The sequence below is a fragment of the Capra hircus genome, chromosome 8 (genome assembly GCF_001704415.2).
Source record: "Capra hircus breed San Clemente chromosome 8, ASM170441v1, whole genome shotgun sequence".
NCBI classification, from domain to species: Eukaryota; Metazoa; Chordata; class Mammalia; order Artiodactyla; family Bovidae; genus Capra; species Capra hircus.
In genome coordinates, this window is record NC_030815.1 from 48,842,346 (window position 1) to 48,914,434 (window position 72,089).

General features: G+C 36.9%; 1 protein-coding gene and 1 long non-coding RNA gene across 2 annotated transcripts; one reads left to right on the forward strand and one right to left on the reverse strand.

Moving 5' to 3' along the window:
* Nucleotides 289-55,945, reverse strand: ALDH1A1 (aldehyde dehydrogenase 1 family member A1). Its single transcript, XM_005683753.3, has 13 exons — nt 55,572-55,945; nt 41,008-41,112; nt 31,852-31,992; nt 29,292-29,421; nt 27,632-27,693; nt 25,446-25,574; nt 24,011-24,124; nt 19,669-19,771; nt 17,573-17,757; nt 14,277-14,441; nt 7,514-7,671; nt 5,959-6,033; nt 289-895 (listed from the first exon to the last, which is right to left on the reverse strand). Exons 1-13 carry the CDS (start codon nt 55,635-55,637, stop codon nt 823-825), a joined length of 1,506 nt encoding a protein of 501 aa, XP_005683810.2. The 5' UTR covers nt 55,638-55,945; the 3' UTR covers nt 289-822.
* LOC108636638 lies at nt 57,805-58,650 on the forward strand. Its single transcript, XR_001918502.1, has 3 exons — nt 57,805-57,912; nt 58,307-58,463; nt 58,563-58,650. It is a non-coding gene; the product is annotated as an uncharacterized LOC108636638 (long non-coding RNA).

Genomic DNA, 72,089 nt, shown 5'->3' on the forward strand with positions numbered 1-72,089 from the left:
TTTGGATAATGGACCATCCACTATTAACCTATTTTCTGCAACACCTAACATAGTGTCCAGAACTCTATAGGAACTCAGTAAATGTTTGCCACCTATCTCAAATGTTTGCTACTGATTTCAAAAATTCTTCCAGAAAATAAAATTTGTTTCTTTACTTATTTGAGAATGAGTAGATTAAACTTAATTTTCAAATACATCTTTATGCTCAATTTAACACTGCTTTTGAGTGACTGGGAGAATAAATCACTATAGCCAAAAACTCTACTTAAAAAATTCACACTGAACAAGAATCATGCAAGGTTGTTTTTATTACGGTGTATGTTTAGGTTACATCTAAGTATTTCAGGCATTACTTCATTTGACAAGCAGACATGACATTCTAGGAAACATTTCAACAAATTCCAAGGACTGAACCACTACGGAGAACAGAACATACCTAGTCTGAAATTAACAGGTATAGTAAGTACTTCAAGAGGTCATCAAGAGAAAGATGCTAAATGACAACTTGTCCTCTTCTATAAAGTGATTATCCTAGGCAAGTAGCTACAGAGAGAAGCACATGGCTATTACAGAGCTAGAGAGATTGCATCCAAGTCCATCATTTTTATTTCAGAGAGGGCTTGGGTGTCATAGCAGAAGGCTGATGATTCTTTCAGAATAACATACAAGTCAAGTTGTCTATGTGTAGTATTAATGCTAATATGATTAGCTTATGTTTAAAGAATCAAGGAAAGAACAATTTTGCATTTAAAACCACTAAGATACATTAGCCACTGCAGGAGATGCTTAGCCATTGAGGAGTCATCTCTGTACTCTCATAGTTTATGAGTTCTTCTGAGAAATTTTGATTGTGACTGTCTTGACTTCTGTGTATTCATGGAAACCATATTCTCCGCTAGAGAGTAGAGAAAAAAATGCACAGAATTTAGCAGAGCTGTACAAATACACTATGGTCAATGATTTTGTATAAGTTTGTTTCTGCTTATCTGGCTAGGGACAATGGAAAATATTTTCTGTGGTCTGTGTACAGAAGCATTTCAAAAGGCAGCTAGCCTACCATAAGATATCTGGTCTTATATAAATCCCCTTTGGGAAATTTTTTTACTGTTTTTTTTTTTTTTGCATGTTTTAAATGATCATGTACACTCAGTTGACTTTTAAGGAAATTGTTCATTTTTGACTGTTTTTTCTACTTGGCTATAAAAGTGCTCATCACACACAAACACAAGCCCAAGAGGAATTTTATCATTTCTAGTTTTTAGGTTCTAATATATAAGACGGGTGTATTACTAGAGGAAATGTAGTTATATTCAAAATATAATCACTTGGGTAGTACGGAAAAATTGTAAATTCAAGTTCAGTTTAGTGTATTCACCATTTCCTATTGGTCTAGAAATGAGGAAGTGGCTAAAAATGACCAGACTTCTATTTTCATTCTAACTTACCCTAGTAGTAGTAGTAGTGTTAGTTGCTCAGTCGTGTCCGACTCTTTGCGACCCCATGGACTGTGGCCCGCCAGGCTCTTCTGTCCATGGGATTCTCCAGGCAAGAATACTGGAGTGGATTGCCATTCCCTTCTCCAGAGGATCTTCCCCACCCAGGGATCGAACCTGGGTCTCTTGCATTGCAGGCAAGAGACCCTGCTTATCTTAGCTTAAAACAGAATAGAATATTTTCTAGTTGTAGTAGTATCTTTTGATTCTTGACAAAGGCCAAAACACCCAGAATAAAGCAAAACAAAAGGCTTGACCTTATTGTTACAGGTTTGTATTTGAGTGTAGGGTTGATTGGTTTTTTTTTATTTGAGTGGGGTAGAGGGTTCATTGGGCTAAAATGTGGGACTTTTTGTGGATTTTTTTGATTCATGAAACCCCTGTTACTTGCTATATAACTCTTAAATCCAATCCAAATGATCAGTAATTAAACTTGAGTCAATCAATCAAAACTCTGATATCTTGCTATCAGTTTTATTGAGACCTCCTACCAGTTTTAGAAACTGTGATTTACCCTTCCTTAAAAAGATAACCAAAAAAATTAGGTTAACTTATTCTCTATATTGTTTTGATAAAAGGATTAAATTATTTGAACATCAGAGTACTCTTAAAATCATAACACTCATGCACATGTAGACTTACAGTGGAAAAAGATCTTGATCCTTTTCTACCCCTCCCCTTTGGTGATGTAGACAGGTATGTAGAAGACATCTTTTTCTCCTGGGTAACCTAATCCTCTTACACTGATTATTTTCTTGGACCATTAAGCTTCTGAAAATACCTTCTAAAAGCTTCAGTGAGCATGTTCTTCAAAGTAATTAAAGGGTTTAGCCCCAGTTGTCTGAAACCCATTAAAGGATAATATTTTAGTAAGTATTTTTATCTCACAAAGTTAGATATATTAACCCATGATTTTTTGCCAATAGACTTTCCATTGTATTTTGGGTTACATGGACACTTGAAACTCTCAGGAGAGTACAAAGTGTGATAATTGTCTTACTTAAGCTGAAATAAACCTTGCTTCTTAGTATTCTGATGTAGAGACATTCTTATGTCTTGATATAACACAAAATACCTGTTTACATTTCTCTTTATATCGCTAGTCTATGAGTTACTGGTTCTGTGCTTCTAAAATTGTCAACGTACCAGTCACCTGGCACTTGATACAAATGGTGATTCTATTTCAGCAGGTCTGGAGAGAGGCCTGAGACTTTGCATTTCCAACACACTTTTAGGTGATACCCATGCTTATTCCAGGGTGCACCCTGGAGTAATAAGATGCAGTAACATATTATGCCTGTTTTTCACCCTGCATCCAGAAGTTAGCTAAGCACTAATTAATTAAGTAGGCACAGAGGAAATTTTGCTGAACTGGTTTGGCAAATATAGTCAAGCAAAATCTATTTATGTTAGCCCACCAGTTTATGATACTTTATTTCTCCCCATCTCTGAAAGGGACAGGAAGAAAGAAACATCTTGTGAGGCGTTGAGGGCCAATTAAGTTTGAAATGGTATGCTAGTAAAATCTCAAGTGACCTATGTTAATCTAAGTAAAAATGAGTCCAATTACAAGAGGGATTTCTGCCATTTAACTCATTCCAGGGCTAATGTTGTGATGGGAGTGCCAATTCTGTTTTGGACAGCCAGCATCAGTACCTCAGTGGGGTCTGTATACTATTATTTTTAGCTCTTTAAGGACTCTGTTGATCAATGATCAACCAGATGATCAATTCTACCTTTCTATCTTTGAGGATAAACTGTACCTGAACTCTTGGGGGTCATTTGAGGTTATTGCTTCAGCCATGCTCTTTAAACATCTTGCAATGGATGACTTATTAAATTTGCCAACTTTGGTTTCAGATAGACATTAACAGTGGAATCCTCTGCTGGGATTTTTGAAGTAAAAATTACAGTATAACGTTTCCCTTTATATTTTCAATAAGGAAGTTATCTATCCCCATATTCCACATTTTTGGGGAAATATGGTCGATTCTCTTCATCTCTTATTTGATTTGTTATGTCTTGAATATAAAGTTTGACTAAATTGTATCTAACAATCTAACAAAATTTATATGTCTAGTCTGCTTTAATCATTTCATCCCTTCTGATTATTTTATTTTCAACATTCCTAGGGAATTGTATTGGATATCTGGGCCAGCAATCAACTAATCTTCAGAATAATCTCAGTTTCATTATAGTTCTTTGTACAAAGTACTTAGTGCTCCCAAGGGACTCCCCAATAATGGATATTATAAGGAAAAAGAACTTGGGGAGGATGAACTATTTGTTGAGTCCCCACTTTGTGACAGTTACAGTACTAAGGAATGAATAGGAAGTGTGTTCTCTAACTCTCAAAACCATCTTAAAAGGAATATTAGCATTTCCCTTTTAAGTAGAAGAAAACAGAGGCTCAGAAGTTAGATAACTTGAACTGGGTTGCAAGGCTAGCAAGTGGTGGAGTCAGGATTCAAATGCAGGCTGGTTAGTTTCCAAGCATGGTTTCTCAGCTATGTTGTGCATTTTTGAATTGATCTTTTGCTACTCTGCATCTCCAACAATATTCTAAAGCTATACATGGCTTTTCACTGCTCCACTAATAAATGTAAGCTGATTTTCTTGAATTCAAGCCTTCTTAATCTGTATCCTATTTAACTCTGAAATCATACTTCCCCCATAATTTCCTACCAGCCAGGCAAATTCACTCACCCCTCAATATTCCACCTGGATTGTTCCTTCACAAATGTCCTCTTCTCTACTTCCTAACATCTGACGCTTGTTTCCTGCCCTAGATCAAGTCCTATCTTTTCTGTTACATCTTCTCTTATTCTATCAACTGTCTTTATCGATTGAATTTCCACAGGAGGGTTAGAACCACAGACTCTTAGGCATGGAAAAGAGCTCATAGACCTTTTACTTTCTTCCCTGACTCCTATCCCCACCACAAATGCTGACTTTAACAGATGGAAATAGTGAGACTTAGAGAGATGCTGCAAATGTTATAGTCTAGAGGGGTACAGATTTTCTGTGCTCTAATACTGCACTCTGCATCTTAATTGCTTCTCTACCCCCATGACCTATGGATTCACAGTCTGTTACTATTTATCTCATAGTATGTGTTTATTTTTCACTGTATATATATATACACACACATATATATATACACATATATTTGTTACATGTTCCTCATGTCACTACAATTATATGGAAGATGGGACATGGTATCGTGTTTGTAGGGCTCCAAGGACCTCATATATAGAGTAACTATTTAATGAAAGTATATTGAGAAAGAGGATAGATCATTTTAACACGGCCCCCTTTCACTGACTCCCCAAAGACAGTTGTTTCATTGCGATATTGTTTTATTTAAATGACAAGTACCTAGCTATTTAATACTCTCAGACAGAGGCTAATTTTTACTTGTCATTTACAAAATGAGAAGTTTCACTGTTTGATTTCATAAGGTTTGAATATGATATGACTTTTTTTTATGATTTTTTAAATTTATTGAGAAATGCAAGAAAATTTTAAGAAATAAAATGATTCAAATTGCTTGAGCAAAATTGATCAAACATTACCACTACTTGCTATGCATAAATATGTATGTGTATATTTTAAAAAGTCAGTATGTCCCAGTTTGAAAAAAAAAAGGCTCATAAATTCATTTATATAATATATATATCCTCAATGTAGTCATGATTGTAAAACATGTTTTCCTTGAATAAATTTCCTTTCAGTTTAAATTTTAGAACCAAAAACAACTCATTCAGGTTATGTAAATTTTTAGAGTCATATCTCTAAAAATATTAACAATGAGAATCATTCCTCCTACACTGAAAAGTATTTTGAGATAAAGACACCTAATTTGTTCATTTAAGAGATATATTCAAATAGCTGAAGCATTCTTATATTTGCACACTTTTTACAATCACCAATTGGTAGTTTCCACCTCCTTTCTGGAAATGTTTCCCAAATTACATTCATGTATCCAGCAAACAAAAAGCTGGCAATATTTCAAGAACCAATGTAAAGTGCTTAGTATGATCCCTTACAGAAAGTTTAATAAATAATATTTCCCTCTGCCATCACATTTTTCACTTTTGAGAGTAAATCCAGCATTTAAAAACTATTTGACAGTATAAATCTCCAGGAAAGCACAGAAGCAGGTTTTAATTTGAATAGTAACTTCCCTGGTGGCTCAGATGGTAGAGAATCTGCCCGCAATGTACGAGACGCAGGGTTCAAACCCTGTTTTGGGAAGAGCCCCTGCAGGAGGAAATAGCAACCCACTCTAGCATTCTTGCCTGAAGAATTGCATGGACAGAGGAGCCTGGCGGGCTAGACTATGGGGTCACAAAGAGTGGGAAATGATTGAGTGACTAACTCTCACTTTCAAGGATTATCATAATTCCTTCAGAGTGATAACCATTTTTATCAAGATAAATATCTTAGTGAAAGTTATTCTTACAGTTCTCGTCCATTTCCAGACATCTTGAATCCACCAAAGGGGCACTGGGCAGATACCACACTATAGCAGTTCACCCTGAAAAGGAAAGAAGTACATTATAGCTCACACTTAACCTACTTGGAACTCCTAAATTTGGAATTTTTGAAATTCAGAGAGATCTTTAAAAACTATTAATTTTAGTGTTACATAGTCACTTAAAAAAATAGCACCATAAATTAGAATGCAGGAGTGTAAGTACATGTATATACACTAACTAGAAATAAAAGCAATGATCCGATGCTATGTGTGGATAGCCGTGTTGGCAGTACACCATGTCCCTGAGAAGTTACAGCTTGAATTATGAAAGATAGAATACCCAACATACTATAAGTGGATGGATACCATTTGTGAGAGATTAGAGTTTGTTGAATGAATATTCTTTACTGCCTATATTCAATAAGCTTTGTGGTTCTCTTGTAGGTTGTCTCCTTAGGGTAGAATCAATTTTCTTTTGTAATTGTAATATATCTCATATTAGTTCATTTTTTTCATTAATTAATTGAAAAAAATTGCTTAAACAGAGGCTGTGGCAGGAGTTGAATTTCATTATATAATTTTTTTATCCTTTGCCATGTTTTTAAAAAGTTTCAAAATGTCTATATGAACAAATATAATTATAAAAACATGAATAATTAGAATTTAAAAAAACTACATCCAGATTCAGTAACAATCACTGATATAACTGGTGGATTTGATGCATACCCACCTCCACTGACATCAGTGTAGATATTTTTAAAGCTCCCCAGACAATTCTAATGAACAGCCAGTGTTGAGAATCACTGCTTTAGAGTCTGAAATAATCTGAACCTCAGCAGTCATTTATTGTGTGATCTTGATCAATTACATAAACCCACTAAACTACTGTTTTTTTGTCGATAAATTTACCATACCAATTAACAGTTGCAGCAAGGTAAAATGAGATAATAAATGTGAGGACTACAGTGTACTTCCCTGGTGGCTTAGGTGGTAAAGCGTCTGTCTACAATGTGGGAGACCCAGGTTCAATCACTGGGTTGGGAAGATCCCCTGGAGAAGGAAATGGCAATCCACTCCAGGACTATTGCCTGGAAAATCCCATGGACAGAGGAGCCTGGTAGTCGACAGCTCATGGGGTCGCAAAGAGTCGGACACGACTGAGTGGCTTCACTTCACTTCACAGTGTAGGGCTTAGCACAGATACATGGTAATGAAATAGTGACTGTCCCATTGCTTCAGGAAAAAAGATTCTAGAGCTATTGAGAAGGACAAAGATTTTTGGCTGCCTCTTAAACTTTTCAACATCTCAAGGATAAATACTTTTCATGGATTTGGGTGTGACATTATCAGCAAGAAAAATAATTTTGGGCTGTTACTGGGACTGATGGACAAAGTACAATTTGATGGAACAAAAATAACTAACAAAGCAGTCCAGAGACTAGGGTCTAGGCAGGGATCAGTGTGAGAGTCAGAGAAATTTCAAAGTAACCTGTTAATGTGGTTAACATGGAAAAGATGACATTACATAGGTTTGACTTACCACACGGTTCCAGACTGCAAAGCAGAGGAGACTGTGATGGCTTTATCAATATCATTGGTAAAAATTCCTGCTGCTAACCCATAGAAAGTATTGTTTGCTCTCTTGATTACATCATCTAAAGACTTAAACTTCATGATTTGCTGCACAGGTCCAAATATCTATTCAAAAAGAAATGAATGAAATAAGCCAAAGTAATAGATTACAACTAAGTATTTGTATATAACGCTTATAGTGAAAGTGAAGTCGCTCAGTCGTGTTCGACTCTTTGCGACCCCATGGGCTGTAGCCTACCAGGCTCCTCTGTCCATGGGATTTTCCAGGCAATAGTCTTGGAGTGGATTGCCATTTCCTTCTCCAGGGGATCTTCCCAACCCAGGGATCGAACCCAGGTCTCCCACATTGTAGACAGATGCTTTACCATCTGAGCCACCAGGGAAGTCATATAATGCTTATAAATATGTCTAAATAATATGTAAATAAAATATTTATATTTATTATTTTCAGTTCAGTTCAGTCGCTCAGTCATGTCTGACTCTTTGCGACCCCATGAACTGCAGCACACCAGGCCTCCCTGTCCATCACCAACTCCTGCAGTTTACCCAAACTCATGTCCATGAGTCAGTGATGCCCTCCAACCATCTCATCCTCTGTTGCCCTCCTTCTCCTCCTGCCCTCAATCTTTCCCAGTATCTGGGTCTTTTCAAATGAGTCAGCTCTCCACATCAGGTGGCCAAAGTATTGGACTTTCAACTTCAACATCAGTCCTTCCAATGAACACTCAGGACTGATCTTTACAATGGACTAGTTGGATCTCCTTGCAATACAAGGGACTCTCAAGAGTATTCTCCAACACAACAGTTCAAAGGCATCAATTCTTCGGCACTCAGCTTTCTTTATAGTCCAACTCTCACATCCATACATGACCACTGGAAAAAACATAGCCTTGACTAGACAGACCTTTGTTGCCAAAGTAATGTCTCTGCTTTTTAATATGCTGTCTAGGTTGGTCATAACTTTCCTTCCAAGGAGCAAGTGTCTTTTAATTTCATGGCTGCAATCACCATCTGCAGTGATTTTGGAGCCCAGAAAAATAAAGTCTGTCACTGTTTCCATTGTTTCCCCATCTATTTCCCATGAAGTGATGGGACCAGATGCCATGATCTTAGTTTTCTGAATGTTGACCTTTAAGCTAACTTTTTCTCTCTCCTCTTTCACTTTCATCAAGAGGCTTAGTTCTTCTTCACTTTCTGCCATAAAGGTGGTATCATCTGCATATCTGAGGTTATTGATATTTCTCCCGGCAATCTTGATTCCAGTTTGTGCTTCTTCCAGCCCAGCATTTCTCATGATGTACTCTGCATATAAGTTAAATAAGCAGGGTGACAATATACAGGCTTGACATACTCCTTTTCCTATTTGGAACCAGTCTATTGTTCCATGTCCAGTTCTAACTGTTGCTTCCTGACCTGTATACAGGTTTCTCAAGAGGCAGGTCAGGTGGTCTGGTATTCCCATTTCTTTCAGAATTTTCCACAGTTTATTGTGATCCATACAGTGAAAGGCTTTGGCATAGTCAATAAAGCAGAAATAGATGTTTTTCTGGAACTCTCTTGCTTGTTCCATGATCCAGCAGATGTTGGCAATTTGATCTCTGGTTCCTCTGCCTTTTCTAAATCCAGCTTGAACATCTGGAAGTTCACAGTTCATGTACTGGTGAAGCCTGGCTTGGAGAATGTTGAGCATTACTTTACTAGCGTGTGAGATGAGTGCAACTGTGCAGTAGTTTGAGCATTCTTTGGCATTGCTTTTTTTGGGGATTGGAATGAAAATCGACCTTTTCCAGTCCTGTGGCCACTGCTGAGTTTGCCAAATTTGCTGACATATTGAGTGCAGCACTTTCACAGCATCATCTTTTACTGTTTGAAATAGCTCCACTGGAATCCCATCACCCCCACTAGCTTTGTTCATAGTGATGCTTCCTAAGGCCCACTTGACTTCAAATTCCAGGATGTCCGGCTCTAGGTGAGCGTGAGTGATCACACCTTCGTGCTTATCTGGGTTGTGAAGATCTTTTTTGTATAGTTCTGTGTATTCTTGCCACCTCTTAATATCTTCTGCTTCTGTTAGGTTCATACCATTTCTGTCCTTTATTGAGCCCATCTTTGCATGAAATGTTCCCTTGGTATTTCTCATTTTCTTGAAGAGAATTTATATTCAGTATTTCATATAAATATACTTATGTTTTATGTTGACTATAAGGCACTTAGCACATAGTAAACAATCACTAAATGCTATTTTGTTATCAATAAAAATAATAGAAAGTACAACCCATATCCCTCAAACCACAGCAAATATTATAAGCTACAGCAAATATTCCTAAAAAATATTAGCAATTAGTGTTCACCGATACCTACAAAGAATTATATACCATCACCAAATGAGGTTCATTCTAGAGATGCAAGGCTGATTCAGCATTCAAAACTCACTCGGTGTATATCATATTAATAGAATGAGGAAAAAATACCACATAATCATCTCAGTTGATGCAGGAAAATCATTTGATAAAATCCAACCTCCTTTCCTTTCTTTTCAACAAATTAAAAATAAACAGACATTTCCTTTCAACAAATTAAAAATAAAAAGGCATTTCTGAACCTGATCAAAGGCATTTATGAAAATCTTACAGGTAACATCATATTCAATGGTAAAGACTGAAGGCTTTCCTCCTAAGATAGAGAGCAAAAAGACACCCATGTTTACTGATTTTATTTAACACAGTCCTGGAATTATAGCAAGTGACAAAGGCAAGAAAAAGAAATAAAAAGGCATACAGATTAGAAATGAATAAAATTGTCCCCATTTGTAGGTGACATAATCATCTACATATAAATTACCAAGGAATCTCCAAAAACCTTCTAAAATATCCAAGTTCAGTGATGTAACAGGATACAATAAAATATACAAAAACCAAGTACACTTGTATCAATACATACTAGCAATGAACATGTGCATGTTGAAATCAGAAATAACCATTTACTCAAAAAATACTTAGGTATAAGTCCAGTACAACATTTATGGGACTTGCATACTGAAAACTACAAAGTGCTAATGAAAGAAATAAAAGAAGATATTCATAAATGGAGAGACCTACTATGTTCAATAACTGGAATTTTTAACACAATAAAGATGTTAATTCTCTCCAAACAGACTGATATGCTTAACACAACGCTTCTCAAAATTCCATCAAGATTTTAAAATACTTATGAATAGGTTATTCTAAAATGTATATGGAAGAGCAAAAGAATTAGCTTAGCTAAAACAATTTGGAAAAGAAGAATAAAGTTAGAGAATGCAATCTTTCCAACTTCAAGACTATTTTTACAGCTACTAAAATCAAGAGAATATATTTAATATTTTGTAATAATCTATATTGAAAAGGATCTGAAAAAGAATCACTGAACCACTTTTCTGTGTACCTGAAACTAACACAACATTATAAATCAACTATACTTCAGTAAAAATAATTACATTTTAAAATGGAATATAGGTAGAGAAATAGACACATAGATCAATTGAAGGGTAGAGAACACAGAAATTAATACACAAATACACATAACTGAAATGCTGACAGTTGCAAAAGTAATGAAGTGGAAGAAAAACTGCCTGTTCAACAAATGATGCTGGAGCGATTGAACATATAGACAGAAACAAACAACCTTTATTTAAATCTCACACCTTGTATAAAAATTAACCTAAAATGGATCACAGACTTATGTGTAAAACATAGACTATAAAACTTTTAGAAACAATAAAAAAATTACACAGAAAAAGGTTTTTGTTTTTGGATCTAGGAGTAAATAAAGTATAGCTCATAAGAATTTACACCAAAAATACTATTCATAAAAAGAAAAATGAATAAATTGGATTTCCTTAAAATTAAAAACTTTGGTCTGAGAAGGACCCTGGTAAGAAGATGAAAAGACAAGATACAGCCTGGGAGAAAATATTTGCAAACCACAGAGCTAAGAAACAGTAAGTGTCTAGAATGTATAAGGAACTCTCAAAACTCAACAGTAAAAAGCAAACACTCCAATTAGCACATGGGCAAAAGAAATCCTTTTATCAAGGAAGATATCAGATGGCAAATAATCCCAGGTAAAGATGTTCAATATTACCAGCCACTGCTGCTGCTGCTGCTAAGTCCCTTTAGTCCTCTCCAACCCTATAGACGGCAGCCCACCAGGCTCCTCTGTCCCTGGGATTCTCCAGGCAAGAATACTAGAGTGGGTTGCATTTCCTTCTCCAATGCATGTATGCATGCTAAGTCGCTTCAGTCGTGTCTGTTTCTGTGTGACCTTATGGACAGCAGCCCTCCAGGCTCCTCTGTCCACAGGATTCTCCAGGCAAGAATACTGGAGTGGGTTGCCATTTCCTTCTCCCTAGCAGCCACTAAGGAAATGCAAATTTAAAACTCAATGAGCTATCACACCTATCAGAATGGCTAAAATAAAAAATATTCACAACACAAAAACAGTTAGCAAGGATGCAGAGAAATTGGGATCATTCATATACTGCTAAAGGAAATATGAAATTGTTCAGCCACTCTGGAAGATTCAGCTCAGTTCAGTTCAGTCGCTCAGTCATGTCTGACTCTTTGCGACCCCATGAATTGCAGCACTCCAGGCCTCCCTGTCCATCACCAACTCCCAGAGTTCACTCAGACTCACGTCCATCGAGTCCATGATGCCATCCAGCCATCTCATCCTGGGTCGTCCCCTTCTCCTCCTGCCCCCAATCCCTCCCAACATCAGAGTCTTTTCCAATGAGTCAACTCTTCGCATGAGGTGGCCAAAGTACTGGAGCTTCAGCTTTAGCATCATTGCTTCCAAAGAAATCCCAGGGTTGATCTCCTTCAGAAGGGACTGGTTGGATCTCCTTGCAGTCCAAGGGACTCTCAAGAGTCTTCTCCAACACCACAGTTCAAACGCATCAATTCTTCAGTGCTCAGCCTTCTTCACAGTCCAACACTCACATCCATACATGACCACTGGAAAAACCATAGCCTTGACTAGATGGACCTTAGTCGGCAAAGTAATGTCTCTGCTTTTGAATATACTATCTAGGTTGGTCATAACTTTTCTTCCAAGGAGTAAGCATCTTTTAATTTCATGGCTGCAGTCACCATCTGCAGTGATTTTGGAGCCCCCCAAAATAAAGTCTGACACTGTTTCTACTGTTTCCCCATCTATTTCCCATGAAGTGATGGGACCAGATGCCATGATCTTTGTTTTCTGAATGTTGACCTTTAAGGCAACTTTTTCACTCTCCTCTTTCACTTTCATCAAGAGGCTTTTTAGCTCCTCTTCACTTTCTGCCATAAGGGTGGTGTCATCTGCATATCTGAGGCTATTGATATTTCTCCCGGCAATCTTGATTCCAGCTTGTGTTTCTTCCAGTCCAGCGTTTCTCATGATGTACTCTGCATATAAGTTAAATACGCAGGTTGACAATATACAGCCTTGACGTACTCCTTTTCCTATTTGGAACCAGTCTGTTGTTCCATGTCCAGTTCTAACTATTGCTTCCTGACCTGCATACAGATTTCTCAAGAGGCAGGTTAGGTGGTCTGGGATTCCCATCTCTTTCAGAATTTTCCACAGTTTATTGTGATCCACACAGTGAAAGGCTTTGGCATAGTCAATAAAGCAGAAATAGATGTTTTTCTGGAACCCTCTTGCTTTATCCATGATCCAGCGGAAGATTAGCAGTTTCTTAAAAAGCTGTATCCACCATATGACCCAGGAATTATATTTCTGGGCATTTACCCCAGAGAAGTGAAAACTTACCTTTACACAAAAGCCTGTATACTGATATTTATAACAGCATTATTTAAAGTAGTCTCAAATTGGAAACAGCCCAAACTTCTTCTTCAATGAGTGAATGGTTAAACAACTATGATGCACTCATACTATGAAATACTCACCTATAAATAGGAGCAAATTATTCTTACATGCAACAACCTAGATAAATCTACAGAGAATTATGATGGGTGAAAAAAAAGTCAGTCCAAAGGTTGCATGATGTATGAATTCACTTATGCAACATTCTTGAAATGACAAAATTATAGAAATAAAGACGACATTAGTGGTGAAAAGAAAGCTGAGGATTGAGGATGGGGTGGCCTAGGAGGATATAGATCTGGCTATGAAATGGAAACATGAGAAATTCATGTGATGATGAAATGTTCTATGCCTTGACTGCATCAATGTTAACATACTCTTTGTGATATTATAGTTTTATAAGATGTTACCTATTGAAGGAAACAGTACATGGGATCTTTCTGTATTAATATTTCTCACAATGACAACTGGATCTACAATTATCTCAAAATAAGGAGCTTAATTTTTAAAAACTGCATATCACTTTATTCTTTTCCAATTATTTTCAAATATATTATTTCCAAAGGAGAAAAAAGCATCAATGAATGTGGAATTGTATTTTCCACTTAAGTTTGTGAAGGAAACATCTAGCAATTGTTAAGCATCCTTATCTGTGTTCATCTGGAAATTCTTGGCCTGACCAATGAATTCCTGACTATTTTTAGTCTTAATAAAAAAAATCATTTATCAGTATTAGAAATGAAGAGTAACATTTATTGAGAAAGGTGTTCAAAGAGCTGAGTATGTTAAAGGAATACTTTGTATATATCCATGCAGACAAAATAAGGCAAAAAAAGAGAACAGAACAGAATGAAACCATTTACCTCCTCTTTGGCAATGCGCATATCATCAGTAACATCAGAGAAAACTGTGGGTTGGATAAAGTAGCCTTTATTCCCCCAAGGGCCTCCGCCACATTCCAGCTTGGCCCCCTCCTTCTTCCCACTTTCAATGAGGTCAAGTATTTTTTCATATTGTTCTTTATCAATCTATTGGAAAAATATCACATGAATAGTTAGAAAAAGTGGCAACTTTTAAAGATAATAGTTTGCCCAGCCTGTAAATAAGGGTTTCAAAATGCTCAGATTATTGTTATTAAGTTACATATTCCAACCAAAACAGCTGACAGAGGCTCAGATTCATCGTTGGGCATGTTTAATTCTCATGACTTTTCTGGAAAGAAACCTTGAAGATAAATGTTTGTATTTAGCATTTGTTTTACAGTTATACAAGAGAAGTATATTGGCACTGCAAACATGTGTATACCTTTTCATGTGTGTGTGCCCAGACACTAAGTCGTGTCCTACTTTTTGCGACCCCACGAAACATATCCCAACAGGCTCCTCTGTCCATGGGATTTTCCCAGGCAAGAATACTGGAGTGGGTTGCCTCCTCCAGGGGATGTTCCTGACCCAGGGATTGAACATACATCTCTTGTGTCTCCTGCATTGGCAGGCAGATTCTTTACCTTGAGCCACCTGGGAAGCCCATACTTTTTCATACAACTGTCATTTACTTACATGGAAAGAAATGCCTGTTAATCATCAACCAGTCTTACCTGGAAACTGTAAAACTGATGGAAATTAAAAGACAGAAGATAAAAAAGAAAACTTTGATACTGGGTTTCATTAGACACAGTAGTTATAAAGCAGATGCTTTGTGACTTCAGGAAGACTTTCAGATCTTTAGACCTCAGGATGAGATTCTTCTCCTGACCACCCTCTGTGGCCAGATCCATGCTGACCACAGCCTAGTTATTTCACCCACTTCAGGTCCCTCCAGGGCAGTCAACAGGTCTGGTTCTAATTTCTGACCTGTCCTGATTGTTGCCAACCTGCTTTGTTAAATGGACTACATCTAAATATACTTTAAGAACTACAGAACTTATATATTTTGTTAAACTATATTTTTATAAGGAAAAGAATGACTCCAGAATTCTAACTGGGAACATCAGGAGCACATACCTCTTCTCCAGGCACTAGAATTAGGCCTACCTATTACCTCAATTCCTACTTGGTGTGGGGAGGAGGGGACTCCAAATCACTGGCGAAGACTGCCTTGTCTCAGATGTGGCTGGAGTTAAAATTTAAAGCGAAAACACTGGAGATCCAGGAGTTAAGGCAAAAGCCTCTCGCCAATTTACCTTGTCTCTACTCACTACTTAAAAAGTTGTTCTCTATCTTTCTCTTTGACACTACCATCTCCTGTGTCTTCTAAATCCCAGGAAAAGGCTTCATAAAGTTCTCAATGCACACAATCCAGTTCCCATATCCAATTAGATTAAGCACTATGTGTGTGTGTGTATATATATATATATATATATATATATATAACAAATTCTTCCTTGGTAAAGTCCTTTTCCAGATTGATTTCAAAGACCAGAATGTGCATTTCCTTAAGGATTTGGAAATAATCAGTATTTTTACTTGAAAAAGAAATTATAATATCCATATATATATATATATAATTTTATATTATAAGTTATAACACATATTAAAGCTTATAAATGAGTGTCTCCATAAGCTCTTTCTTATAACAATAGAGAATATTTTTAAAGGTAAAGACGTCTCATGGACTTTTAAGTCTTTGCCTTCTCAAAGTCCCAACACATCTACTTTTTTTACTTATTCAGTGCCACCTGTGACCAAAATCTTTTCACTTATAAAGATTAAATTATTATGTTAAGCAGTTAGATCACTAGATTATTCACTTAAGAACCTTATGGATGGAAATTTCCTTCAAGTCTATTTTAACTTCCTTCTCTTAGGAATAATGACGTGTCCTAGCTCAATTTTTGAGCCTCTGGTTGAATCTTGCAGATCCCCTGATGGGGAGAAGTATTGCCCAACAACACTGAATATTAAGTTATATTCTCTTCCCTCATTCTCTCTTCTTATTTCCTTTTCTCTTCACATATATATATATTTCTATCTACCTATCTATCTATCCGTTGATATCTATCATCTATCTATCTATTTATTTATCTATGTCTTTTTTATATATTTGTCTCAAATGGGAAATGTGCTTTACTTTTCCATAGATAGATATTTAGAGAAAGAAATAATCACAGGTGAAACCTTAGAGTCTCATACTTTCTTAGAATAGGAGACCAAATCAAAATTGAATTTACTACGTCTTGGCATCCATATGAAAAGTTACCATATACGATCAAAATTAGCAACTACTTCTATGTACTCACTAAACACAAAGATAATATAAAATATAACAGGCTTAGACTTAACAAAATGTATAAGTCTTTTTTACCAGTTGTTTTAGGGCTTTTAGGTTTCAATATTTGATATTGCCTAAGTCCTAAAATTTTCCTAGTTGAATATCTTGGCATGAGGAGGAAAATATAAGACAGCCTTTTAGCTTTCTACACTGTAAATGCTATGAAATCACATAAAAACTCTGCTCTGGATCAGGAGCAGGAGTAAATTTAGCACCTAAGGTCCAGGATCTTGAAAACAAAGAACAAAGAACTGTGTAAGGGAGAGGGAAAGCTGGGCTTTAGACAAGAGAGACACTCTCACTGACAGTGATTCTAAGCCAACAGAAGAAAATGGGGACCCTCAGGAATAACTGGGCTTTAACAACTAAAATGGGAAGTTTGGTATAAAGTCAGAACTCAACAAGACATTTTAGGACACTCGTGCTATTTTTAGAAGGTCATAGTGACTAAAGAATTTGGAAAGAATTTAGCCATGCCAGCTGCCTATATCTGTGGGATGGAAGCTGAAAAAAAGGATTGATGCTGAGAATGAAATAAACTATAGGATGGTATAAGAACTTCCAAGTGGATAGGAACTGTATATAGGACATCAGAGGTATACAGATTGAGAAAAACAAATCTTTAGTATTTGTTACTTTTCCTCATGTCTTTAATTTCCAACATCTCTTTAACTGTTTCTGGATGTGAAAACTGGGCAACACAAAATCAAGATACTTTCTTTATCATTGGGAGTTCAATTCATTATTTTTTTAGTCACTAAACTGATGCAATATAATCACCAAGGAATATATGTGGATGGGAAATAATCATATTCAATTAAAACCAGACCTAAAGAAGATACTTTACTCTTATGGCCTGTGAACGTTATTCCATCAATTTTACACTCACCTGAGGGCCTTGACTGACTCCTGGGGTCAGAGGATTTCCAAGAACATACTTTTTCGCCCGCTCAACACTCCTTCGAACAAACTCATCGTAAATTGATTCTTCTACAAAGAGACGGGATGCAGCTATACAACATTGGCCCTGGTGATAGAATACTCCTTGGTGTGCAAATTCAACAGCATTGTCCACTGCAGAGAAGACATTCATGTTAAAGAAAAGGCATTTTCTAAAAATAATATATTTTTTATATATCTTTATTAGAGGTGATATGGTGGTATAAAAAAATCATGAGTCATGTAGTCAAACATAGATTCAATATATTCTACCTCTTACCAGTTAGGTGACAAATGAGCCTTTCTGATCCTTTATTTGCTACTCAAATAATAGTAAAATAGTAAATTCTGAAATATAATGGTTATCAATACAACTTTAATATGAATAATTACAAAATTTGGAAAGTAATCTATGATTAAATCTTACTTCAAGTGACTTTTATAAGTATTTCCGTTTATAATTCAATGACTGAATATTTCTTTCAGGTCTCAGGTTTGAACTAATGACAAAGAAAATATAAAATATCCACTATGTTAAGTAAGAATGTAAAAACATTCTTATATACTCTGATCAACAGACAAAGTGGTATTTCTAAGAAAAATCATAACCCCCTGAAAACCCCAAACAATTAATATTCAGAATTGCTCAACCACCTTACAACCCTGTTCTATGAAAATTTTTCCAAATTTATCTAGTGTGCCATGTTATTTCACATATGCCTATAAATTCTTATGTGCTTATTTGAAATGGTTACATGGGTCTTAAAAAGAGGAGATAGTTTGTGTCATTAGCAGATCCTAAACAACCAGAAGAAAATTTTCTTTGCATTTTAATTTTTTGAATGCAGGAGATTTAACATTATAGCAAGTGGCTATTGCTATCTTTATTTGGGGCTTCCTTTGGTGGTTCAGATGGTAAAGAGTCTGCCTGCAATGCAGGAGACCTGGGTTTGGTCCCTGAGTTGGAAGATCCTCTGGAGGAGGGCATGGCAACCCACTCCAGTATTCTTGCGTGGAGAACTCTGATGCATAGAGGAGTCTGGCGAGCTACAGTCCATGAGGTTACAAAGAGTTGGACACAACTGAGCAACTAAGTGTAGCATCTTTATTTTGCAAACTACTCACATATGCTTAAGTCATAGTGAAAGCATTTTACAGAAAGGTTTGGTAAAATGAGAAATCATGTCATGTCTGTAGAATGTATAATAAGGTAGCATGCTCTGTCTAAAAAGTTGATTGCCTCAAACAAATAATGCAGCTCTTAAAGATACAGAGGAATGTTTGATCGTTTTCTGCTAACTTCCAATTAGGAAATAATTGTGGCATTCTACTTGATAATATAATCAGGATGAACTTAGGGTATGATGGAGTCCTATCATAATTAGAGATTTAATATATGTAAATTCAACTATACCTGCTAGAAAAAAAAAAATGAAAGGAATTATTTAAATAGTTGGTGTCCTTTCCTCTGGCCATTTCATTCAATGAACGTGTGATCCAGACAGAAGGGAGATGACAAATGCAGACCTTGCTGTTTCTCCAGCTGGTCTACTGCAACATGTCTGAGGGTTTCATACCACACTTCAGGTGGTGCTAATATTTAAGGTATGAAATTAAGAATATACTTTATGGCTCCTAAATGCATAACAGTTTCTCTAGAGTTCAGCTGAGAAAACACCAACTGAGCTATGAAGGAAGCCTGAGAAAACAGCTGCTGCTGCTAAGTCTCTTCAGTCATATCCAACTCTGTGCAACCCCACAGACGGCAGCCCACCAGGCTCCCCTGTCCCTGGGATTCTCCAGGCAAGAACACTGGAGTGGGTTGCCATTTCCTTCTCAATCTATTCCTAATTAGGAAGAAATCATGTCTGTGTTGGACTTATCTAGACTTTATAACTTCAAGACAGTTTGACAGATTTTTAAGAGTGTATTTGAACTCTGGTTAATGCCTTACACTTTGACATTAGAAGGAAACCCTTTTCTGTATGGTACTACCCGGCCAAAAAGGAGGAAGTGTGAGAAGTGAGCAGAGAGGCTTTTACTCACAGTCGGCATCAGCAAACACAATGCAAGGACTCTTTCCCCCGAGTTCCAGGGAAACCCTTTTCAGATTGCTTTTCCCAGCAGCTTCTTTGATCAGTTTGCCAACCTGAAATGAAGCATTACAAAGAAGGAGGCTTAATCTGCTGCCATCAAGGCAAGTTTCTTTAGCAATTTAAATTTATATGACATTTGTGGGAGAAATGGGAAAAATGGCATTTTTTCAGATTTGGCTGCTTCTGCTACCAAAGGCTCTTCCATCCAAGCATAAACATATGCTATATCATGAAAACAGATATATTGAATGTAATAACTGATTTGATGTACATGATTCTACTGTACATGGCACAACAGGAGTTTACTTTTCATTTTAACCAGAGCTTCATCTTTCTTCTGTTCAATCTGATATATCATGATTCAACCATAACTTACTCTGTTTTGACTTTTCATCCCTCTGTTGAAATACAGAAAACTCTATCCATCTCCAAATAAAGTAGCATATTTACCACCCCCGAATCTCTGCTTCTCAGTACATGCTCACCCCAACTTGGGCTGCCTCCAATCCTATCATTCCTTAGGGTCCAGCTTGTATCTTAGCTCCTCTTTAGCATTCTGTGATGACTCAAGATGAACGTGACCCTTTCTTTCTCTGATCCCCAGTAAATTCCCTCAAAGGAACTCTGATTTCAGAGTTTCCCGTGGATTGTATCATTTGCATACACATCAATTTCCCAAACAGATGTCACCTGCCTGGTAGCAGTAACTGTTTCTCTCACTCCCTCTTTCTCCTGCTGTCCTCCATACCTTGAATATTGGAACTTGGAGAAAGAAATTGGATCTGTACTCTGTGCTGCTACTTTAGTTAGCTGGAATCTTGAACTTGTTTCTTTAACGCTAGTGGCCTATCTTCAGGGAAAGAGTTTTCTTTTTTTTTTCGTCTGCAGATCACTTCCCATCAAGATTATTTTCTGTAGTTGTTTATGTTTTTCTCGTGTCTGAAACCTGGTCTGTTTTACAACTGTTTCCTCTTTATTATTTCTTATTGAAGTCTTAGTACACTAAACTGATCTTTGCTTTTCTTTTTTACAAGACGATTCATTTTATCTTGCTTCTTTTATTCTCTGGATCATTTTTCTTTTTCAATGCATCGATTTCAGTAACAAGTTTCTATCCTGACTAAATAAATGATAGGTAGACATTGCTGAGTGTGTGTTTAAATTTTAAGTGACTACTGAACTGACCCCTACTGTGCTTTAGAGAGTAAAGCATTAATTAATCTGCTAATATTTTCATCTTATGTAAAAGTTACATGCCCAAAATCAAACCTATAAATGTAAGTTAATTAAAATAATAAACTAAAAGTAGACTGGAAATGGGGAAACCCTATTTGAAATTTCTATGATATCTTATTTTGCTTCCACAACATATTAATATTTCTCATGACCAGTTTCAAAAACTGAATTTTCATTTGAGGTGATTAAGAATTTTGTATTTCCTAAAAAATATTCTTTGCTTTTTTCTCTTTGAATTCTCCAAATTCTTTCTGCATCTTTTTTATTTCATGTTTTTTTTCTTTTATTGGCTTAGAAAGATTTGCTGGAGATACTTTATTAAAGTAGATAATTTTTGTCTTGGGGAAGGGAGTAAAATCAGAGGTATTTTTCTAAAAGCTACAGGTGTTAAAAAAACTAGCATGAAGAATGGTTAGAAGTATGAGTGAGAAAGAAAGGTTATACTTTTGTTTGTGTAATTTGCAGATAAAAGGTTTGCTTGAGCTTTCCCAAGTTCAGTTCAGTTCAGTTCAGTCGCTCAGTCGTGTCCGACTCTTTGCGACCCCATGGACTGCAGCCAAAGGTCTAGGTAAAGTCAAAATAAGGAAGAATCAGTCTTTTCCCCATACTTTTGTTTCCTTATTTGGAAAAAAAGTAAAACTTCATAATTTTTTTCTCAAAGAAAAGGTAAGCACTGGAATGAAGAGAAGGGAAACACTGTTAAGACTGTGGTAAAAGATACGTTCCATGATATCGTGGCATTGCCATGTGGGGCAGAAGTAGCAAATGCTCATAAAAATGTTTTACCTTAGCACATCTCATACAACGTGGGTTGATTACTGTTTTAAACGAATCTAATGGGACATTAAAATTCTAACCTTGCCAGAAGCATCTTTATAATGAGCATAGCTGCTGTAAAGGACTGCAAAAATATAAAATCCATGGTTTGCCTCTTTCATGACATTTGGCAAGTTCACTTCTACCTGCCAAGCCACAGACTTGAAGCTAAAAGAGGACGACCCAGAAAGACTGATTTTTCTGTGTGACTTCTAAAGTCATCTTGCTGCTGCTGCTGCTGCTGCTAAGTTGCTTCAGTCGTGTCCAACTCTGCGACCCCAGGGATGGGAGCCCACCAGGCTCCCGTGTCCCTGGGATTCTCTAGGCAAGAACAATGGAGTGGTTTGCCAGTTCCTTAGTCACACTTAATTCTTTAGTACTCAATCAGAAGTAGTTACTATACTGGTTTCTGGAGATAAGAATGGATAAGACAGTCTTTGAGGAGAGTCAGCAAAGTGGAGAGAGATACATAACAAAGCAAGGAGCAAGTGCTGTTACAGTTATATATCAAGGACAATGGGAGCACAGATGGAAAGCTTTTAAATTTAGGATGCTCCTGGGACTGCAGAGAAAGTCCAGGTGGCCTGGGGTGGGAGCCACATTATGGTAAGCGTGGCCATGCATGAACAAAACTTATGGGAATGAAAAAATACAGGGAACAATCAGAAAATGATGGGGCGGTGATGAAGAAATATTATGTGGAGAAGGGACCTCTTCCCTCACACCTGAACTAGTGTGAAAAATTAAAGAGTAAGGGAAGGAACAAGAGAATGGAAATGACAGTAGAACACATAGTAGTCATGCCATTTAGTGGATACTAAATGCTTTTAATATGTTTAATATGTGGATACTAAATGTTTTAGTTTAATCGTAGGATGCTAAATGTTTTACCACTCATTAGCTTATTCAGTTTCATTTGGTACAACTCAATAAGGTAGATATTATTATTCCCATTTTACATATAAAGAAACTTAACTTTAGCAAGGATACTTAACTTTTGGAAGGCACACTGCCACAAGGGGTAGACTTAGCATTTGAACACAGATGTTTCTTAGTTTTCTAATATCAAAGTTTTGGGGGGGAGGGGAAGATAAAGTGCTCCCAAAGTGCTGTAGAGTCTCAGGGATGAGCTGAGACAAACAGGCAGTGCTGTGGAGATGGCATCTGGGAACAGCAGCCTCTGACTCAGACGAGCTAGAAAAGCGCGTGGGCCAGACCAGGACCATAAGCAGTGCATGGGCCCTGATGAGGATGGTCTATAATACTAGGCTGAGGAATTTGAAATTTCATGCTTCACCTCCTCTGCTATGATTTCTACCTGTGACTTCATCATTTTTCAGTTTATTGCTCTGTCTCAAACATTCCCAATTGTTTTATCCCCAGACTCCTGAATGAAGAATTGGTTTTCTCCTATCTCAATTAGGAATTTGTAGAATGTCAACTTTTTCTACTCTATGTCTATAAACCAATGAGAAAAAAGTATATAGTTATCTAGCTTAAAAAGGATCAAGAAAAATAAAATTTTATTTTCTATTACTTTAGTTCTCTATGTAAACTTAATTTTTATATTGAAGTGGCTAATCAGGAGTATAAAATAATCAAATTAGCTTTCCCTTACTATCTGGAATGTTCTTCCTGTTTCTTTCTCCGCAAAGTTTTAAAAAGTAAACATTTTCAACACCCAGAGCATTTAGAGAGCATTTACCAGCTCTCATGTCCTCTGAAGTGCCTATGGCTGGGATCCTGTTCTTTCACCTTTTGGATAGCCAAGCTGGAGCCAGTGAGGCAGAGAAGTTAGGATCCAGGAAGCTAAGCTGCTGGCTTCTTTTCGGAATGTTCACAGGAGAGCGCCAAATAAGGAGCTAAGGGTGAGGCTCTGTTCTTTGATCTTCCTAATCTACAGGTTAAAGTTACAATTCATTCATACACATCACTGTGGCCTAATTTATATCTTCTATCATAAACCTTACAAATCATATGACAAGTTCTGATCAGTCATATTTCTCGTCACACAAAGTAATAACATACTAAAAACAGTTTACTCCAATCCTCCCACATTGGTAATAGGTATTCCGTTTCATCTCAATGACATCTGCTTATGTTCTATAAACATGTTTGAAGGCTAGAATAAGGAACAAATCATTAAAAGAACTTTTGTTTTAAGGAAATGTCGGCTTAAAGGCAGTAACATAAAACACGCTTCTGACTGCTTCACTACTGGCCTAAGTAAATGATGTTACCTCTGTCGATCCTGTGAAGGCCACTTTGTCTACATCCATGTGAGAAGAAATGGCTGCCCCTGCAGTAGGCCCATAACCAGGGACAATATTCACTACTCCAGGAGGAAACCCTGCCTAAAAGACAAGCAAAATAGAACAGTTGGTCATTTAATTCTACAGAAAAAGAGGAGAGTATGGAGCCAAAGCTCCCTCTTGATTCTAATGAGTTACTCTACAAGGAAAGATTTATCTACGTGGTTTTATCATTTATTATTATTCTTATTTCACTGCTTAGCTCACTTAACCTCATGGGTTGCATTAAAGTCCGCGTTTGACTTTCATGGTTCTTTACCCCAGTGATAGCTGTCTCAAATTTCATAATACTAACTATACATAATAGTATGTGTAAAAGTGTTTGGCAAATTATTCACGTGGAAGGAAAACAATGTCTTTTATTATCCATTCAGCAAAAATAAGAAGCCAAAAGGATGTTAATATTTTTAGCTTCTACCTGTTCATTGTCAGGGCATACTAATTTGTTTGCAAATTCTTATCCACATTATTTAATCAGAAAAAATATTAGGTTAAAAATGGTCACTGAATTCATGATCAAGCATCACAGATTGATTTCCAATACCAGTTATAGAATTATCAAGTATAAAGCAGTGTGGCAAATGGAATAGCACATTAAAATTTCATGTTATTTGCATCAGAAGGTCTCATTTTGACATGTCTTTTGCCTACTTTTAATTTGAAGTGCAGAATATTTTTAAGATACGGGTCCAGATTTTCTAAATTTTAAATTTCTCGGAACTAATGCTTATTTTTAAAATATCGGTAAGATATGAAGGAACAAGGACAAGAACTTGTTTACAAGAAAAAATAAAACAACCTGGATAGCCAAAATTTATGAAAATAAATTTTATGTGTTCTTTTGTCAGCTTTTGAGCAAGGAAGTAAATGCAAAAGAAACTGTAATAGGTTAGAGAATATAAACTTATTCCTTCACGGGTGAATTGTTTAGAAATAATCTAGCCCAATACTACAAGCAAGCTCAGAGGACTCCAACCTTCAGATAGACCAGTTTAAATAAATATGCAGAATTTCCAAGTCATTAATAGCAGTTATAAACCAACTTACATTTCAACATTTGGAAGAAAATCATACCAATTTCAACATGAATCTGCATTTGTGAATCTTGGGCAAAAGAAATAAAAAAGAGCTCATAGGTGACAGTTTGACATAAAGCTTTTGAGTCCGACTTCCTGTCTCCCTTTGGGCATAGATTCATTTGGGTTGACTGCCAGAAATCCTTGCCAATAGCCACGTGTAATGTGTCCCCACTGGATAGGTGTCGTTGGCAGATAATGTAGTTTATAGTAGCACCAGATGAGGTCTTCCTACTATCAGTTAAGATTCCTGAGATCATGCACACATTTTGATTTAGCAAACATACCTCTTTTATTAAAGATCCCATGTGAAGAGCAGTCAGAGGGGTTTGCTCTGCTGGTTTGACAACCACTGTGTTTCCGCAGCTAAGGGCAGGCCCTATCTTCCAGAGGAACATGAGCAACGGGAAATTCCACTAGAAAGCAATATGTAACAATAGATTCTTTGTATTACTGAAAGCCACATTTGCTAATCTAACTTCTACATTTTATGCTCCCCCTAGATGTTAAATAAGAATTGAGGTAATTTTGTTTAAGCATCTGTTATATCCTAATTAAGTTCATTGCTCAAAGCAACTCATAAATGCTAAAAACAATAACAACAACAACAACAAAGTCCGAATAAACTAGATACAGGAAGAGAGTAGGAGAAAGTCATAAAATTTTATCAAGTGCTATTATTTTGAGTTTATTTTCTACCAGGAAAAAGAAATCACTGCATGGTTTAGAAAACAAACCTTACTATTAAATATATTAGAAGTTGTCTGTGTTTAAAAAGTGTAGCTATTCCTCACTCCTTAATAGGTCTTTAATTATAACTATTTACCCAATAATAATATTTAGTAATATTTACTTCCACTGAAAACAGCTTGCTAAAGGCAGAAGTTTAAAGTCTGGAGACTGACAGTTTGGTTCAAATCTCAGCTCAACCACTGAGCAGCAGAATTCAGACAAGTTATATGCACTCTATGTATGATTTCATCATCTGCTCATGCTGACAACAATTCTCTTTACTTCAGAACGCTGTCCTGAAGATTCATAGAGAAAGTGGTCCAAACGTTTAACACAACGATTGGTTCACCACAGACAAACAGTAAATATTAGCAATTGCTACTATTCAGGATTATGTAATTTTATGGATTTTATTGGGAGTTTTGAACTAACAAGCAATTTCATTCAAAACGTTGGTACACATATATTTTAGTCTCGTTGGAACAAAAGATAGTCATTACCACTTCCTCATTTAAGAACACCAGGGCATTTTACCATCTTTTTTTATTTTTATTTTTTGCCTTTTTGAATATGTCATTTAAAGTAAAATCATTGGTAGTCTCCTATTTGTTGGACTTCAAAGGAAATCTTCATGATTCTGCTTAAACATGGTACTTTCTTAAAGAAGAATATGGAGTATCAAAGCCTTTTATCTAAAGGTAAAATATATTCCATACTGTGCTTCAAATGCCTCTGGCATGGTTTCTTTCATTTAGTTAAGAAATTTCATTCAAGAATTTGAACACTCTGGTTGCTGCTATTCTCCATGCTGAGAAGTCCCAACGCAGATATATGAAGTGTTAGAGAGCAGTTGGCCATACTATACTTCATTAAAATGGCTGGTGTCTTGCACAATGACTGCTTTGCTATGTACATGTTAATTGTAAGTCTTAAACAGAGTTTACAATATAGCTTTTATGGAGTATTACTCAGCCATTAAAAAGAATACATTTGAATCAGTTCTAATGAGATGGATGAAACTGGAGCTGATTATACAGAGTGAAGTAAGCCAGAAAGAAAAACACCAATACAGTATACTGACACATATATACGGAATTTAGAAAGATGGTAATGATGACCCTGTATGAGAGACAGCAAAGGAGACACAGATGTATAGAAAGGACTTTTGGACTCTGAGGGAGAGGGAAAGGGTGGGATGATTTGGGAGAATGGCATTGAAACATGTATACTATCATGTAAGAAACGAAGTGCCAGTCTATGTTCGATACAGGATATAGGATACTTGGGGCTGGTGCATGGGGATGATCCAGAGAGATGATATGGGGTGGAAGGTGGGAGGGGGATTCAGGATTGGGAGCTTGTATACACCAGTGGTGGATTCATGTCAATGTATGGCAAAACCAATACAGTATTGTAAAGTAAAATAAAGTAAAAAAAAATAAAATTAAAAAAATTAAAAAAAAAAACAAAAACCTTAGGGCAAAAGGTTAAGATTTGGTGATACTGTACTATGGAAACACACTCAAGAGATGTACCAGAGTATAGATAGGATTTAGATTACCTAGTTCGTATTCAAAGGGTATCGTCACAGAGAGACCTGAGTTCAAAAATGACTATATTTGCTCCACATTTAGCAAATATCTAAGCATTCATTTGTGCCTGGGAAAGCATCATTACCAAATGAAATAGAATTAGAACTCATTTCTTTTGAGACTGAAAGTTACATAAGGGAACAACTTACAGGAATGATTTGGCCACACACACCAACAGGCTCACTTCTTGTATATGTAAAAAAGTTTCCATCTGGAAAATAAAATGCACAAACATTTATGGACAAATGTGCTTGATAGTCATAGAATGGTGATTTGGGGCTGATGCAAGAGGAAGATATAGACAATAATTTAAAAAGAGTTTATATTTCTGATTATTTACAAAATGAAAAGCCTAAAATAGGGTGAGCCCTCAAATAGTAATTTGAAATAAGAGGAACCATAAAACTGAGTTAGGTGCACAATTGTTAAAGATCTGAATAATGTTTATTCTATCTCTGATCCTCCCAGAGGACTACTTTCTAATTCATACTTATTCTCAAAATTTCCTTTCTTTCATGATAAAGGAAATAAAAGGTGTATAAATAGGAAAGAAACAGAGCTCTGTTTCTGATGACTCAAGTTCAACCAGTAATTTTTAAAGTGCCTAATATAATTTTAAAAATAGTAAAATTAAAACATAGTGGAATTAAAAAATAGCTCTCTATGAGTGGCAAGTTTTTCCCACTGACTTGTTCTAAAAAGTCCTCCTTTTTTTGCCTACCAAATGATAAAAGCAAATTCTCTTAATCTATGAAAAATATGTCAGAAGTAGAAAACATTTCTTTTCAGTCTGGATCTGATTGATTCATATGCCTCAATGAATGATCACATGTGACCTTGATGTGCTCATCCTGAGTTTGCACTATGCTTTGTGATTTGTTCTGTTCTAGTTCCCACAAAAATTTCCTGGCTGTCATAGCAAGAAGGCCCCTTGTCAAGATGTATTTGTACTCTAAATGGCTTCTCCTGTTTTGTCAAAGGTAAAATAAAAGTTTCTAAAATATCCACAGTTCTTGGTCCCACCATGGTCTCTCTCTCCCCTTTGCACTTCCTGGTGCTCACTTTTAAGCTGAGGGCTGCTCCAATTAGATGGAAATGCACATCAGGGCCAGTCCTGGAGGATATTTTGTTTTCATAGTCAGTAAGTTTATATGAATTAAATTCAGCTCCTGGTGTTTTCCAAATTGATGTTTTTCATATTCTTATCCCATTATGTGTATACTGTATTAAAATACTAAAAAGCAAACATATTCACTCACACAAATTCTTAAGCTATAAACACAGGCTCATCTTTCTTTGAAACTATTTGAAACAAATCAATGTGAATTAGTTTGTTTAATTAGCCTGCTCTAACTATACTGAGTTAGACCAGGCACACAGAATGATCAGAGCTTACTCATACTGAAACATACAAAGAGGCTTAAATAATTACATTATAGGAAGAATGTAAATGTCACTGTTGGAATAAAACCCAAATAAATAATTTCAGAGGCCAGCTTTGAAAAGTTTCCTTAGAGAGACAACTGCTTAAATCAGTAATTGTGGGCATACAGATGTTCTTACTCTAATATTTTCTAAAATATCTGTAGTGTTATCTTCTGCATGATTATGCTGGAACAATTTTAAAATCCATATGATGAATCTTAGCAGAACTTCCAGGTTCAGAACTGCATTGTCTCAAAGTCAAGAAGAAAATAATTTTCCCCTACTTGGTTGACATCTTTAAAAGGGAGAGTTTGGAATTATTCATCTCTATAGTATTCTCCTCACCCCTACCCTCACTCTGGGTGGTTTCCTAAAGTTACTTACCCATGGGTATTGTACGGCCCTGGATCTTGTCAGCCCAGCCTGCACAGTAGCGTAGTGTTTTTATGCAGCCTCCTAAATCCATCAGATATGCATTGGAAAATAGTTTTCCACCATTCATAGCCTCCATTGTCTGAAAAAGAGATCATCCCAAGTCTAAAGTTCCATAGAAATTTTATATTAAAAAGATAGTTAATATTTCATCCTTTCATGGCAAACAGATGGGGAAACAATGGAAATAGTGACCGACTTTATTTTCTTGGGCTCCAAAATCATTCAGATGGTGACTGCAGCTGTGAAATTAAAACACACTTGCTCCTTGGAAGAAAAGCTATGACAAACCTAGACAGCATTTTAAAAAGTAGAGACATTACTTTGCCAACAAAGGTCCATCTAGTCAAAAATATGGTTTTTCCAATAGTCATGTATGGATGTGAGAGTTGGACCATAAAGAAGGCTGGGCACCAAACAATTGATGCTTTTGAACTGTGGTGTTGAAGACTCTTGAGAGTCCCTTGAACTGCAAGGAGATCAAACCAGTCAATCTTAAAAGAAATCAGTCTTGGGCATTCATTGGAAGGACTGATGCTGAAGCTGAAACTCCAATACTCTGGCCACCTGATGTGAAGAACTGACTCATTTGAAAAGACCCTAATGCTGGGAAAGATTGAAAGCAGGAGGAGAAGGGAACAACATAGGATGAGATGGTTGGATGGACATGAGTTTGAGCAAGCTCTGGGAGTTGGTGATGGACAGGGAAGCCTGGCGTGCTGCAGTCCACGGGGTCGCAAACAGTTGGACACAACTGAGCGATTGAAATGAACTGAATATTTTGAATAGTTATGTGCTAGGGAATTTTGAAAACACTGGAAGAAATCCTGTGAGCAATCTTGTGTAACTTCCTCTTTGTAAAAAGGAGATTTAAAAAAAAGAGTTAAAATGACTTGCTTAAGGACATAAAATACGGGTAGAAAAGGTACTGAGATTCTGGTTTCTAAACTTTAGTGCCCTTCTGTCTCATTCTGAGGGCCCCTAGTGAACCAACTTTCCAGGAAGTGGTCACAATTTGATATTCGCACAGCTTGTGAGATTGGTGCTTAGTCTCTTTAGTTGGATCAGGGTTCCAAGAAGATTTTACTTGTTGCATGATATAACAGTGGGTGTCTATTTACTGTCAGTGACCATTAATAATCCCTCAATAATCATTTTTAATTTTTACATTCCGTGTGGATATTCTCACACAATTCACACAAACTTAAGTAACCTCTAGATATTTTTTAATCTATGAGTTTTCTTCCACAAAATTTTGAATTGTGAAACTCTGAGTTTTGTCACTAATACCATAATTATTTGAATGGTTAGTCTGTAAAGTTCAGCATTTTTTAATCTAGTGCCCTGATGGTTTTAGGATGACTATCTCTTCTTTTCCTCCTTTTCTTAAGCAGAACTTTTAAGACTTTGGGGCCTGATGTTCTGCTGAGGCAAAAATGTACAGGTGACAAACTCTTAAATCAGTTCCTTGTCTGTTGTACAATATTCTGTCTCTGTAATTCACAGATTAAATAAATTAAGGAAGCCAAGTTTTAACATATTCTGCTTTTCTCCTATAGGATATTTTCAGTTAATGTTATACTGTGTATAGCTTCTAATTCCATACTCTTGCATATTTTATGCTGAATCTTTGATTGGATAATAAACAACACTTTGATTATCTATAACTAACAATGTTGATTTAAAAAAGAAAGCCTTCCTGTTACTGCAAGTTAAGGTTCTAAAGGCAAGTAAAAGCTTACTCTGAAATCTTCTGTTGCTGTTGCCTTGTGTTAAATTGGCTTCTCAAGGAGAAAACAAGGAAACACCCCCTCTACCCATTTTATGTGCTAATCCATATAACTGCTGAAATGTTTTTTAAAAGGAGTATACATAAAAATAACATTTTTATAAACACATGAATGGATTTTTCTTTATTACTCTCTCACCTACAAAAAGCATATAATTTAATCAAGGCCATTGTGAATGTGTATCAGTTCATTTCAGGAGGGGAAAAAGTGGCCACTTACTAACTGCTTTGGTAGGCTAAGACTGGAGAAATAAGAGTCATTTTAAAGAAATATTCTAGGCACCTTTAAGAAACTACATGAGATTTTTTTCACTCAGAGTTCAGTAGTCAAGTAAATTCAAGAAAGCTAGTCTATTATTCTAGAATCTTCATGCTGCAGATGACCTTGTTAAAGACTCAGAAATTCTATAGTTAAGGAAAGAAATTTGTTTACTTTGTTTTAACTCAGCACCTGCCAAAGTTTAGACTGCAAAATCTATTTTGGGAGTAGATATTAACATCATCTAGAACCCGAATGCAGAGTACTTATTGTCTGAAAATAAGCTCAGTGGTATGGTTCATATACAAGAGCTGGTAGAAGTTTTTTGTTTTGTTTTTAGAAAGTATATTGTTATTGTTGTTTAGAGAGTATGTAGTAACCACTAACAACAAAATAAGTTACCAATCTGAACCATGAATGCTTTCTAGAGATTTTGAGTTCCGCCCAGTTCAGTTAATACTCACCGCCAGGAGCAGGCGATCTCTTTCAATTAAGTCAGCCAACTTGTTTAACAGCCGTCCTCTCTCTGAAGCATCCATAGTACGCCATGGAGAGCCAATCTGAAAAGCTTGTCTTGCAGCCTTCACTGCTTTGTCAACATCCTCCTGCAAGTCAAAGTGAATTCAATTAGTGGGCTAAATATATTCATAAATTCAATGATAATAACCATATAAAATAGACTAGAGTTCCTCATAAGCTGTGTCTTCATCAGCTCAAAGTCCAGCACATTATACAGACTCAACTACTGTATATTAGAATTATACCTGCTGCCTACTTTTCGGAATGATGAGTGCCATATACAAAGCACATGCATGATTTCCTAGAACAGAAATACTATATTTTAATAGTTGCTATCATTGGAGTGTTTACCTTACATCAGGTAATGTTCTAATTGCTTTACACATATTAACTCATCTAATTTTCAATAGCTTGATGACACAGATACATTCTCTATTTTACAGATGAGGAAACTGAAGCAAAAAAAGAAGGTTGAGATTTGCTCAAGCTCAGTAGCTGAAAGTGGCTAAACTATGTTTTATACAGAGCCCAGCTGGCTGTAGAATCTTAGCTCTTCATCACTACATTTTACTGTTTTGGTGACTTGGTTGCCAAAAGTTCCAGGGAAACTCAAGATCTTAAGCAGTGAGTATCTTCTTGGGTCTCTGTTGATTTTATGGGCTGTGTACTCTCATGAAGAACCTACTGAAGGGTCAATAAGAACTGTGTTTTGCTGTTGAAGAGTAAACATTATAAACATGTCCTCAGTCCTCTTGTGCAGAAGGAAAAAAGGCATAGAGGCAGCAGGGTCTGGTATAAAGAAGGGTCAGTATATTACAACCTCTCATTTTCCAACTGGTCAGTTTCTTACTATTAAGACATTGCTTTAATTATGTTAATTCAAACAAAAGTAATCAAGAAATTTCACCTCAGTCTAGGTTTCTTGCCTTCATTAGTGTGTCTTTACTCACACCTTTTCCTAAACTGGTTTACTCCTCCTGTTCTCTCCTCCGCTGCCTCAGTTAAGTGCTCTCCCTGACCACTCACTCCCGTAGATCTTTGTTCAGATCTATGAGCTCCTATTTAATCCATCTACTACAAAAACCACTACCTCTTCCATTGCTACTTCCTGTGTCCTTTTTCCTTTCCCCATCAAATCAGTTGCAAATACTTTAAACACATACATCATCCCAGTGTTCGTGTACCTCTTAGGCCAGTGTGTTTTCTTTTGGGTAGGAGTGATAGTTCCCTAAAAGAAACTGAAGATAAAATTGTTCTTTTTCTTTTTTTAAGTTGCCCAAATTAAACTGAACCCATTCAACAATGGTATCTTCCCTTGAGGAGGCATGGATCTCAGATTAATATTCCCTGTCTTTTATTATATTTAGTTAAGAAGTCCCAAACTGGAAATTCCCTGGTGGTCCACTGGCCAAGATTCTACTCTTCCACTTCAAGGGGCACAGATTTGATCTCTGGTTGAAGAACTAAGATCCAGTGTAGTGTGGCCAAAAAGTAAAAAAAAAAAAAAAAGAAGAAGTCATCCCAAACTTACGAGTCTGCAAATTAAAATACAAGTGAAGTAAATTATTTTTACAATATGTATTGCTACGCTAAAATGATCTTGGGCCAGAGAAATATTTTAGAAGCATAATCTGGTCTAAGTGGTAATATTATCACAATATAGACTACAAGCAAATATTCTTTCACTGTAAGCATCATACACTTGTATATATTACTGTTTAACATTTGAGGGAATGACGATTATATATAATAAAATAAATGTATTATTACTCTCAATTCCTAAGAAATGCATATATATATATATATATATATATACACACACACACATATATAGTTCCTATTTTGAGCATTCAGTTAACCACATTGATTGCTTATATTTAGACATTGTTTTAGGCCATAGGTTCTCACCTTCTCCAAATCATTTTGGAAGAGTGCTATTGAAAAACATTAAAGGCAAACTGCAAGAATCTGAAATTGCCAGCATGATCTGTAGATACCACGGCTTATAAAATACATGCTCTGTGTTTAAAAAGGTCTGCATGACACAGCTTTCCCTGGGATCCTTCTGCTTAGTGTTCTATCATCAGCCTTAGCCAAATATGGTTTATCATAGGCATTCTGGCCTCTCAAAGGGATATGGAATAATTGGCTTCAAGACAAGTAACTCTGCCATATGGAAAATATGTTCCTGGAGAATGCTGCTATAAATAAGGACAGTTTTGTGGTTATATTCTTTAGATCATGCCTCTCCTTTTCTCATATATTTTATCTTTCAGGCACAGAAATAGAGTAATGGTAGTTAATATATAGCTCTGGAACAAAACAACCCAGATCTGAATTCTGGTTCCTCACCTATTAACTATGTAAGTTTTGAAGTATCCATCTAGTCATCCATTTATGATTTGCTAAACACTCTGTTCTGTAGCATTCTTATCAGGTTGCTAACCATAAAATAGTGAAGTAAAGAGACCAACCTTTGGAAAATCCTTATTGTGTGGGAGAAACATACAACCACATAATCACATCATTATTATAAACCATGAGAAATTTGGTTCAGTTCATTCTGAAGTGAACTATATTATTATATGACTTCTCTAACCTTCCGTTTTCCTATCTTTTTAAAAATGAATATTTATTTATTTAAGCTGTGTCAGGTCTTAGATGTGGCATGTGGGATCTTTTGTTGTGGCACACAGATACCCTAGTTGTGGCACACAAGCTTAGTGGTTGTGGCGTGTGGGCTTAATTCCTCTGCTGCACATGGGATCTTAGTTTCCCAACCAGTTATTGAACCTGTGCCCCCTGCATTGCAAGAAGGGTTCTTAACCATTGGACCACCAGCAATGTCTCTTCTTATCTTTAAAATAGGGATAATTTACCTCACGTGCTTCCCAGGTGGCTCGGTGGTAAAGAATCTGCCTGCCAAAACAGGACACGGGCTCATTCCCTCAGTTGAGAAGATCTCCTGGAGAAAGAAATGGCAACCCACTCCAGTATTCTTGCCTGGAAAATTCCATGGGTGGAGGAGCTTAGCAGGCTACTGTCCAGGGGCTAGCAAGGAGATGGATACCACTTAGCGACTAAGCCACCACCATAATTTACCTCATGGAGTTGTGTTGAAGACTAAATAAGGTGATATTTGAAACATTTTCTGTGTGACAGACATTTTGTTAAATGTTCATTAAGTGGTAGTATGTTCTATTGGAGTTGGAGTGAGTCAAAACAAACTTAACTCAGCAATTCTAGTGTATTTTAATACTTCCTTTCACTTTTCATTGCCCTGTATTATTTTAGGCTATCATTTTGCATTGTTCCTAACCCTCCTAAGTCCATTCTCTTCCCTCCTCAGGTTGTTTGCCTGCTGCGTGGTTAGTCGCTCAGCTGTGTTCAACTCTTTCCGGCCCCGTGGACTGTAGCCTGCCAGGCTCCTCTGTCCATGGGATTTCCCAGGCAAGTATACTGGAGTGGGTAGACATTTCCTCTTCCAGGGGATCTTTCCAACCCAGGGATCAAACCTGCATCTCCTGTATCTCCTGTACTGGCAGGTAGATTCTTTACCACTGAGCCACCACTTTGTGGTCTTGCCTATTTCTATCAGGCTAATCTTCCTCAAATAATTTGACCATATCACTTTTCCTTCCCTGTATTTGCAAATGCTCCCTTTTGCTCACAGTCCTGAAGCCAGTCTCCTCTTTCTGATTTTCAAGGCCTCGCATTTCGGGCTCTAAGTCATCTACTCAAACTTGTGTTTATACATTTTCTACTCTAGGTAGCCCTCTATTTCTCACAATTGCTTTTGTAATTTTCCTTCCTAGAACGTTCTCCCAGCTCATCCCTGCCTTTCAAAATCCTTCATATTCTTTAAGACTCAGCTCAAATATCACAACCTACCTAAACCTTTGCCAAACTAAACGAGCTTGATAATAGCTACTAGTTAAGAGCTTACTAAGTTCCTGGCACTATGCTACTGCTGTAGTTAAGCATCACAGACTTGGTTTTATTGGACATGAGATGTAGTAATAGTAGAACCAAAATTTGATTCCAAATCTGATTCCAAAATCCAGTTTTAGGGTAGCTTTAAAGCTACCCTGATAATGATCTCCTTTGCAATGAATATTTACTGCTACCTCTAGTATAAGCTCGGAGAAGGCAATGTCAACCCACTCCAGTACTCTTGCCTGGAAAATCCCATAGACGGAGGAGCCTGGTAGGCTGTAGTCCACAGGGTCGCATAGAGTCGGACACGACCGAAGCAACTTAGCAGTAGCAGCTAGTATAAGCTATAATATTTCTTACTCTTTGAGTCTACGATAGGCAGTTAATAAATATTTAAACATTTTATTATGTATCATATAATGAGTTTCATTACATTACATTGATTTCATATAAGGGTGCTCCTTATATAAATAATCTTCTTATATTGATATTTATAAAATAATTCATATCTTAACTGATTCCATTACATAGCACAGCTTTTACATTAATCAAACTATTAGGTATAGAGGTTTTAAAAAATATTATTATTATTATTATTATTATCCCAAGATTATTATTGCTTGGATTTTTAATCCAGGACTAGCATATCCAAAGACATAATTTTTAAACAACTAGAAAACAATTTGATACATTAACTCAAATTTTCTACCATCAATAGCGCTTTTACCTGATAGTGTTTAAAGTGTTCCTTTTTTTAAAGTAAGGGACCCTAAGTTGAACAGAGGAAGTTAAGGAAGGACTGAACTCATCCATTCATTCCAGACCAGGCATTTCCATATTACATTCATCCATATTTGGAGAAAATAGTTATCAGACCAGTTTTACACCTGTCACAGACACTTACTGTAATGGACATTTACTTTTATCCCCACCAATTATTTGCTAGGTCATGCTGTAGTATTAAAAGCAGCTTGTGGGATTAGGCGATATAGCCTAAAAGAGCCACTGAAGTGAAAAGAAAACAGTTCCCACCCACATCTGTGCTTTGCTTTGTAACCTCCATTTGTTCTTGCCCCTCCTCCTCTCTTTATAATACCATTGAAAGGCTGTATGTAGCCCATTGTTAGCTCCATTCTACTCATAAATTAAATCCTTAAAACCTCTTGGCTCATTATCTAAAGAGTCAGTTCCAGAATATTAGGTTTACTGTGACCCTGTAATTTACTAGATTTGTACCTTCACTAAGCAACGTTAGAAGTTACTATACATTTGTCGGCAAACTTGTGAGAACAGCAATAATTATTTAAAAACAAAAGCTGGTTGATTATTTCAGAAAAGAATATGATGACAAGAGCACTGGATCTCAAGCAAACAGTTGCTTGCTATGGACAGTTTATACCATAAACAATCTAACTTGAGAGATAAGTATTCAGCCAACTCCATTAGCACAGTGACCTGATTTGCAGCTTTGTTGGACGTTAATGAATGTTTTTAATCTACATTTGCACAGACAGTTCTTCTCTTCGACAAGCAGCAGTAACCGTCAATAAGCAGAGAGCAAAAGGATAATAGGTATTTCTAAAGCTTCAGGTGTGATCATCAGCTTTCCCTCACGCCACTTTATAAAGAGGATAAATCTCACCAACGATGCCAAGCCCTCAGATGGCCTGACAAGATTTCACCTGGAATTCCAGGCACAGATTTGTTTTACTGAGGAAACTCATTCCAGAAGCTAGGGGCCAAGTGAGATGTCCAAGGCCCCAGAGCTAAAGAATTAAGAAATGTTTTTTCCTTTCGCTAATGCAAACTGCAAACGGTTCTGCGGTCTCCCTCCTGAGAGGCCAGGACACCTCTGGAGAGAAAGAGTAGGCAACCATCAGGGGCTCAACTCTGCCCTCAGCTTGCCTGTTGTTGCTTTTCCCACCTCTTCAGGGTTGTCAGAGCCACTCAAGCAACTAGGATATTTGAGGTCATGTAATGCCTGGAGAATCCCAGGGACAAGGGAGCCTGGTAGGCTGCCGTCTCTGGGGTCGCACAGAGTTGGACACGACTGAAGCGACTTAGCAGCAGCAGCAATGCTGGGTAGGGGGCTTCCCTGGTGGCTCAGTGGTCAAGAATCCACCTGCAATGCAGGGACTGTGGGAGATGCAGGTGGATTCCTGGATCAGGAAGATCCCTTGGAGGAGGGAATGGCAACCCATTCCAGTATTCCTGCCAGGAAAATCCCACTGAGCCTGGTGGGCTACAGTCCACAGGTTGCAAAGAGTCGGACATGACTGAAGTGATTTAGCACAAACAGAATGCTGGGTAGATCTCTAGGAGTCTCTGATTAAAAGCTATTTTTCCATATTGAATGTGAAGAACCAATTTTTCTCTCATTTCTGGGAATGGCTCATTGGGACCCAGGGTTCTGCATTTCCTGAATACTTTGCCAGGGATCATCAATACTTCTCTGCCCTAGTTCAGTCTTGCACCATTTCAGAGAGATGCAGAGGGATTGTCTTAGCACAGTTCCCAATCATTAACTTCCGTACTTGTCAGAACCCCTGCCTCCTGTTATACGTTAATAACACCGGAGAGGAGATACAACTTATGATTTAATATATTTGTTCAGTGGTTCTCAAAGTATATTCCCTTATCCTGATCCCAACAACATCAGCTTCAGCTAAGAATTTGTCAGAAATGTAGGTTCTCAGGTCTCACTCTAGAATTACTGAAACAAACTTGGGGACAGGTGGGGCTCAGGAATCAGTGTTTTAAGCACCACCCCCCCCAGGAAATTCTAAAGCATTGAAAATTTTTAGTCAATAGTCAATTTAGTACTAGATTTCTGAGATGTATGAAATATATAGAAACAAAACTTGATAAAGGAGTAAGTTATTTCATTTATTCATTACTTATAGTGTGTTAGATACCATGGGCATAAAGGTGAGATGTAGTTCATCTCTACAAGTTCACCTCTAAATCAAGTTCATCTCACGTCTTCGATCTCTACAAGACGCATATTGTCTCAGACAAATTAACCAATAAGCAATAAAACACAAGGTTTAGAGTATACATAAACATGGTGTTCTATAATGACATAGAAGAGAGCAATTATACCTGGAAAGGTTAGAGAAAGCTTAAAGAAGTGTGAAACCTATAACAATGGAGGCTTCATTATATGCCTGGCGCTATTAAAACACTTTACTTACTTGTTTTCTTCTTCTTTTTTTCCAATTCTTTTGTGGGGAGGGCAGTCAACCACAAGGTATGTGGGAGCTTAGTTTCCTGACCAGGAATTGAACCTGCACCCCATGCACTGAAAACATGGAGTCTTAACCACTGGACCACCAGGGAAGTCCCCCATGTTTCCTTAGTTAAACTCCCCCAAGTTTTTTCTATCTCCCTCTTTTATACAAAAAGGAATAGACGCTCCAAAAGGTTAAATGATAAATGCAGCTGTGGATCTTTTGTGCTCTTATCACAGATGATGACTTGAACTTGGTCCCAAGGACAGTACCATGGCCATCATCTAGAGGCAGTGACCAATATGCAATGTTTGGGGCATGGTAAAGGTTGGAACTCTTACACTGATAGGGAAAAATGGAAGCCAGAAGCAAAGATTTTTTTCCCCATAGGCAATGAGAAACCCTTGAGGAATTTATGCATGGGTGAACTCTGGTATATAGAAAGTGAAATCTGAAAGCAGATGACATGTGTCTCCATTCTATTTTGTTTCTACTTCTCAAGCCCTTGACTCCTCTGTCTAAACTCTGCATTCTTGCCCCTCAAGGCATGGGTCTTATTTCTTCTGATAATACTGCAACCTGAATCCAGGGCCTTTCCTAAATCCTAAAGAGCCCTTCAGGTCTATCACTGTTTTCAAATAGGTTTGCAAGGTGTAATATCTTGAGATTAGTTGATTGGGAAGAAGATAAGGAAAGAATGGAGAAAGGATGAGAACATATGACTGCTGCCATGAACTGACAGTTAATACTACTGAAAGTAGTATTATCCTTGAGTTTTGCTCAAATAATTGCAAAATAATTTGCAAAATAATTAACCTCTTTATATCTTACATGACAGAAAATTAAAATCTTGATAAGAGCTAGACAACTGAAGACCAGAAAAATCTTTTCCAATTAAACCATATTCTTTTTAAGATATGTGTTCAGATAAAAATTCTGAAGGCTTCTAATCTCTTCACTCCCTGACCTATCTACCTACAATGCGGGAGACCTGGGTTCACTCCCTGGGTCGGGAAGATCTCCTGGAGAAGGACATGGCAACCCACTCCAGCACTCTTGCCTGGAAAATCCCATGGATAGAGGAGCCTGGTAGGCTACAGTCCATGCAGTCACAAAGAGTTGGGCACGACTGAGTGACTTCACTTCTTCTTCTTCTCTTACTTTAATAATATTAACAAAGAAAGAGAGTAGCCCTGCTGGTCACAGGTTCTGGAGTCAGAAGCACGATTCAAATCAGCATTTGAATGCTGATTTCATTATGTATTAGCAATATCATCTTCAGGAAATTACCCTTTTATTTCTGCTATTCTATCATCATTCGTAAAACTGGCTAGCAATAGTACATAGGGTTGCATTGTGTACTAAATTTTTTTTAAATCAATATTAAAAATTATCACTATAAAAGTTAGCTTTTGTTGTTATATTATTAGCTAAAAAGAAACAACACAATTTGTGATTCAACTTAAATCCTTTAAAATTCAGTTTTTTAGGTACTGATTAATGTTAATTCAATGCTTGTTACTGCAATGACTTGGCAATGTATTGTTACTAAAGTCCTGTATTAAAATTTTTTTTAAATTTCCTTTTGTCACTTAAGAAAAATGTTTTATATAAATAAAGGATTTCTCCACTTTTTAAACCTATGACCACTCACTTCATATGCAGTCTGGTCATTCAATAAATATAGATACTATTTAAATTGAAAAACAAGCAAGGAAAATAATATGAAAAGAAACTCCACACCCAGAAGAACAGGCTCATCATTATTAACGTGACTATTGAGTACCCTTTATGTACCAAGAATATTTCCTCAGATGCCCTGGAAACCATATTTTCATGACATGACTGTTTGAAGATGGAATAGGGGTTAGGCACTCAGAATGGTGAGAAACAAAGAAACCTGGCATAAAATGCAAATACTGTTACAAAACTCACCTTATCTCCTTCTTCCACCTCACAGAGTTTCTCCTCAGTTGCGGGATTAAAGACTGGAAATTTCTTACCACTCACTGAACTATGCCATTCATTGTTTATGAAGATCTGTAGACAGAGGAAAGATAAGTAAAAAGGCATTTAAATATCCAGCCAATTTCAGAAATTTTTTATAAACTTAAACTAAAGCACTAAGTGAACCCAATGTTACAACCTCACCTCCCTCAGCTACTTGCCTTCTCCAGGAATTTTTTGACTGTTTAAAACATTTTACACACAAACACACACACGTGTGCATATATAACACACTAAAATAAAGTAATACTTTACAATTTCACTAAGATATGAGGTCATTTAAAGAACAGAAAATACAGACTGGAGAAAACAATTTAGAGAAAGATGCTGTTATCTTAAATAACCATGAATTTGAGGCAAGAGTGAAGGCTTAATTGGGCTTGATCTTTATGAATCATTGTCTATTTTCCACTTCAGATTCTGAACATGCTCATCTTGGGCTACTGGTGATTTGGTATGGTAAGTGACTATTTTCTGATCCTTTAGCTTACTGTCTTAAAAGTAGCCTGAGGGAGGATTTTAAAAGAAGATTGCTTAGGAAAAAAATCAGTTAGTGACATTTCTTCATTGACTTTTTAAAGACATAAGGGTTTCATTCTTCTTTTTAAAAGGTTGTCTAGTAAATTATTTGTCCTCAGATGAAATCAGGTACTAGATTTCTTAGTTCTATCTATGAAAAAGAGACTTGCATCTAAAGAAACAGGTGGTGCAGAAAATAATTGAATTTTGTTCTGTGTACACAAAGAGTAAAAATATTAAGAAGTGTTAGTATGTCATTTAAAAAGTCTGTTTCAGTTTTTGCAATGCTGAATTTGCATTTCTTTATGGAAACTATAATACCTTTGATATCTCATTCATCTTTTCACAGAATAAAAATATCTTACGTAGCCAAATTAAGAAGGACTATTTTTGTGGTGAATAAAGTGATATTTTGTTTCTGACAAAAGCTAGAATTTCTTCTTTCTCCTCTCATTCCATTATTTCTTGTTTATTCTCTTGTTTTCTTATTCATTTTTGAAATACAAAAAAAATCATAAGTACAGTGTTGAATATTATGTATTGTGACTTCCTGTTAGATTATTTTTACAACATAAACTAGTTTATTTAATGTTAAACCACAGGTAATTGACCCATGAAATTTTAAATGAAAGGTGACATACACAGTGGATCTATAATATATATTTTAACTCAGACACCTCCTCTTTACTTGATATTTAAAGATAAGTTATTAATTGTGCAACTCTGAGGGAGAATGTATTGAAACACTGCCCCTCAAGGTTTAAATTGGTTGTTATGCTAAATACAAATTACTGAACTATTAAAGATTCCCCAGTGACAACTCTCAAGATTGTACATTGTTGATTTAATTATTTATATTGTGTATATTTGAAATAAAAGTAGTCTTTTAAATTAACCTATGAGTTTGCACTGACTTAGCTGTTCTGTGCAGTGTCCAAATTTAGCTTAACATTCTGTCAAATTAACAAGATATATATTACTATATATCACAAAATGTTTACACATAATTAATTCTATATTCTGTGATTTACAAGATTGTTACTCAAAAAAATTAAAAAATTATTACAAAAGCATTCCCTGTTCTCCTACACGTCTACTATAAAGCTTGTCACTTTTTCAAAAACTCATTTTTAAAGTTTGCCTTCCCTCTCAAGCTATAAGTTAAGATAAGGTCAAGGACAGTGTGTGTCTGTTTCTCTGATTTATCCTCAGAACAAAAAAATCCCAGTCAAAGTGTTCAGCACAATCCCAGCCCTCAAGTGATCTTAACCTCAGTGAAGAACTCTTAACTAAATAACTTAAAATTGAATCAAAGAACCGAGAATCCAGTAGTTACATATGGGTAGAATCTATAATATTCTGCACATGTGTCCACTTTGATATTTTGACTTGCTAAAAAAACAAGAGGAAGGATATGTCTCCTTATTTGCCTATTCATGCCAATGTAACCTATGTATTTGGAGGAGTTCCAAAGAATTGTAGCGCTAGCCTGGAACTGACAGGAAAAAGATGTGGACATGAGTAAATTAAAGGGGAAGCAAAGCAGTTCAGATAAAGAGACTAGATGTCCAAAGACACGAATGTGGAAGTCTGAGAAAGATAGAAGTATCGAGAAAATCCTTGTTTCTCTGATAGGGTAATATAATACAGACGAAGACCATAAAATTCCTATTAGCCTCCATGAAAAGAATATAAACTTCTTAGTTGAACTTGAAGAAAAATAAATTTATATTACAACTACTGACTTGCTCAACATCTTTTGGAGTGAATCAGCATTGTAGCTATTATTTTTTTTATTTATAATATTTTATTTAATGATAAAATTCATTTTTAAAAGATGGCTGAGGGAGAAATAAAAAACATATCATTATTGTAAACATAAGATTTAAATATTCAATGAAATTTATCTTTATATACTAAGAAAGGTTAGAGGAAATTTATGATGAACAAGAAAATACCATCAACTTATAGTCACAGCTTAATTGTGCATAGAAGCCTGGCTCTGATTGCTTACCCACTTTATACCCTAGATGAAGTTTAAATGATTTTAGCCTATTTGTGAAAATCAAATCTACTTTCAAAGGATAAACATTTATTATCTTTTGATAACAAAGATATTAAAAATAATTTGTTCTCAGTTATAAAGGCAAATTTGAAGTGAAATTCTTCCTTTTTGGGCCTAACAACAAATCTTAATCTCGTACAAATAGTTGAAACAAGTCTAGATACCTAAAACTGACTGCTTTGAAAGAAACGAATACTAGGCTGAATGTAAATTTTGGTATGTTTGATAAAGAGTCCTTCACTATATATTATCTTTTTTTTCCTGAAGTTATTGTAGACTTTACAGTTCATATTCTTCAAGTTTACAGTGTTTTCTTTCCTATGTCTTTAGTCCGGTTTTTTCCCCAAGAGATCACTGGGTAGCACCTTAATCAAAGTGTCCCAAGTTCAGCTCATTGCCATTTCTAGCTTTACACTGCTCTCACTTCAAACTAAGATTCTAAAACTTGTTCTTGCATTCTCTCTCTCTCTCTCTCTCTATCTCTCTCACACACACACACACACACATGCACACACCTTCCCTCTTCTGTTAAAGACACACAGAACCCCTACTCATCCTTTTTTAACACTGTGTTCTCTACTACCTGAAGAAGGGAAAGCCTACCCTCTCCAGTATTCTGGCCTGGAGAATTCCATGGAGTGTACAGTCTGTGGGGTCACAAAGAGTAGGACACGACTGAACGACTTTCACTCACTCACTTACTCTGCTGCTGCTGCTTAAAACAAGACACAAAAAACCTTTCCGTGTTCTCCCTGCCCCTATCTCTGCCTAGTTGATTTTTCATCTTATTATAATCTTCCTAAGAAAAAGCACTTCAAATTGTGTCACCTTCTCAGAATATGTATGTTGTTCTCCCTTCTCAAACTCCTCAGCATGGTGTTTGAGGTGTCTCACCACTTGGCCCCAAGATCATTTTCTAACCTTTTATCCCACTCTTTCCCTTTTGTTTCAGCCTCATTCTACTCTGTTTCTCAGACTGGAGTTTCATTATTTTCTTTTCCTCATACTTCAAGCTCTTTTAAAACGTCATTTCCTCCTGAGGATTTCACTAGTTGGTCCAGTTGGATTTAACCTCTTTTTTTCCTCTTTCCTAAGATAGCATTTGAATCTCCTACTAATAAATTACTTATTATGTTTTGTTTTGAGTTAAAGCTAGCTATCTACACATCAGCTCATCAGCTAACAAACAAAAACCAAAGACATCATATTATTTGTCCTAGATTCTTTAGCCAGCCTTGCAAATTTCTAATTCTGTATTTTCTCTGCTCTAAAGATAGTATGACCTCCTCCAATTTTATATCTCTAAACTAAGAGAGCACAAAGTCTCCCCCTGTCAGAAATATGCCCAGAATTCTACCCTTCCACAGTGCAATTTCACCAAAACTCTAATAAAAAGAAGGTACAGAATGTATTATATTTTGTTAAGCCTGTGGTGAAACTTTTCATCTCCCACCTAAGTCCTCTTACACTGATAATTTGTGGTTTCAGCTTTTCAATAATATGCTCTCATATATTACAACTTACTTTTTAAAAAAATTATTTATTTTAATTGGAGGCTAACTACTTTACAATATTGTAGTGGTTTTTGCCATACATTGACATGAATCAGCCATGAGTGTACATGTGTTCCCCATCCTGAACCCCCCTCTCATTTCCCTCCCCATGCCATCCCTCAGGGTCATCCCAGTGTATTACAAATTATTTTAATCCCTTCATACATTCTGTTTGGTGAAAGAACCATTATAATATGTATGTACCATCTATTTTCATTATCAGACTCTTGTATTTAAACTGTACATAAAACTACCTTTTCAGATTAGAGTCAGTGAATATTTTGTAAATGAACATTAAAGTAAGAACAGAAGTTAATCTATCCTCCTCCAGGCTACTAAAGAGATCAGTGGCAGATGATCTCAAATTACCAGCAATTACTCTGCATTATTCAGTTTCCATCTTTAATATAGGGGAACACAGTGAACTTAATTTTTGTTCGAATTTGTGCTTATACTCATATGACACAAAATCATCGTTTTTGTTTTATCAGAAAAGTGTTAGTCAAATAATGAGTAGACGCCTGAGAAATACTGTTAGTAATAGGGAGACATGGAAGATTAGTGAGCTATGGCCCTGCTTCCAAGTGGCTGTGATCTAAAAGGAGAGTATATTTATATCATGATCAGTCAGTAACGAATTGAAGATTGTAGAATGCAATGACCAAAGCAATGCTTTAATTAGTAAGTTGCACAGAGAAACTCATAGAAGAAAGGAGCATGGCCTGGAAGAATGCAACCTTGAAAATTTGGACTGAAGTGGTAGAAAGAAGGAAAACAAGGAGCAGAGAGAGGGAACCCCCTCGGGATATTTGAAACACAGTCAAGAGATCAGCCCCAAGCAGAGAATTCCAGTGGAAACAAATCTTAGATAAATTCCAACAGTGAAAATTAAACCAGTTAGTGATGGATCTTGACACCCAAGTTACTCTATCCTGGATGTTATGAGACAGTGACAGGATCAAATGGATGTTTTAGAAATACTGATACCAAAAATGGATTTGAGGTAGAGCAGAGTCAGGCTCTCTGGTGGCTCAATAGTAAAGAATCTGCCTGCCAGTGTGGGAGACACAGGTTTGATCCCTGCCTGGTCTGGGAGGATCCCCTGGAGAAGGAAATGACAACCCACTCCAGTATTCTTATCTGGGAAATCACATGGACAGAGAGGCCCCATGGACCACGGTCCATAGGGTCACAAAAGTTTCTGGCAAGATAGACTTAGTGACTAAAAAACAACAACAACAACAACAACAGACAGAGTCCAGGGGATTAGCCTAGAGACCATTTTAACATTCCAGGCATGAGGTCTTAAGCCTTTAAAGAAGAGTGATGTATCAATATAGTCTCTAAATTATCAATGATATACATTCTCCCGCAAACAGCAGCCTTTCAGTATGAAAACAAAATTTGGCACAGATAATGAGATGAAACAATCTGGCGTTGTACCATCCTTTTCTTCCCCTTAGCTGTGGAGAATTTATTGGTAGGACTATCTGGATCATCTTGTTCTCTGTTTTAATTTTATCCAGTTTATATATGCCTTACAGCCAACTGTGTAGCTGAATGTTTTTGAATAATCATCCTTCCTATAGTTATATAAAATGGAGATGTATAGGTTAATAAATGTTTATTAAAATGATTATGAAACCATTTTAGGTTTGTTGAAATGATCTATCCTGATTACAACTTCATTTTCCATTTGCTGTTTGCCTTTAGCAAGTTTGAAGGGAAAGGGATCATGCTATAAAAGTAAAAAACAATTATTGGATCCTATTTAACCACTATATTAACTATATTCTAATTATGAAGTTTGGACTCAGGATACTTTTAAATAATATATATGTGCAGTAGACTCCAAGTTCACAATACTGATGGGAAATTATAGATGCCTATGCATACTCTTAAACTTCAAGTGCTTCTTATTTGGGAAAACAATCAATGGAAATGTTGAGGCAACTTAATAATTGATTTTTACTCTTTAAATTTTAGATATGTCAGATTGTAAGAGATACATTATATAAACTTTGATTTTAAAAAAGAAAATGGCTGTTTCCTGAATGTAGTTTAGTGACCAAGAAGAAGTCATAATTTTGAATGAAAGAAAGCCTTTCCTGAGGAAAAGTTCTTATATCTTAGTGTGTTTGGTATAAAGCTACAATTCTAAATAAATAAGCACTTTTCTCAAAATATGACTGGTTTAGATGAAGCTAGATTTATCTAATAGGCAAATAAAACCTATTAGCCTTATCTGCTGAGATTTTGAAACCCATTGGCTTAAAAGAGAAGCCCTGACTCCCTCCAAAATTCTCTTGGGGTGCCCGAAATTCACCTGATCTATGCAGAACTGTACCCGGGCCAGCAGCTCTGGATGCCGTAAGAGAAGCCAGCGCTGTCTTGGTGGCAGAGAGAATTTAACAGATCACATTTTCAACACAAAAAGAATCTCTTTTAAGTCATGCCAAGAGTGAGGAAGGTTGAAGGGATTCTCTATTTTATGTCACCTGTGTGAAATTCCAAACCTGACATCCCGAGCCTCGGCTATGTGGAATAATGGGTACCACTGAAAACGTATAGGAACTGATGCACGTTGTAAATGTGTTAACTTTTCCCCAGCATTAGGAAGCTAAAATGTACCAAAGACCTGGAGGGTGGGAAGTACGGCAGGGAGAAAGAACGAAGATGGGAGCTAATAAGAGAGGGAGACTAAGCAAAAGTCAGGTGGGGGTGTTAAACATTTAAAAGAATCAAAGCTAGATCTTCTGGCAATTATTTTTAACCCAAACCCTGAGGCAGCAAAGCAAAATGTTGAGACTCAAAGTTAAAAAAAAAAATCCAAAAGGAAATTAAGGAGGAAATAACAGATGGGAGGAAAATGCTTAACTGCAGTCAAAAGAATGAAAACAAAATGAGAGGGTGGCCAAAACAAAAGTAGGAGAAAGAAAGTTTTTCTTTTTCATTTCTATTTTATATTACAGTCTGAGTTCAGTAACATGAGTGTATACTCTTTTCTTACTTGTCTTTGGAAGAGCCTTTTCATCCTTTTCAACTCAATCAGGGAAAAAGAAAAGATGCTGAAGCTTTTCTGTTTTGAGCCACATCATCATTTTGTCCCATAGCTGGCAAAAATACTCATCAATAATTTCCATACATTATGTATACCCTATATCAGAGGTAAGCCTGGAAAGTTCTGTAAATATTTAATACTTAACAATACTAAGACCCAGTAATATAATTGCTTGCATATATACCTTCCTTCTAAAGAAAGTGGCAAATGTAGAGCATAATTCAGCTGTTTGATATTTACATTTCTTTGACTTCTGAAAAAGTATTCGGAGAGCAGCGGAAATGGTCAGTTAATGGAATCAGGGTGAGGGAGAGAGTTGTTCAGACAAAATTTTAAGAAGTGCGATGTTTGTGCAAATGCCCAGTCAAGAAATTCACATTAATAATTCCAACATTACAATAAAGGTATCAAGTATAGATATTATAATATCAGAAAGTCAAATATTAGCAACATTTTACACACCTTGCAAGCAATGCTGGTATTTGTGGGAACTTTTGACAGACAGACTCACACATACTTACACACTCACGCACATATATACTCAAAATGTATCACTATGATGAAATCCAGTTTACACAAAAGTTTACTTTTCTAATTTGTTTATTAGCAGTGGCTCTTAATTAAATGTTTAATAATGAAGTAATTATTGTCCATATTTTGTGGAACAGGGCTCAATATGGCCACTTCAATCTAATAAACATATAATGCATTTGGCCACAATTATAATAGCGTCATGAATACCCAAACCACCACAATTCTATGCTAGATAATTGCCACTTTAAGACAAGTGCATGGCCATTTTATCAATGCCAGTATTCCCAGGAGTGTTCTTTTATGCTGATCTGTGTTATATCATCCCATAGATTACCCAGACCATTTTAGAGATACTAACTTTGGACTTCCCTGGTGGCTCAGACGGTAAAGCATCTGTCTACAATGTAGGAGACCCGGGTTCGATCCTTGGCTTGGGAAGATCCCCTGGAGAAGGAAACAGTAATCCACTCCAGTACTATTGCCTGGAAAATCCCACAGACAGAGGAGCCTGGTAGGCTACAGTCCATGGGGTCACAAAGAGTCAGACACGACTGAGCAACTTCACTTTCACTTTCACTTTTCAATCTAACTTTGGGTTGCTCTTCAAATGAGTTGTTTCTCATACTCTTCAAGAGTTTTTCTCACCCCACCCCCTTATTCTGGCAAGTAGTGACAAATATGTGAAGTTCAGTTTAAGGAAACCCTGTGAACACTTGTTCTGAGAGCCCTTATGAAATGGGAATAACACCCTCTTTTAGGGGACGTGCTATTTACTTTAGGATTTTGTTGATAAGATTTTCCTAAAGCTAGGCAGGTATCTGAGAACAAAACAGTTTGCCAAGACACAGTCTTCAGAGATGAGTTAAATATTACATTCTTATAGAAGGTTTATATCCCAGGAAAAAAATCAAAGTTGGTTCCATCACTGGCTTGTGGCCATGATCTAGTTCTTGCAGGACTTGGCACTTTCTGAAGGAGAAAATAAATACTTCTGACCTGGCTGGGTGTGAGTGGACTTTCCTATTTCTCCCAGAAAGTGTGACAGCCACTTTCTGGGAGAAACAGGATGTCAGGTCCCTAATTCAATGGTGACCACTGTGTAGGTAAAGTTACAAGGCTGACTCAACGCTTTTAGACAATTGCTGCTGGTCAACAGACCATGCTTTAAGTAGCATCAACAAATCCTAGAAGTCTATTAGAAATCCAGAATACCAGATCTCACCTCAGACCTATAGCATTGGAATTTGCATTTCAACATGATCTGTAAGTGTCATTCACATAATTAAATTTGAGATTATACTGCTCTGAAGTATCTTCTTTCTACTAGTCCACCTGTTTAGGGATCTGACGTCCAAATCATCTCTCTTCTCTTATCATCCAAATTTCCATTCTCTCAGTCAGAGTAAAGAATGAATGATACAAGTTAAGTAACAGGTGCAAAAGCACTTGTTAGAGACAATCTAATGAGATTCAAATATTAAATACTGCTATTTTCAGTGTTGAGGGAAAAAAATGAACTCTCGTGGAAAAGAATCCGATCTGAAATGAGAAGATTCAGCTCATTCTGTCTTTGCCTCTTAAAAGCTGTGTGACCTTGAACAAGTCACTTAAGCTATCTAAGCTCAGGTTCCTCAGCTTTAAAATGAGACATCTTCCCTATCTCCTTCCTGGCAGCTCATTATGAACTTCAAATGAGACCAACAGATGAATGTAGTTTTGAACTGTAACATGCAGTGCAAGCATTTGATTTGCTTACATTGGCAACTGAAAATTTCTAGAATTCTAGGAATCATCTTGGAAAGGAGAGGGTTAAAAAGAGCCTGGACCAAGGAGCTAATAACTAAGTGCCAGGCACTTTCCACAAATTACCCTAATTCTCACAGCCACTTTCCAAGGTAGTCATTATTATTCCTAATTTACAGACAAGGGAACTGAAACTCAAGGAGCTTAGAGGCTTGGCCAAGGTCATATCATTAAATAAGTAGAAGAGCTGGAAATCGAAGCCGGACTTATCTTGTTAAGCTGCCTCACCTTGCAGCCATCCCGCTATTTGTTCAACTGCTTCCGAGCCAAGACCAAACAAAATATTGCATCAGTCAGAGGGAAGCTAAACGATCTCCCAAATGAAAGCAGTGCCACGGCACAGTCATCTTTGTCTTGAACCTAAGTCCTGTCCTGTTTTAAGCACCCCTCAGTGGTTTGCTCAAATGAAACCCATCAGGCCGTCTGGCAGCAGCCTCATCTCCAGTCTTATCCATGCTCTCTCTTTCTCACTTCATTCCGACCATGGTCAGCTTTGGATAGTTCCTTGAATATACCATGCCCTTGTCCACAGACGTCCCTGCAGGTGTTCCTACTCTGGGTCTTTGGTTCCTCAATTCCATGGCCACCTTATGTCTGCCTCCCTCAGACTTCCCTTACCTGTCCCCTTCCTTCCTAAAGAGGCTGTCCCTGACACCTCATCCAAAGAAAGCTCTTCTCCTCATATTGTCTCAGCTTTCAGTTTTCCTCTTTTTAGTTTTCTTCCCACCCATTCCAAGAATACAAGCTCCATGAGGCAAGAATCATTCTTGCTTTCTGATATCATAAGACCTAGCAGAGAACAACTCGATGATTTGGTAAATAAAGGGATAAAAAATGAGAGAGAGGAGGGGCAAAAAGGAGAAACGAGTGAAAAGAATGGGGTATTTGGAAATGCATGTGGCCTGAACTTGTTTGTTTTAAGAATTTAAAGGGAGATAGTGATGAAACACACACATACACATACGCACACACACTTTAAATTGTGCCTAGCACATAATATTCAATGATTCATAAACATTCTTTATCAAAAACATATCTTTAACCTACATGGGTTAAGTAATAATACCAGAAAACTGGGGAAATATATCCTCCTCCAAGCAAAATTTATTATTCCCTAGGAGTTGAAGAAATGCGGTTCTCACAGGATTAGCACACCTGTGTCACAGTCTTCTGCATCACGGCCTCTCCCAGCTCAAACCCCACCTTTTCAATCAAATTGGAAAGTCTGTTTGTTTCCAACCTTTCTTATTGTTCTCCTCTTTTTCTAAATTGGTGGCAAACTTCCTCCTGTTGGCCTGGAAACAGCTGAGCAACAGCTGGAAAGGCTCATAGGCATGTCCCCTCTAGTAATCAGGAATGAACAAATGAAAGTCAGAATAAAGATAGGCTGGGATGCCAGCAACTCCGTGTCCCAAAGTAGTGATACTGGTCTTAGACGAGTCACTTGGGGTGAGGGCTGAAGCTGCCAGCATTCCAAGTCTAGCTTTGTCACTTACTAGCTGTGTAACTTAAGGAAAGTTACTTAGCCACTCTATTCTTCAGTCTTCTCAACTACAAAGCAGGAATAGTAACACCCTCATAGGGTTATTGTAAAGAGTAAATAAAATCATCATAAATAACTAAAACAGTCATTGGCACAGAGTAAACACAATGAAACTTAACTATGATATTTCCTGTCTGTGTGAGTGTCTGTGTGGGTATGTGAAATGTTATTAGCCAGTGAAGATCTTTTCTAGCATGAATAAGTCATTCATTATTGAATGAGTTACATTTAAGAGTCAACTAAATATTTGGGGGTTTGATTCCTGTCTGAGAAAGCTTTCTTCCTGAATTTTCTATTTGTCTTTAAGGTGGAAAATAGTGTTGTAAAGGGAGAATGGAAAACAAAGATACCAAATCCTGTAAGAGAAAGTTCTTGATCCCTGAAATCCAGGATAAACCCTTGGAACTTAGCTCCAATGAAATCCTTGTCAGGTGGGGCATGACTGTGCAAGAAAGAGTGACAGAAAAGCTAGGGGATGACAATGAAATGAGAAGAACACTTGTGGGAAATAGATCTAGGAAAGGCTGAGTAAAAGGAGGTCCTGGAAAATTGGATGGAATTCAGGAAAATAAATCGGACTAAGATGGCTAATGTTAATCGATCACTTCCCCTGTGTCAGGTACTATTTCAAGGGCTTCATACGCATTAAATGCATGTGATGGTTTCTTCAACCTTAAGGATTCCCATTTTACATGTAAGGAAACCAAGGCAGAGAGAGGTAACGTAGTTTTCTCAAAGATCACACAATTTCCCAAGAAACTCATCCTTTAAAAGGATGAGCAGAGAGCTGGCACAGATTTTGTTTAGAATTTGTTTAGAATTGGAAAGGGGCGAGGGGGTATGAGGATAGAGACAGACTCTGAGTTTGAGTGCATTTATACTAATGTTACTGAGATTTTAAATTCCAAAAACTTTGGTATCATTTTATAAAGTATTTCTTAAACTCTAATCTCTGCTTTATGTACCTTAAAAAAGAAAGTAGACTGTAAAGTCATAAAAGTTATGCATCAATGGGATCTTTTGTTTAGACTAGAAGCAGTCTCAAGCTTGAGAGCATGTATAGTTCTTCTATGGTAGTTGCAATAGTTTTCTGTTACTCAGTCTTGCTCGTCTCTTTCCTCCACCTTGCCCCAACAACCAACATATTCTAATGATAATAAACATGAACACTAAAATAGTGCAAGAAAAATAACATAGTTTAGGGGCTTGCTATAGAAGGTAATTTCTCAGACACTATAAAGTCCCTTGCTTATTTTGTTTGCAACCAGGAAAGTTAGCTAATAACCATCTTTTTCCAACTCCTCTTGCAAGTGCAAATCCAATACAGTTCTTCAGTTAGGCATAGTAAAAAGAAAATGCAAAGGCATTTGAAAAAGCTCACCCATTTAGATTTAATTACATACATAACTGGTGTCCTCCCAAGTGTGAAAATGCTGTAACCAATAAATCAGACAATAAAATGCTATCTGAGCAGAACAGATTTATAGAGAAGATGTGTGAGCAATCGAAATTCACTGACTTGCTTGCATTGGGTATTTTTACCCAGAAAAGTTCTTATATGCAAGAGCAAATTCCTGCTTGGAATCTTGCCTCCTTTTGAGCACGTAGGTCAGTTAGTTTCCCTAGAGGGTGTTCTTGTGTAATGACTTTTAAATGAACAGGCGATATTAATCTTAAAATCATCTCATATGTTAAAGAATCACTAGATCTGTGTTTTGCCCACTACTGTTTCTCACATGTTTAATTAATAAGTACTTAATGAAGCTTAGTTCAGTAGAAAGAATATTTCATGTTAGAGTTCGCTGGAAATTCACAGACAAGGAAGACTTCAAACTTTTGCAAACCAAATTTTTAAAAGATGTGACATTCAGACTACCAGAAAATGTGACATTCAGACTATCAAAATATCTTCCCAGTATCATGGGGGAAAACAAAACAAAACTGGTTATAATAGTAAGGGGATAGATAATTCAATCATTGCCAGTGGTTTTGATCTTTATAAAATGAACGCATTTTTAAATGTATTTACTTTGGATTGAAATATCTTGCAAATGACAAACAGTAAGAAAGTTGGGGAAACTGGAGTCTTGTTATCTGTTAGGCGTGCTTTTGCCAAGTGCAAAATCTTTGGAGGGTATAGTCTCGTCGCATTTTTCATGTTCCCATTTGGAATAAAATCAAATGGACAAAAAAATATTTTCCCTTTTAATAAAACCTTGTAAAAATAATACTTTAATATACTTTATAACTGTTGGTCGATCATGTTAAAGGCACAATCTGATCTCTGCAGACACTTTTCTAAGGAAAAGAGCCAGTCAGCTGAACAACTTCCTCATTTGTTGTGCTTATGAAAATGAAAATTTAACAGACTAGAATTTCAAAACCATCCATGGTTACAAGTAAGGAAACAATAATAGCAGGACTTTATCATAAACTTACAGTGCTCTTGGAATTTCCTTGGTTAAGTCAGACAGCAAAGTGGCTCTCCCTGAGTGGGAATAGTTCCTTTCTTACTTTCCTTTCCACATCACACCATAAATCTCATTTCTTAAATGATCTTGGTTAGATTGGTTTTGTTTATTTGTTTCTCTGAAAGTTCTAGGCTCTGACTAGAAAGCAGGAATGTAACAGTGTGAAACAGGCAAAGTTCAGAGATACTCTTGATTGACTCAAATAGGATCCATTTCCTCCTTCTCCCTAACTGTGGATTTTTAAGTCTGGGTCTGGCTCCTGCTCTTTTTCTCTAAATATTTATCAGCTAACAATTACATGCCGGCTCCAATGGCAACAAATTTGGCTGAAGAAGTAAATAAGAAGGCTTTCTTTTCCCAAATATGCTAAATAATGCAAGGACCATGTAGTTTTTTGTAACTGGAGTTTTCCTTCATCCAATTATCAGATTCAGGTCTTTCAATTTTAACACTCATTTGACATATATAAAAATCATGTTACTTCAGTATGCTCTGTTTTACTTCACTATACTCTGTTTCTCTCTCTCTCTCTCTATTTTCCTTAAAAAACAAAACAAAACCAATTTTCCATTTGTTTGCCTGTTTCCAGTAAGTTTCTCTAGTAAGTATTTGCCTCTCTCATACATGCTGGGTGCTCTGCCTAAAGTTAATAGAACTGCTTAGTAAAGTCCACTGAATCCTGGCACAAGAACCTATTACAGTGAAGAGCATTCCTTTTACTTAGAAATATTTTAAGAAATAAATTTCTGAAAAGTTGCCTGATACGATTTAGAATTCATTATGTGATCAAGACACTAAACCCAGACCTGCATTTTGCAAGCCTTTTATTTTTATATTTGCAAAGGGCTCTCTACACCAGTTTACTTAAATTGACCTTTTGTGCTTTAAATAAATGTAGTTTTTATAAAGCTGAGGCAAAGCAGCAAGCAGAAGTTGTACTAACCTTAGTATATTTAAACTGCAAATTGGTGAGTGGGGCAGGTACGTCTGGCATGGCTGAGGACGACATTGTTGGTTCTGCTCCTGAACACAGGTGACAGGCTCAGCGATTTGGTTCTGATAGAGCACTTGGCTTTATTTGTTCCTTTTTATCTGCTTGGGCTAAGGTTTATTTGCATACTGGGATATGATTGGATGAACAAACTCGGAGCAAAAAGAAAACGACACTACTTATTTGTAACACCTAGAGCAGGAAGCCCTTGACTTTAAACTTAAATCCTTAAGAAACCAGTGCTCCAGTACCGAAGCTGCGTCCGGAGTCAGGGCGCTATTTGCAGACGAATTAATTTACAAAGCCGAAACCTGTGTTAAGTGTAGGAAGCACAGCTGCTCTGGCCACTAAGACCAGTTATTATTTTTTTGGCTTTTCGTGCTTTTTATGTTACTGTGAAACTTTCTGTGTTCTGACAGACTTGGAGTCAGAGAATTCAAGGATTGAAAAGGAATCTTAAAGGGCACTTGTTCTTTGCAGAGGCGAGTGAGGCAAGGACCCTGGCCAGGTGTCTTTAGGACAGTGCTATCGGCTGAACTGTCCATGTCCCAGAAAAGCAGGGTGCTTTTCTTTAGGTCCCCTCTAGAGACCCTACCCCAAGGCCACTTTAAAAGACTCATACCCATCAAATGTATTTCAGTGCTCGGTAAGCAGACCTACTAGGATTTCAGGAGCTCTAAATTGTCTTTATTTAAATTATCTTTATCTTTATTTAAATGGTCTTTATCTAAATTATCTTTTATATGTGGGAACAGAAATGTCAGCAGGATTTTTTAGGGAACTCAAACTGTGCTCTCACACACTCACCACAATAGCAAATGGCAACATCGTCTGCTAAAGCTCACTTAAAATGAAAGTAGCCCCTGGTTTTGGAAGCTGGCTGGTATTTATCAATCACTGACGCAGGCAATTGTACCAAGAATGAATTTAAACAGGACTCTTGAGTCATATAGGTTCTTAAAATGAGATTAATGTTTCAAGTTGGGAACATTCAAAAAGGACAATTTTTAACTGTACTACTCCCATTTTGAAGTATAAAAGTTTATTTTATCGAAAGTCTAGCAAAAGTTACAGTCAGAACAAGATGGAAAACCTTGGGTGCTTTTAACCAATTACTAAGAATTAAGAGTAATAATTATTTCTTCCAGTGAAAAGTGCCAGCTTTTCCAAATATGGGATTTAAGTAGGAAAGCTAAGGTTTGTTGAATAGTTGCTCCAAATCAGAGGCAGGAACTGTACTTTCTCTTTCCGCCCTTACTGGGTTCCCCACTTTACAGACATAAAATAGCTTGTTTATGAACACCAATCTTATAAGTACAAAACCAAAATTTCATTTCAGGCCAGTGTGACACCAAAACCTTGGTTCTTATTCCAATTTATTCTCCTTGTCCTCCTCTCCATAAGAGCGTTCACAGATGGGCTCGAGAGTCGGCTGTTTTGTTCTCTGAGTCGTCACCCTCACAGGCCCTCAAGCGTAGCCTTTTATTTGTCTAACATGGGGGTCAGCAAACTTTTTTCTGTAAAGAGAGAAAGATTATTTTCTGCTTGCTAGGCCACATAGTTTCTGTTTTGATTTACTCAGCTCTACAGTCAACCAATACCATAATACTCTTTGCAATACAATTTTATTTACAAAAACAGATTCAGCTCAGAGGCCAGACCCCTAGATGCTAAGACAACCATCCCTGAGGTCCTTGCCTCCCCTGTGCCTCTGCTTGAAGACCAGATAGAAACTTCTGTGCTGTTTCATTGTTTTTTTCTCTCTGTCCCTATCCCCCTCACTCACAATTTCATTCTTTTTGGAAAATCTAATTGTTTTCTCTCTTAAAAATGTGTTTTGAATTAAATGCGCAATTACACAACAGCTGTTACATAACTCACAGAGTGGTGCTCTGGCCAGGCCCAGACAGCTGTGTTTTGCTACTTTCTTCTGCTCTCAGCTTTGCAGTTGTTTGTGGAGTCAAACACTTGTCCAGGCAGTCGAAGCTCAATGCTTCAAAGCACACTTGGTGTGTCATCTCACTATTTATACGCTCATTCTTAATCATATTTTATTGAATAATTACATAAGAACAGGTCCCTTTATGCCAGATACTACAGAATGTAGGTAAAAGGAACAGCTATGAAACAGGTTACCACACCTGCCCATTAAGTTTTTACAAATATTTACTGAGTATCTTCTGTGAGGAAAGCATTGTGATTAGAGGATCAGAAACTCTCCCACCTTAATCTTACTTGAAGGGCAGATCTTTCTTATCTAGAAACCACAGAGCCTGAGATCTCTGCTTCTGAAGTAAGTATTGATATCATCCATCTCCTAGAATTTGTCTTGTAGAATAGTATGTTCTTAGGAGTGGTTGCATGGGTAAAAGGCCGAGGAGATCACTTCCCTCCTTTACAAAGGGAAAATGGCTTTGGTGAGAACTTAGGGAAAAGGAAGCCCCACTTCAAGCCTGGGTCAAAGCTTGTATATTTTTATATACAATATATATTATATATTTTAGCAGGCTTATTCAGCAGAGGATGGGCTGGAAATTAGACTTGGGAGTCATAGATGAAGTATGTTTAATCATCCTTTCCTTCTTAGGGGCAAGTTAAATTACACACACACACACACAGACACATACCTGTGAAGGGGTGGGAAGAGGAGCTTAATTTAATTTTCTTTTAAATCTGACTTCTTCTAGTCCTTGGTGAAAATTGTCATTATCCCAAGAACCATGCAGATTGGTCTCCAACCATGGCTGAAACTGCTGTGTCATAGTATAAGGAATCTCTCTAAAACTCTTAAACTCAAGCCTTAGTCACTGAAAAGCTATTGGGGCCTAAGCTTCCCCCACTCACGTGAGTAGCTGAAATAAAAAACATGCACATTTAACACACATAACTGTATGGTGAAATACAAAATCGCTGATCTTCACATTTTCTGATTTCAAAATCCAGAATCGATCTGTTGGAGCTGAACTTGCTTTGCTTAGTGACATCTGCTGTCCCTGACTCTTCAATGTGCCTTCAGCATCACAGGGTGAGTCTGCTGGGTGGTTAACCCAGCGATGGATATGTCCCTTTGCTTTTGATCACTGCAGTTTCAACAGACACCACATGGGTTCACGTGCCTGTTTGGCTTTTAATAATTTGGAAAAAAATGGATCTTGTTACATGATGAGAGAATCTGCTTGATTGGTAAATGGGTATTAAAAAGGGAGGTGGAAGAAGCATTAGAGTGTGTGAACATATCTTTTTGTGGGCTAATTTCTGTTCATCTGACATCCTTTGCCCATTAGCAATGTTTTTTTTATTTTTTTATTTTTTAACCTTTGATTTCTCCTGCTCCTCACATATCCTATCAACTGTTTTCTCTTTGTCTTGTGTTACTAAAATGGCAGATGCCCCTCTTACCTGATACAATCAGGATACTAACTAATTAGAAGGGTAACTAAAAGAAACATTAGATTAAAGCCTCTATAAGACTGCTTTAGTTTAAATAGATTTTTGCTGAACTTCATGGGCCAAATCCATTTCTTAGAGCTGGGTCTGCTGCTCGAACTTGAAATAACCTTGCATGAATAGTGTTCACATTGCTTTTGTTTCCTCAAAATGCAGAAAGGAGTTTAAAGCCATTAAAGACATCTTTGAGGCAATCTGAATGCAGACTACTTTGAGAGTTTTATACATTTTCTAGTTTTTTTTTACAATTGTTTTATGTATAGATTGTTAGTATGCCAGCGTGTTTCATAATTTGACAAGACTGAGTGTTTACATAACACTCAGTTTTGTTTTCATAGAAATCAATTGCCCTTTCCTCCTAATAAATCAGCAACTTAAATAACATTTAATTCAACCATGCCGTTGAAATACTAGGTTCACATGAATGATAAGAATTTGGAGCAAAGAGATTTGACTACTGGTAAGCAGAGAAGATTGTTTCCAAAACTGAGTGTATGTAGACATGAGTCTACATATTTTTTTCTCTTTTAATTTATTTTTATTAGAAATTTTTTGAGTCAAATATGCCATATATGTGTACATGCATGCTAAGTCACTTCAGTCGTGTCCGACTCTTTGAGACCCTATGGACAATAGCCCACCAGGCTCCTCTGCCCATGAGATTCTCCAAGCAAGAATACTGGAGTGGGTTGCCACGCCCTCCTCCAAGGGATCTTCCTGATCCAGGGATCAAACTCATGTCGTTTACATCTCCAGCATTGGCAGGTCAGTTCTTTACCACTAGCGCCACCTGGGAAGCTCATAACATGTATAGAAAGCTGCAAAAATTATAACTTTTTTGTAGTAACATCTCAACAAAAATCATGAAAGAAACAAAACAAAATAATCACCACTGGGATCAAATAGAGAACAATATTAGAAACTCAGAGTCCACTTTGTACATCCTTTCTGTCACTATGTCCTTCTTCCTCACCCCAGATGATGAGTAACTTAACTCTAATGCCACGTGTTCTTTTCTCCCCGGTTTTGAATTTGTAAACAAATTACCCAGTCAAAATATTCTTACAAAGGAAATTCAGAGGTGCAAGTTAATCTGGGAAGTGAGTTAAATCATGGTTGTAGGTAAAGAAAGTTTCTCAGGGAGTACTCTCCACTCAAATGTCATCCAATAAATATAAATTATAAGTGCAAAATGCACAGCAACAAGTTAGCATCTTTAAGTCAAGGGTATTTTTTTTTTTTACTCCCAATCCTGGCACATGGAAGGGTACAGAGAAATTACCCTTTTCCTATAGAGTTTCTCAGAGCTTAATAATACTTGGCAAACTGCACTAAATTATAAAAATAGTCGACCCTTATTCTATGTCTAGAAATTTATTTTAAGGATACAATCAAATATGTCTAAATTATGAATAACTATCTTTAGAATAATATAAAATTTAAAATACCAAATGGTTTAGATAAATCCTGGATTAGTGAAAACAGTAAACAAATACTTGGAGAATTTTTGTGTTATGCTATAAATTATTTTTTTAAAAAACAGGTTAACAGGTTACAAACCTGTGTACTATCTGTAGGTATGCCGAGAAATTGTGCTTTTTTAGTATTTGGCTGAAATCTGCAATTTGCCTTTGACCTTTGCCTCAGTGTTTGGAAAGCTAAATAGATGAATTTTGACTTCACTGTCATTTCTGCCATTCTGAATTTATGCATGATAAAAAGAATCATGTGATTTCTTTTTGTTATATTTTATATAATTTTCCCAGACAGAATAATGACTTCTAAAGATATCCCTGGAAGCTGTGAAAGTCACTTTATACGGCAAGAGAAATGTAACAGTTGTAATTTAATTAAGGATCTTGAGCAATTATTTATTTTGGATTGTCAGGGTGGGTCTTAGATGCAGTCCCAAGTATCCTTAAAAGAAAGAGGCAAAGGCGATTTGACCACAGAAACAAGAGGTGGCTTGGTCACTGAAGCTGCTAGATTTGACAAGTAAGGGGCCAGGAGCCAGGGAATGCAAGGAATGCAGTTCTAGAAACTGGAAAATACAGGGAAGTGGATTCTTCTCCAGAATCTCTGGAGGGTGCTGGCTCAGCCCATCTCTCTGACCTTGACCAGTGAAACTGATTTCAGTCTCTGACCTCTAGACTTTTAAGAGAATAAATGTGTGCTGTGTTAAACCACTAAGTTTATGGTAATCTGTTACATCAGTCATAGGAACCCAAAATATAACCAATGTAAGCACGAGTTCAGGGTTGCTAAATATTACAAGCTGTTACCGATCACATGTTCTGTGTGTTTTTCTGGTTTATTGTTAAAATCTAAATATTCTTGTTCAAATAAAGGAAAGCTTCCCTCCCATCTGACCTTGGAATAGAAACTTCTCAGGTGCTTGACATCTTGAAAACTTTTCAGTTTCAGTTGTACTATAAATGAATATTCATTCAATTGCAAAAGTAAAATGCAATAGATAATGCTGTTTATGAGAGCCATTAATTTTTTAATGATTATTTTAGCTGCTGCTAAGTTACTTCAGTCTTGTCCGACTCTGTGCGACCCCATAGATGGCAGCCCACCAGGCTCCTCTGTCCCTGGGGTTCTCCAGGCAAGAACACTGGAGTGGGTTGCCATTTCCTTCTCCAATGCATGAAAGTGAAGTTGCTCAGTTGTGTCCAACTCTTAGCAACCCCATAGACTGCAGCCTTCCAGGCTCCTCTGTCCATGGGATTTTCCAGGCAAGAGTACTGGAGTGGGTTGCCATTGCCTTCTCTTGGATAATATCAAACCTGGTTTGAATTTGCTTCCTTTAATTTGTTCCCACATTTTAAAGTTATATGTACCCAGATCTACAACCAAAATCCCAACTTAACTTTCAGGCTTTACATTCCAGCTGCTTGTTGGTTACCTGAGCTACATGTCACATCTAGTCAGATAGCTGGGTTTGAAAACTGAGAGCCTGCAGTATGATTGAAAAAAAAGAAAAGAAACATTTACGTAAAAAAATACAAAGTTTAACTTGAACATCGGAAATCTCGAAGAGTATTTTAGCCTGCCTGCCTATTGGAATCAACTAGGGAGTTCAAAACAAAACAAAAGAGATCCTGATTCAATAACAGGAGTTTGAGCCCATCTACTACGTCGCTTCAGTCATATCTGACTCTGTGTGACCCCATAGATGGCAGCCCACCAGGCTCCCCTGTCTCTAGGATTCTCCAGGCAAGAACACTGCAGTGGGTTTCCATTTCCTTCTCCAGTGCATGAAAGTGAAAAGTGAAAGTGAAGTCGCTCAGTCATGTCTGACTCTTAGCGACCCCACGGACTGCAGCCTACCAGGCTCCTCATCCCATGGGATTTTTCAGGCAAGAGTACTGGAGTGGGGTGCCATTGCCTTCTCCATGAGCCCAGCTATTGGTATGCATTTAAAGTTCCTCAGGTAATTGTAATGTGTGGTCAGCTGTCAGAACCACTGAAGCAGCTCTATTTCCTCATGTGGTTCAGAGTTGGAGCGACATGAACATCACCTGGAAAACTTTTAGAAATGCAAATTCTCAGGTTCCATCTCAGACCAACTGAATCAGAATCTTTGGAGATAGGGCCCAATAATCTGTGCTTTAAGGAACCCATCAGGTGATTCAGAGTTAAAGTCAAGTTTGAGCACCACAGCACTAAACATAGACCCAACCTATCTCTAATATTTAGTTCAGCCTATTTTCACTCAATTAAGTTAACTACCTAGTCTCTTAGTTCATATTTTAAGACCCCCTGATTGAACTCACTGGCTCAGTGGATAAAGAATCTGCTTACCAGTTCAGGAGACACAGGACACTCAGTTCAGTCCCTGGGTCAGGTAGAGGAGGAGATGACAACCCACTCCAGTATTCTTGCCTGGATCTGGATAATCCCATGGGCAGAAGAGCTGGCAGAATACAGTCCAGAGAACCGGAAAGAGGTGAACCTGAGTGACAGAGAGAGCACGCACACACACACAATTGAACTCACTATCACTTCTCAAAATCAAACTTTTTTCTTGAATTTTCCCCTTCCGATTATGACAAAACAACACCGGCCAAATTTCAGGCATATGTGATTCCTTGCCTTTTTCCTGTAAAACTATTAATTTTATTTATTGAAGTAATTATTACCTTCAACTGTCTAGTGTCCTGACATTGTAGGTCTGGATTTTAAAGAGCAAATCACTCTCATATTTTTAATCCAATCTGAGAGTTTCTGATTACAAGAGTCTTTGTTAAATACATACGTTTAGTCCATTTCTACTTGTATTGTGACGACTCATGTGCTTTATGCTTTCTGTTTGTCCTTATATCAGTTAGGATTAGGTTTGGTGCCCATCATGAAAAATCCAGAATAAATACTCAAAATGGAAATGGATTTCTCTTTCACATAAACAGATCTTATAAATTGCTCATCCAGGGTAGGCGTGGTAGCAGAGTTGAGAGCTACAGAGGCTCCTTTCAGTTCACTGCCCCAGCATCCCTGAACTATGACTCTTGGCCTCCTGATAAGAGAAGGCTGCCAGAATTCCAACCATTACATTCATATTCCAGGATTCAAATGGAGAAAGGGGAAGAAAAATGACAAAAGACTAGAGGACCCTCAGTGATCAGAGTTTAGTCACATAAACACACTTAACTATAAGGAAAAATAAAGATTGTACACTTCTTTCTGGGCAGCCAGGCTCATAGGTCAAAATCAATAATTGTAATATTAAGAAGGGAAGGACTATTGCAAAGGTAACTGAATACTCTTTTTCTTCTTATCTCTCTTCTCCGGTATGGAGTACAATTTCTTTATTCTTCCATTTTCACTTCTTTTCTTGTTTAGAAGAAATATTTTTTTAATTTGTCGAACTATAAATTTTAATGCACTTCATTTAAGGATATAAATTTCCCTCTAAGCATGTCTTTAGCAACATCTACAAGTTTGGATAGGGCATCCCTGAGTGCTAAGCAATAAAGAATCCACCTGCCAATGCAGGAGATGCAAGAGATGCCATTTCAATTCCTGGGTCAGGAAGATCCCCTAGAGAAGGAAATGGTAACTCCATTTTTGCCTGGGAAATCCCATGGATAGAGAAGCCTGACAGGCTTCTGTCCATTGGGTTGCAAAGAGTTGGACATGAATTTAGCGACTAAACAAGTTTGAATACAGTAGATTCATTTTTTCAGTCAATTAAAAAGAGTTTCTAATTTCCATTGTGATATCTTCCTTGAGTTATAGTTTATTTTGGTGTGCATTTCTTAATTTTTCTATTGGTTGGTAATAAAAAAAACCCCAAATCTTTGTATCTTACATTACTAAGGCTATTATATACTTGCCAATTTAGCATTGCTTTATCTTACTTGTGAATTGAACTTATTATCACTGTAAGACGTCCCTATTCATGTCTATGCTTTTTGCCTTCATCTGATAAGTTACAACCACAGTAGCTTTTCTTTGGGTTGGAATTTATATAATATATATTCTTCCATCTTCCTACTTACAATCTCTGTGTCTGTATGTATTACATGTCTGTTTGGGCTTCCCTGGTGGCTCACATGGTAAAGAATCCACCTACAATGCAGGAGACTTGGGTCTGATCCTTGGTTTGGGAAGATCCGTTGGGTCTGGCAACCCACTCCAGTATTCTTGCTTGGAGAATCCTCATGGACAGAAGAGCCTGGTAGACCACAGTCCATGGGGTTGCAAAGAGTCAGACATGACTGAGCAACTAAGCGCATTGAATGATCCACTATTGGATTTTATTTACTTATGCAGCTTAACAGATTTTCTTTGGTTAGATCACTTATTTTATTGACATGTAATATAATGTATTTATAAATTTATGTTTAAAGTCTATCATCTTACTAAATACTTTTATGTTACTTGCTCTATTTTTCTTTTCTCTTTTAAAAATTGATTTAAAATTTTTAGTTTTAAAATTAAATTAAATGTTAATTTTACATTTAATGTACATTCATGTAAATTAATTTAAAAATTATTTATTCTCTGTGTAATTTGGGGAATTTTATACTATTTTTATTATTTTAATAGTTTTTCAAATATTATCTATCTTTTTTCATTTATTAAAGTCTAAAATTAATTTGTACCTCTTTTCCTTGGTAATCTTCAGTTCAGTTCAGTCGTGCAGTAGTGTCCGACTCTTTGTGACCCAGTGAATCACAGCACGCCAGGCCTCCCTTTCCATCACCAACTCCCGGAGTTCACTCAAACTCATGTCCATCAAGTCAGTGATGCCATCCAGCCATCTCATCCTCTGTTGTCCCCTTCTCCTCCTGTCCCCAATCCTTCCCAGCATTAAACTCCTTTACACCTCTTCCCGTAACATGTCATTGTTGGCTGATGTTTCTTTGAATATTTGTGTGGGAACTTCCCTGGTGGTCCAGTGGTTAACAATCTGCCTTGTAATGCAGGGGACGTGGGTTCGATCCTTGGTCAAAAAACTAAGATCCCACATGCCACAGAACAGCCAAGCCCTCTCACAGTGGCACAGGAACTACTGAGCCCACATGCTCCAGAGCCTGTGTGCCACAACTTGAGAGCCTGAGTGTCATGTGTGAGATCCAATACAGCCAAATAAATTAAATATATGTATATATTTGTATGCATGTTAATGTTATTAGATAATCTATTTTCCACTCCAGGTTCATTTAATCTCTTTGTCTCATGGCATAGCTTTCTGCCCTCTGGCTTATGGTTTGGCTCAACCTGCAAGAAAGGGAGGGAGATGCTGATAGGAGAATGGAGTGCAGCAAGAGGGAAAGGCCAAGCCACTTACTCCCTTGCTTCTCTGTGACTGAGCGGCATTCTGGCAGGGTTCTCACAGGGCTGTCTTCCTGTGTAACTGCCAGCCTTATTGAGTGTTCCTCACTGTAAAGTACTGGCTTTATTCACTGGGCTCTGAAAACACCATTTACTTTTCCTGTCTCCTCAGTCTTTCAAAAGTGGTCACTGCTTTTCACCTGTGTAAGCTCTGGGTTATCCAGTACCTTTGTGGACTGTCCACCTTTCTGTAAGAAATTCCTTCGTTACAACTCCAGCCAGGTGTACCTTCTGTTTTTCCTGTGACCCTGGTGTTATCCCTTTAGCATTTTAGATACATCTTTTTGTTTTATTTAATTGTATAATTGGTTTGTATAATTGGTTATGTATAATAACATAAGCACTACCAAACCTCTACACAAAACAAAATACTTTGAAGATGACCTACATGTATACTTGTAGGTCCTACAGTCCATTGCTGTGTCCTTTCTCTCCTCCTTGGATGAGAAAATTAGGAAACCTGTGTTCACTATTCTCTTGATTGACTTCCATTGTATCTCTATGTATTCCAGAAAATGGTACGTATATGCTTGTGTGTGTGTGTTAGTGTATACGTGTTATTTCTAACTTTATAAAAATGGACTCTTTTTTTCTTTTTCTTACTTACATGTTATATTGATGCGATTCATCCATAGTAATGTACATGACTATAGTTTTTTATTTTGACTGCTGGGTAATAAACTTTTCTGATAATAGTTTATTCATCCAGAATTGATAATGGGTTTTGGGGGGCTTGTATGAACATATTTGCATATATTTCTACTGGCTATATATCTAGAATCAAATGTGATATTTCTTAAGGAAAAGGAATGTTAAGCTTTGGTATATAATGCCACAGTGATTATATCAATTTGTACTTCTGCCTTCAATGGAAAAATGACCCTATGGATCCATATTCTTCAGCATTTGAGTCTCAAGCTTTTTAATTTTTAATAAAGTGATACAAAATGGTATCACATTGGGATCTTATTTGTTCTTCCTTGGTTACTAAATATCTTGAATACTTCATCATATGTTTATTGGTCAGTTTTGTTTTTGTAAAAGTGTGTTTACATGATTTGTACTTTTATTAGAATGCATATTTTAAGTACTTTTGTAATATTTAAAAATATACACTTGATTCTGATTATTAATCACATTATTGTCAGTTATAAATCTCTAAATTTATAAATCTTTAAATTTTACTTTATATACAGTATATTTTTAATGATCAAAGTGTTCCTAATTGTAATACAATTAAATCTATCAATCTTTTATTTTTACAATCAATATTTTTTGTGCTTTTTAAAAGAAAACTATCCAAATATCACAGACTAAAGATATGCTGGTATCTTTTCCTACTAAGAACATTAAAATTCTATTTTTCCCTTTGAAGCTTATATGGAAATGATCTCTGTGAATAGTGTGAAGTGGGCTTCCCTGGTGGCTCAAATGGTAAAAAATCTGCCTGTAATGTGGGAGAGGAAGATCCACAGGAGAAGGGAATGGCAACCAACTCCAGTATTCTTTCCTGGACAACTCCATGGACAGAGGATCCTGGTGAGCTACAGTCCATGGGGTCAAAAAAATTTGGACACAACTGAGTGACTAGCACTTTCACTTTTCAGGGTATGCAGGAAAGTCAGTGGTGTGCTACAGCACTCATACTAGCTCAGGAAACTTGATTGTTAACATTGCAGGAATTTGAGTCAGATGACTTGACATTGGTTGTTGTTGTTCAGTCACTCAGTCAAGGTCCAACTCTTTGCAACACAATGGACTTCAGCACGCCAGGCTTCCCTGTCCTTCACTATCTCCCAGGGCCTACTCAAACTCATGTCCATTGAGCAGGTGATGCCATCCAACCATCTCATCCTCTGTTGTCCTCTCCTCCTCCCACCTTTATCTCTCCCAGCACTGGGGTCTTTTCAAATGAGTCAGTTCTTCGCATCAGGTGGCCAAAGTATTGGAGTTTCAGCATAAACAACAGTCCTTCCAATGAATACTCAGGACTGATCTCCATTAGGATGGAGTGGTTTGATCTCCTTGCTGTCCAAGGGACTCTCAAGAGTCTTCTCCAACACCACAGTTCAAAAGCATCAATTCTTCAGCACTCAGCTTTCTTTATAGTCCAACTCTCACATCCACACATGACCACTGGAAAAACTATTAAACTCAATCATGGGTGGAGTAATTGCATTATGGGAATTGTCAAATGCTCCAAAATCACTGCAGATGGTGACTGTAGCCATGAAATTAAAAGACGCTTACTCCTTGGAAGAAAAGTTGTGACCAACCTAGATAGTATATTCAAAAGCAGAGACATTACTTTGCCGACTAAGGTCCGTCTAGTCAAGGCTATGGTTTTTCCTGTGGTCATGTATGGATGTGAGTGTTGGACTGTGAAGAAGGCTGAGCACCGAAGAATTGATGCTTTTGAACTGTGGTGTTGGAGAAGATTCTTGAGGGTCCCTTGGACTGCAAGGAGATCCAACCAGTCCATTCTGAAGGAGATCAACCCGGGGATTTCTTTGGAAGGAATGATGCTAAAGCTGAAGCTCCAGTACTTTGGCCACCTCATGCAAAGAGTTGACTCAGTGGAAAAGACTCTGATGCTGGGAAGGGATTGAGGGCAGGAGGAGAAGGGGACGACAGAGAATGAGATGGCTGGATGGCATCATGGACTTGATGGACGTGAGTCTGAGTGAACTCCGGGAGATGGTGATGGACAGGGAGGCCTGGCGTACTGTGATTCATGGGGTCGCAAAGAGTCGGACATGACTGAGCGACTGAACTGAACTGAACAGACCAGTACAAATCAGAGCTTTTTTGTTTTATTTTGTTTTTAGACAGTTGGTTTACCAGCACAGCATTGATAATCTTCTTTATGTGGATAAGCACTTTTTCAAGTTCCTTTCATTGAACATCTTGCTTTTCTTCAATAACTTGATGTGCTACCTTGTCATAGAATAACATTTCATAAAAATATGTGTGTTGGGGCAAGGTATCTTTATTTTATATCTCTGGTCATTTTGTCCATCTGACTACCAACATCATATTGTCTTAAATAGCATATATTAGTATATATAGTATAGTAATATTAGAACAGTAAAAGCACTAAATTTAGAATACTAAAATTAGTATATATTACTGTGTATAGCTTTATAATAAGCTATTTCCAACTCTCACATCCATACATGACTACTGGAAAAACCATAGCTTTGACTAGACAGACCTCTGTTGGCAAAGTAATGTCTCTGCTTTTTAATATGCTGTCTAGGTTGGTCATAGCTTTTCTTCCAAGGAGCAAGTGTCTTTTAATTTCATGGCTGCAGAAACCTATATGTAGGTCAGGAAGCAACAATTAGAACTAGACGTAAAACAACAGACTGGTTCCAAATAGGAAAAGGAGTACGTCGAGGCTGTATATTGTCACCCTGCTTATTTAACTTATGTGCAGAGTACATCATGGGAAACGCTGGGCTGGAAGAAGCACAAGCTGGAATCAAGATTGCTGGGAGAAATATCAATTACCTCAGATATGCAGATGACACTACCTTTATGGCAGAAAGTGAAGAGCAATCAAAAAGCCTCTTGATGAAAGTGAAAGAGGAGAGTGAAAAAGCTGGCTTAAAGCTCAACATTCAGAAAACTAAGACTATGGCATCTGGTCCCATCACTTCATGGCAAATAGATGGGGAAACAATGGAAATAGTGCAAGACTTTATTTTGGGGGGCCCCAAAATCACTGCAGATGGTGACTGCAACCATGAAATTAAAAGACGCTTACTCCTTGGAAGGAAAATTATGACCAACCTAGACAGCATATTCAAAAGCAGAGACATTACTTTGTCAACAAAAGTCCGGCTAGTCAAGGCTATGGTTTTTCCAGTAGTCATGTATGGATGAGAGAGTTGGACTATAAAGAAAGCTGAGTGCTGAAGAACTGATGCTTTTGAACTGTGGTATTGGAGAAGACTCTTGAGAGTCTCTTGGACTGCAAGGATATCCAACCAGTCTGTCCTTCACTGGAAGGACTGATGTTGAAGTTGAAACTCCAATATTTTGGCCACCTCATGTGAAGAACTGACTCATTTGAAAAGACCCTGATGCTGAGAAAGATTGAGGGCAGGAAGGAAAAGGGGCAACAGAGGATGAGATGGTTGGATGGCATCACTGACTCATTGGACATGATTCTGGGTAAATTCCAGGAGTTGGCGATAGACAGGGAGGCTTGGTGTGCTGCGGTTCATGGGGTCACAAAGAGTCAGACACGACTGAGCAACTGAACTGAACTAAGCTGATCATAGCTTTTCTTCCAAGGAGCAAGTGTCTTTTAATTTCATGGCTGCAGTCAACATCTGCAGTGATTTGGAGCCCAAAAAAGTAAAGTCTCTCACTGTATCCATTGTTTCCTCATCTATCTCCCATGAAGTGATGGGACTGGATGCCATGATTAGTTTTCTGAATGTTGAGTTTTCAGCGAACTTTTTCACTGGTTAGTTTTTTCATTTAAATATAGATCTTTTAAAATCTGTGTCTGATCATTCAAATATCCTGTCTCTGCCTTGAGAAAATGCAGTTCCTTTTGGCTTTTGTTCATGCTGTTTTTTCTTCTTCTGACTATCCTAGATATGTATTAGGCATTGAATTTAAAAATTTTGAAGGCTTGTGATGATCTATCTTCTTCTAAAGAACATGTGTATTTGCTATAGCATTTATTTTTATTAGACATATATTGGACCTTCTCTTCTCTCTGTCTTGAACACTCTGTTTCATAATCCCCATACCTTGTCCCTGTGATACATCATAACATAATTTCCTCAAATCCATAATCTGTTTTACTTATTCTCTATTAAATTATTTTTAACCTGCTGTTAGAGCATTAATTGAGTTCTTAAGTTCAATGACTCTGTTTTTCTTTTCTAGAGTTTTATTTGATTCTTTTAAAAATTATAATCTTTGTACTATGTTGTGTTGATTTAAATAAGATGAATAGTCTCAAATCTTTATTTAATGAAAGAATTCAACAGAATCACAGATATATTTTGTCTTTACAAATAAATGGTAAAAAGTGGTTTAAAGTTCTTCTTAACTAACAATGAAACCTCAAATAATTTGTCAATTCAAATAATGTTACTTGGGAAAATACATAGAAGTTCATTGATGTTGCATTTCACAAACACAGCAGAGCAACTTCCAGAATCTGAATGTCTTAAAAGGCTCAGTTGTATAAATAACACTTCCAAGAATGTGTTATGAAATAGACCACGATTATTCATTTTTATTCAAATCTCCATACTGGGAAAGAGAATCATTTGAGATGTTTTCATAAATGTTCTCAATTTACCACTTTATCAGAACTAAATTTAAGACATGAAATTGTATCTGTTCCTCTGTATTATATGGGAAGAAGAAACATTTATTATTATCTTTCTGATATTCCTTTCATTAGCATTTGGGAGGGACCACAGTTTCAAGTCTAAGTGTTGTAACACAGAGGAGGAGTAAACGCCATTGTTGATGAAATTTCAAGGAAGGAAGATTAATTTTATACCCACAGCCTAGACTAAGGAGCTGCTGGTAATGCTGTTGCCTCCCCATCCAGTGATTCAAAGGGCATATTTTTCTATTATTCTTTAGTGAATGTCAGCCATTCAATGATGTGAGGTCTTAGTCCTATGTCCTTTTCATGCAACCTTGACTGCTCTCCTTACTGTGTTATTAAGCCCTTTGGCTATCAGTGCAGCACATTATCAAGGGCAGGAACAGTTTGTTTACTTCTCAATTATAAGTTTCCTCTTTGTTCTTTTGCCTCCTGGAATTTTTTTTTTTTTTCTTGTTGAGCCAAGTGTGCATTTAACTTTTACTTATTAAATTTTTATCTCACATCTTTGTTGTATTTTAGGAGAATTTCCACATGATCTGGCCTGCTATAATGAGTGAAATGGAAATGATTTTTCTAAAAAGAACACAATCATTAAGAAAAAAAACTAGTGTCATAAGACTATCAGATTTTTATGCTTGTTCATTTTTTATTTGCACATATTTTTGAGACTTTTTAAATAAATGGCAATCAATATCAAAATATTCATACTCTTGTAATATGTTATATATTATTTATATATTATTCTATACACATGCATAAAGGTGTATGTGTATAGAAACCTAGAAAACTCCTGATCTGGAGTGCTATTATTA

What these genes read in the sequence shown, in the direction of transcription:
- ALDH1A1 (XM_005683753.3), bottom strand. Translation starts at nt 55,637, where the DNA reads ATGTCGTCCTCAGCCATGCCAGACGTACCTGCCCCACTCACCAATTTG. An exon ending in TGGGATCTTTAATAAAAGAG is followed by an intron (nt 24,125 to 25,445) that starts GTATGTTTGCTA and finishes CTTGTCTTTTAG; the next exon opens with GCAGGGTTTCCTCCTGGAGT. An exon ending in CCTTCACAGGATCGACAGAG is followed by an intron (nt 19,772 to 24,010) that starts GTAACATCATTT and finishes GCTTCATTTCAG; the next exon opens with GTTGGCAAACTGATCAAAGA.